This window comes from Hordeum vulgare, chromosome 6H, assembly GCF_904849725.1.
Source record: "Hordeum vulgare subsp. vulgare chromosome 6H, MorexV3_pseudomolecules_assembly, whole genome shotgun sequence".
In the NCBI taxonomy this organism is placed as follows: domain Eukaryota; kingdom Viridiplantae; phylum Streptophyta; class Magnoliopsida; order Poales; family Poaceae; genus Hordeum; species Hordeum vulgare.
The window spans coordinates 3,021,318-3,093,406 of NC_058523.1; the positions used below are offsets into that span (position 1 = coordinate 3,021,318).

Here is a 72,089-nt window from a genome sequence, read left to right on the forward strand (position 1 = left end):
CCCCCCCAAACCGAGTTGGACTTGGTTTGGTGGGTGGGAGTCCTTCCCTTCCTTCCCACCTCCCTTTTTTTTCCTTTCTCTTTGATTTTTATCTCTATGGCGCATAGGGCCCTTTTGGGCTGTCCCACCAGCCCACTAAGGGCTGGTGCGCCACCCTTATGGCCTATGGGCTTCCCCGGGGTGGGTTGCCCCCCCGGTGAACCCCCGGAACCCATTCGTCATTCCCGGTACATTCCCGGTAACTCCGAAAAACCTTCCGGTAATCAAATGAGGTCATCCTATATATCAATCTTCGTTTCCGGACCATTCCGGAAACCCTCGTGACGTCCGTGATCTCATCCGGGACTCTGAACAACATTCGGTAACCAACCATATAACTCAAATACGCATAAAACAACGTCGAACCTTAAGTGTGCAGACCCTGCGGGTTCGAGAACTATGTATACATGACCCGAGAGACTCCTCGGTCAATATCCAATACCGGGACCTGGATGCCCATATTGGATCCTACATATTCTACGAAGATCTTATCGTTTGAACCTCAGTGCCAAGGATTCATATAATCCCGTATGTCATTCCCTTTGTCCTTCGGTATGTTACTTGCCCGAGATTCGATCGTCAGTATCCGTATACCTATTTCAATCTTGTTTACCGGCAAGTCTCTTTACTCGTTCCGTAATACAAGATCCCGTAACTTACACTAAGTTACATTGCTTGCAAGGCTTGTGTGTGATGTTGTATTACCGAGTGGGCCCCGAGATACCTCTCCGTCACACGGAGTGATAAATCCCAGTCTTGATCCATACTAACTCAACTAACACCTTCGGAGATACCTGTAGAGCATCTTTATAGTCACCCAGTTACGTTGCGACGTTTGATACACACAAAGCATTCCTCCGGTGTCAGTGAGTTATATGATCTCATGGTCATAGGAATAAATACTTGACACGCAGAAAACAGTAGCAACAAAATGACACGATCAACATGCTACGTCTATTAGTTTGGGTCTAGTCCATCACGTGATTCTCCTAATGACGTGATCCAGTTATCAAGCAACAACACCTTGTTCATAATCAGAAGACACTGACTATCTTCGATCAACTGGCTAGCCAACTAGAGGCTTGCTAGGGATGGTGTTTTGTCTATGTATCCACACATGTAAATGAGTCTTCATTCAATATAGCATGGATAATAAACGATTATCGTGATACAGGAATTATAATAATAACTATGTTTATTATTGCCTCTAGGGCATAATTCCAACAGAAACATTGTTGAATTTCACGTGAGAGCGTCACCAAAGTTGTCGAGTGCGCTTCCTAGGGAGGAAAACAATTGGTGATGTATGACCGTCATCAATTATTTGTAACTGAGCAGAGCAGATTTCATAGTGAAATTATCGGAATCTGGTTATGCATGATTCCAATGATCATCCTAGTTACCATCTATCCATGTACTAATGACCACCAAATGTGCAAACCTTCTCGGTTTGGATAGTTGGCACCAAGATTTTCAAGGACGGATGCTATATCTTTTTTCTCAAAGTTTTTCTTCATCCAATAGAAATGTAATCCTACAAAAGAAATATGTCTAGATGGAAGAAATGTTTTTTATGCAAGAAGCAATTGTACTGTCACGGGAACATTGACACAAATTGTTGAAGATATTTTAGATTGATACGATGAAAATATTGGAAACGTACATGTATTAGTTGCCGTGGAAGCGAATTTTGGAGTCGACATAAATAAATAATTTCTATGCTTTATCTCTACAATATCAAAGCGAATTAACCTTAATAGCTGTACCAAACTCGGTATGTACATAAATTGGACATGATATTCGGCAGTATATTAATTGCTCACATATTTTATGTAGAATATTATTTACGCATTAATTTTATAAACTATGTCAATGTGAAAATTTGGAATAATATTTTAATGCATGCTAAACAAGTTGAGCGCTCATGATTGGATCACTCTCGTGTTCATTGAATTGACCTGGTTTGGTGGTCGAGATTAATTGGATCTGCCCCTTTGAGTATTTTTATATTGGTACGTATCAAGATATTGATAGATAGTACATGCAAGCTTTAGTTTCTTAAAGGAAATATTTATATAATTCAAAACTAATAAATGCTTCCACAATATAGTAAAGTAGGCTTCACAATTTCTAACCTATTTTCCCGAATTATGTCCTCACATGAGTAATGAAATTCTGCATGCTCCCAGGTGGTCATTTTCTCATCCAGTGAAAAAGAAGAATAGTATATTGTTATCCCGAAGATCCCTACTCACTACAGCTGTCCGAAATTAAATTGCAATGTGACAAATATAACAAAAACAGAGATACTTCTTTTTATTTCAAATATTTTTCGTACATCGTATATTATTAGCCAATCAAATTCCATTTGTCCTGAATACGGTAGGTGAAGGAGGGGTTGCCCTTGCCACCACGCCTGCAGGTTTGTTGCACTCCTGAAGGCACGTCGGAAGGTCTATGTAACACTCATGCGTAACTTTGCAACAGTAGTCACCAAGGACTGGTTTGTCTATGACACACAACCCATGTAAATTGATCTTATCCTTATCGATGCCATTGATGATTCGACCTATGGTATAACAAACAAACAATGGACATTAGTATGATTTTGGATTGATCAATAACAACCACCACATGGGAAAAATGAATAAAAATAATTTACCATTATGTAATAGAAAAATACCTACTTCAAGAAAAAATATTACATGGTATACTTACTGTAAATACTAAAGATTATTAAAAGTAGAACTAGTTTTAAAATCCCCTGCTTACATTGTGTAGTAGTAGCATGACATATGAGAAGAAGAAGTAGAGCTTGCAGTAGGACTCTTGCACGGATGGGAGTTGGGTACTTGTCCATCTTGATAATACGACGCTATTGGGACACTTGTTTCAAGAGATCTACAAGATGATTTTTACACACTCATATAATCATGTATATATAGAGAGGGATAGAGCCAGAGAGATCCCATCCCATTGTAAAATAGTATAAGGAACAATTTGTATAATAAGCATGCTATTATACCTTTCCATAAATAGGTTTTTTGTACAAATCTTCGTGCTTGATATGGATAAAAATAGATGCCAATTGATAAATACTATCTATTATTAGTTGGATTATCACCATTCCACTTTTAGAAGTTTTTCCAAATTGTACTATTTTTTTTAATCTGCTAAATTATCCGTAGCACGTTTTCAAAATTACAGCTTGGTTCTAATTGATAAGGTAGATTTTCCGAGATGCTACTCATATATTCGTTCTAGCTAGGGACAAGTAACATGGAATCAATTTTAGACGGCTATTCAGGGGTACACACTGACAATGATTAGGCACCCATGCTGGTATAAGTTAGCGAGATGTTTTGTTACCTCTTGGAGAACCCAGAATGAGCTTGGGACAATTAAGTTGTGTAGAGATTAGTCCTTGTTAGATTCGATGGCTGCCGCGCTGATGCGTGGATGGCAGCGAAAGGAAAATCTGAGCAACGCGCAAGATCGATGGTATTTCCTAAGGTGGAAGTAGGTGTTTGACCTTATTCTTTTGAGGAAAGTGATCCGGATCACCAACCAAATATGTGTTGAATTGGATGGTCACTCTTTTTCACTTTGAGATATTAGGTTAAATGGCAAGATGAGATGATGAGGATATGATTAATTTATCTTTGATGCCTCAAGGAATTCTCGACTCACACTAGACAATGCCTCGCAACAACCACTACTGCAAGAAAGCCTAGCAGGGACCCAGGCCAACCCGCCACCGATAAAAGGCTACCAATGGCGGGCACCCAGTCCTAACTAGTGAGTAGCGGGGGACATTAACTAGCACCCAACGCTATTAAAGGATGCACCCGGGCAAGTTTACACCGAAGCAAGATGCACTACTAGCAAATAGTATGCTCTGCCCGACACTGCTAGAGTTTTTTATTATTAAAAAAACTGCAATTTACTATGAGGTACACAGTACATTTCATGCATAGAATTTGCATCCGGTATTATTCATATGTACATACACATAGTATGTATTATTCATATGTACATACACATAGTATGCATCCAGTTCATATCCATTGCTCTGAACACGAATCCAAAAATTGCTAGAAACACTACATAGGTAGAGACTTAAAGCACGCACATGGAGATTACATTACCCTTTCTTTGCAGCCCAGCTAGACAAGGCACAAGTCTACTCTTTTCAGGGAGATCTCTAAACAGAACACAAACAAGCTGAACAAAATAAGCTACAGAACCAATGGACCATATGCATAGTGATGCGGTCTTCATGTAGTGACTGGAGTTGATATCGAAGTCCTGAGGTACTCCCAAACTGCCAGATCTTCTGGTCCTTGGCTTCGAGCCGCTTCTCCACCATGTTCTTCTGTGGTCGGCAACATAAGTGCCATGTGCATACGCATCTCATACTACAAAGTATTCATGTCAATCATAGTCACGGAAATCTAGATAATGATAAAACACAAAATGTTCCCGACCGGGCGGCATCCTTTCTCTATTTCCAGAATATTTCTTCGTCAACTTTTAGGTCATTTGGTGTTCTCGAAATATCCAACTCTTGTATAGCCTTTTTCGATCCAGATTTCCAGTTGCTGGTAATTTCTTTCTTTGTGTAAATCATGCAAAATAAGACAGAAATGGCATTGGGATTGCACATTAAAGTGAAAGAATCATTCAAAACATAATAAATATTAATAGGAAAACATGATGCAAAATGGACGTATCAATACGAGACTCCGAACACTAAACCCAGAAATTTTGATTCGAACATGTTATGAACTTTACCATTGCAGAATTTATAAGGTACTACATTCTGAACACAACCACGGCATTTTTTAATCAATTATCTAACCCGCTGAACATTTTTTGTGACACGGACATCTTTTGTGACAGTAGACATCATCCTAGATAATGGACATGCCTTGTGATGCCGAAACATTGTTGAATTTCACGTGAGAGCGTCACCAAAGTTGTCGAGTGCGCTTCCTAGGGAGGAAAACACTTGGTGATGTATGACCGTCATCAATTATTTGTAACTGAGCAGAGCAGATTTCATAGTGAAATTATCGGAATCTGGTTATGCATGATTCCAATGATCATCCTAGTTACCATCTATCCATGTACTAATGACCACCAAATGTGCAAACCTTCTCGGTTTGGATAGTTGGCAGCAAGATTTTAAAGGACGGATGCTATATCTTTTTTCTCAAAGTTTTTCTTCATCCAATAGAAATGTAATCCTACAAAAGAAATATGTCTAGATGGAAGAAATGTTTTTTATGCAAGAAGCAATTGTACTGTCATGGGAACATTGACACAAATTGTTGAAGATATTTTAGATTGATACGATGAAAATATTGGAAACGTACATGTATTAGTTGCCGTGGAAGCGAATTTTGGAGTCGACATAAATAAATAATTTCTATGCTTTATCTCTACAATATCAAAGCGAATTAACCTTAATAGCTGTACCAAACTCGGTATGTACATAAATTGGACATGATATTCGGCAGTATATTAATTGCTCACATATTTTATGTAGAATATTATTTACGCATTAATTTTATAAACTATGTCAATGTGAATATTTGGAATACTATTTTAATGCATGCTAAACAAGTTGAGCGCTCATGATTGGATCACTCTCGTGTTCATTGAATTGACCTGGTTTGGTGGTCGAGATTAATTGGATCTGCCCCTTTGAGTATTTTTATATTGGTACGTATCAAGATATTGATAGATAGTAAATGCAAGCTTTAGTTTCTTAAAGGAAATATTTATATAATTCAAAACTAATAAATTGTTCCACAATATAGTAAAGTAGGCTTCACAAGTTCTAACCTATTTTCCAGAATTATGTCCTCACATGAGTAATGAAAATTCTGCATGCTCCCAGGTGGTCATTTTCTCATCCAGTGAAAAAGAAGAATAGTATATTGTTAGCCCGAAGATCCCTACTCATTACAGCTGTCCAAAATTAAATTGCAATATGACAAATACAACAAAAACAGAGATACTTCTTTTTATTTCAAATATTTTTCGTACATCGCATATTATTAGCCAATCAAATTCCATTTGTCCTGAATACGGTAGGTGAAGGAGGGGTTGCCCTTGCCACCACGCCTGCAGGTTTGTTGCACTCCTGAAGGCACGTCGGAAGGTCTATGTAACACTCATGCGTAACTTTGCAACAGTAGTCACCAAGGACTGGTTTGTCTATGACACACAACCCATGTAAATTGATCTTATCCTTATCGATGCCATTGATGATTCGACCTATGGTATAACAAACAAACAATGGACATTAGTATGATTTTGGATTGATCAATAACAACCACCACATGGGAAAAATGAATAAAAATAATTTATCGTTATGTAATAGAAAAATACCTACTTCAAGAAAAAATATTACATGGTATACTTACTGTAAATACTAAAGATTATTAAAAGTAGAACTAGTTTTAAAATCCCCTGCTTACATTGTGTAGTAGTAGCATGACATATGAGAAGAAGAAGTAGAGCTTGCAGTAGGACTCTTGCACGGATGGGAGTTGGGTACTTGTCCATCTTGATAATACGACGCTATTGGGACACTTGTTTCAAGAGATCTACAAGATGATTTTTACACACTCATATAATCATGTATATATAGAGAGGGATAGAGCCAGAGAGATCCCATCCCATTGTAAAATAGTATAAGGAACAATTTGTATAATAAGCATGCTATTATACCTTTCCATAAATAGGTTTTTTGTACAAATCTTCGTGCTTGATATGGATAAAAATAGATGCCAATTGATAAATACTATCTATTATTAGTTGGATTATCACCATTCCACTTTTAGAAGTTTTTCCAAATTGTACTATTTTTTTTAATCTGAAAAATTATCCGTAGCACGTTTTCAAAATTACTGCTTGGTTCTAATTGATAAGGTAGATTTTCCGAGATGCTACTCATATATTCGTTCTAGCTAGGGACAAGTAACATGGAATCAATTTTAGACGGCTATTCAGGGGTACACACTGACAATGATTAGTCACCCATGCTGGTATAAGTTAGCGAGATGTTTTGTTACCTCTTGGAGAACCCAGAATGAGCTTGGGACAATTAAGTTGTGTAGAGATTAGTCCTTGTTTGATTCGATGGCTGCCGCGCTGATGCGTGGATGGCAGCGAAAGGAAAATCTGAGCAACGTGCAAGATCGATGGTATTTCCTAAGGTGGAAGTAGGTGTTTGACCTTATTCTTTTGAGGAAAGTGATCCGGATCACCAACCAAATATGTGTTGAATTGGATGGTCACTCTTTTTCACTTTGAGATATTAGGTTAAATGGCAAGATGAGATGATGAGGATATGTTTAATTTATCTTTGATGCCTCAAGGAATTCTCGACTCACAGTAGACAATGCCTCGCAACAACCACTACTGCAAGAATGCCTAGCAGGGACCCAGGCCAACCCGCCACCGATAAAAGGCTACCAATGGCGGTCACCCAGTCCTAACTAGTGAGTAGCGGGGGACATTAACTAGCACCCAACGCTATTAAAGGATGCACCCGGGCAAGTTTACACCGAAGCAAGATGCACCACTAGCAAATAGTATGCTCTGCCCGACACTGCTAGAATTTTTTATTATTAAAAAAACTGCAATTTACTATGAGGTACACAGTACATTTCATGCATAGAATTTGCATCCGGTATTATTCATATGTACATACACATAGTATGTATTATTCATATGTACATACACATAGTATGCATCCAGTTCATATCCATCGCTCTGAACACGAATCCAAAAATTGCTAGAAACACTACATAGGTAGAGACTTAAAGCACGCACATGGAGATTACATTACCCTTTCTTTGCAGCCCAGCTAGACAAGGCACAAGTCTACTCTTTTCAGGGAGATCTCTAAACAGAACACAAACAAGCTGAACAAAATAAGCTACAGAACCAATGGACCATATGCATAGTGATGCGGTCTTCATGTAGTGACTGGAGTTGATATCGAAGTCCTGAGGTACTCCCAAACTGCCAGATCTTCTGGTCCTTGGCTTCGAGCCGCTTCTCCACCATGGTCTTCTGTGGTCGGCAACATAAGTGCCATGTGCATACGCATCTCATACTACAAAGTATTCATGTCAATCATAGTCACGGAAATCTAGATAATGATAAAACACAAAATGTTCCCGACCGGGCGGCATCCTTTCTCTATTTCCAAAATATTTCTTCGTCAACTTTTAGGTCATTTGGTGTTCTCGAAATATCCAACTCTTGTATAGCCTTTTTCGATCCAGATTTCCAGTTGCTGGTAATTTCTTTCTTTGTGAAAATCATGCAAAATAAGACAGAAGTGGCATTGGGATTGCACACTAAAGTGAAAGAATCATTCAAAACATAATAAATATTAATAGGAAAACATGATGCAAAATGGACATATCAATACGAGACTCCGAACACTAAACCCAGAAATTTTGATTCGAACATGTTATGAACTTTACCATTGCAGAATTTATAAGGTACTACATTCTGAACACAACCACGACATTTTTTAATCAATTATCTAACCCGCTGAACATTTTTTGTGACACGGACATCTTTTGTGACACTAGACATCGTCCTAGATAATGGACATGCCTTGTGATGCCGAAACATTGTTGAATTTCACGTGAGAGCATCACCAAAGTTGTCGAGTGCACTTCCTAGGGAGGAAAACACTTGGTGATGTATGACCGTCATCAATTATTTGTAACTGAGCAGAGCAGATTTCATAGTGAAATTATCGGAATCTGGTTATGCATGATTCCAATGATCATCCTAGTTACCATCTATCCATGTACTAATGACCACCAAATGTGCAAACCTTCTCGGTTTGGATAGTTGGCAGCAAGATTTTAAAGGACGGATGCTATATCTTTTTTCTCAAAGTTTTTCTTCATCCAATAGAAATGCAATCCTACAAAAGAAATATGTCTAGATGGAAGAAATGTTTTTTATGCAAGAAGCAATTGTACTGTCATGGGAACATTGACACAAATTGTTGAAGATATTTTAGATTGATACGATGAAAATATTGGAAACGTACATGTATTAGTTGCCGTGGAAGCGAATTTTGGAGTCGACATAAATAAATAATTTCTATGCTTTATCTCTACAATATCAAAGCGAATTAACCTTAATAGCTGTACCAAACTCGGTATGTACATAAATTGGACATGATATTCGGCAGTATATTAATTGCTCACATATTTTATGTAGAATATTATTTACGCATTAATTTTATAAACTATGTCAATGTGAATATTTGGAATAATATTTTAATGCATGCTAAACAAGTTGAGCGCTCATGATTGGATCACTCTCGTGTTCATTGAATTGACCTGGTTTGGTGGTCGAGATTAATTGGATCTGCCCCTTTGAGTATTTTTATATTGGTACGTATCAAGATATTGATAGATAGTAAATGCAAGCTTTAGTTTCTTAAAGGAAATATTTATATAATTCAAAACTAATAAATTGTTCCACAATATAGTAAAGTAGGCTTCACAAGTTCTAACCTATTTTCCAGAATTATGTCCTCACATGAGTAATGAAAATTCTGCATGCTCCCAGGTGGTCATTTTCTCATCCAGTGAAAAAGAAGAATAGTATATTGTTATCCCGAAGATCCCTACTCACTACAGCTGTCCGAAATTAAATTGCAATATGACAAATATAACAAAAACAGAGATACTTCTTTTTATTTCAAATATTTTTCGTACATCGCATATTATTAGCCAATCAAATTCCATTTGTCCTGAATACGGTAGGTGAAGGAGGGGTTGCCCTTGCCACCACGCCTGCAGGTTTGTTGCACTCCTGAAGGCACGTCGGAAGGTCTATGTAACACTCATGCGTAACTTTGCAACAGTAGTCACCAATGACTGGTTTGTCTATGACACACAACCCATGTAAATTGATCTTCTCCTTATCGATGCCATCGATGATTCGACCTATGGTATAACAAACAAACAATGCACATTAGTATGATTTTGGATTGATCAATAACAACCACCACATGGGAAAAATCAATAAAAATAATTTGTCGTTATGTAATAGAAAAATACCTACTTCAAGAAAAAATATTACATGGTATACTTACTGTAAATACTAAAGATTATTAAAAGTAGAACTAGTTTTAAAATCCCCTGCTTACATTGTGTAGTAGTAGCATGACATATGAGAAGAAGAAGTAGAGCTTGCAGTAGGACTCTTGCACGGATGGGAGTTGGGTACTTGTCCATCTTGATAATACGACGCTATTGGGACACTTGTTTCAAGAGATCTACAAGATGATTTTTACACACTCATATAATCATGTATATATAGAGAGGGATAGAGCCAGAGAGATCCCATCCCATTGTAAAATAGTATAAGGAACAATTTGTATAATAAGCATGCTATTATACCTTTCCATAAATAGGTTTTTTGTACAAATCTTCGTGCTTGATATGGATAAAAATAGATGCCAATTGATAAATACTATCTATTATTAGTTGGATTATCACCATTCCACTTTTAGAAGTTTTTCCAAATTGTACTATTTTTTTTAATCTGCTAAATTATCCGTAGCACGTTTTCAAAATTACAGCTTGGTTCTAATTGATAAGGTAGATTTTCCGAGATGCTACTCATATATTCGTTCTAGCTAGGGACAAGTAACATGGAATCAATTTTAGACGGCTATTCAGGGGTACACACTGACAATGATTAGGCACCCATGCTGGTATAAGTTAGCGAGATGTTTTGTTACCTCTTGGAGAACCCAGAATGAGCTTGGGACAATTAAGTTGTGTAGAGATTAGTCCTTGTTAGATTCGATGGCTGCCGCGCTGATGCGTGGATGGCAGCGAAAGGAAAATCTGAGCAACGCGCAAGATCGATGGTATTTCCTAAGGTGGAAGTAGGTGTTTGACCTTATTCTTTTGAGGAAAGTGATCCGGATCACCAACCAAATATGTGTTGAATTGGATGGTCACTCTTTTTCACTTTGAGATATTAGGTTAAATGGCAAGATGAGATGATGAGGATATGATTAATTTATCTTTGATGCCTCAAGGAATTCTCGACTCACACTAGACAATGCCTCGCAACAACCACTACTGCAAGAAAGCCTAGCAGGGACCCAGGCCAACCCGCCACCGATAAAAGGCTACCAATGGCGGGCACCCAGTCCTAACTAGTGAGTAGCGGGGGACATTAACTAGCACCCAACGCTATTAAAGGATGCACCCGGGCAAGTTTACACCGAAGCAAGATGCACTACTAGCAAATAGTATGCTCTGCCCGACACTGCTAGAGTTTTTTATTATTAAAAAAACTGCAATTTACTATGAGGTACACAGTACATTTCATGCATAGAATTTGCATCCGGTATTATTCATATGTACATACACATAGTATGTATTATTCATATGTACATACACATAGTATGCATCCAGTTCATATCCATTGCTCTGAACACGAATCCAAAAATTGCTAGAAACACTACATAGGTAGAGACTTAAAGCACGCACATGGAGATTACATTACCCTTTCTTTGCAGCCCAGCTAGACAAGGCACAAGTCTACTCTTTTCAGGGAGATCTCTAAACAGAACACAAACAAGCTGAACAAAATAAGCTACAGAACCAATGGACCATATGCATAGTGATGCGGTCTTCATGTAGTGACTGGAGTTGATATCGAAGTCCTGAGGTACTCCCAAACTGCCAGATCTTCTGGTCCTTGGCTTCGAGCCGCTTCTCCACCATGTTCTTCTGTGGTCGGCAACATAAGTGCCATGTGCATACGCATCTCATACTACAAAGTATTCATGTCAATCATAGTCACGGAAATCTAGATAATGATAAAACACAAAATGTTCCCGACCGGGCGGCATCCTTTCTCTATTTCCAGAATATTTCTTCGTCAACTTTTAGGTCATTTGGTGTTCTCGAAATATCCAACTCTTGTATAGCCTTTTTCGATCCAGATTTCCAGTTGCTGGTAATTTCTTTCTTTGTGTAAATCATGCAAAATAAGACAGAAATGGCATTGGGATTGCACACTAAAGTGAAAGAATCATTCAAAACATAATAAATATTAATAGGAAAACATGATGCAAAATGGACGTATCAATACGAGACTCCGAACACTAAACCCAGAAATTTTGATTCGAACATGTTATGAACTTTACCATTGCAGAATTTATAAGGTACTACATTCTGAACACAACCACGGCATTTTTTAATCAATTATCTAACCCGCTGAACATTTTTTGTGACACGGACATCTTTTGTGACAGTAGACATCATCCTAGATAATGGACATGCCTTGTGATGCCGAAACATTGTTGAATTTCACGTGAGAGCGTCACCAAAGTTGTCGAGTGCGCTTCCTAGGGAGGAAAACACTTGGTGATGTATGACCGTCATCAATTATTTGTAACTGAGCAGAGCAGATTTCATAGTGAAATTATCGGAATCTGGTTATGCATGATTCCAATGATCATCCTAGTTACCATCTATCCATGTACTAATGACCACCAAATGTGCAAACCTTCTCGGTTTGGATAGTTGGCAGCAAGATTTTAAAGGACGGATGCTATATCTTTTTTCTCAAAGTTTTTCTTCATCCAATAGAAATGTAATCCTACAAAAGAAATATGTCTAGATGGAAGAAATGTTTTTTATGCAAGAAGCAATTGTACTGTCATGGGAACATTGACACAAATTGTTGAAGATATTTTAGATTGATACGATGAAAATATTGGAAACGTACATGTATTAGTTGCCGTGGAAGCGAATTTTGGAGTCGACATAAATAAATAATTTCTATGCTTTATCTCTACAATATCAAAGCGAATTAACCTTAATAGCTGTACCAAACTCGGTATGTACATAAATTGGACATGATATTCGGCAGTATAGTAATTGCTCACATATTTTATGTAGAATATTATTTACGCATTAATTTTATAAACTATGTCAATGTGAATATTTGGAATACTATTTTAATGCATGCTAAACAAGTTGAGCGCTCATGATTGGATCACTCTCGTGTTCATTGAATTGACCTGGTTTGGTGGTCGAGATTAATTGGATCTGCCCCTTTGAGTATTTTTATATTGGTACGTATCAAGATATTGATAGATAGTAAATGCAAGCTTTAGTTTCTTAAAGGAAATATTTATATAATTCAAAACTAATAAATTGTTCCACAATATAGTAAAGTAGGCTTCACAAGTTCTAACCTATTTTCCAGAATTATGTCCTCACATGAGTAATGAAAATTCTGCATGCTCCCAGGTGGTCATTTTCTCATCCAGTGAAAAAGAAGAATAGTATATTGTTAGCCCGAAGATCCCTACTCATTACAGCTGTCCAAAATTAAATTGCAATATGACAAATACAACAAAAACAGAGATACTTCTTTTTATTTCAAATATTTTTCGTACATCGCATATTATTAGCCAATCAAATTCCATTTGTCCTGAATACGGTAGGTGAAGGAGGGGTTGCCCTTGCCACCACGCCTGCAGGTTTGTTGCACTCCTGAAGGCACGTCGGAAGGTCTATGTAACACTCATGCGTAACTTTGCAACAGTAGTCACCAAGGACTGGTTTGTCTATGACACACAACCCATGTAAATTGATCTTATCCTTATCGATGCCATTGATGATTCGACCTATGGTATAACAAACAAACAATGGACATTAGTATGATTTTGGATTGATCAATAACAACCACCACATGGGAAAAATGAATAAAAATAATTTATCGTTATGTAATAGAAAAATACCTACTTCAAGAAAAAATATTACATGGTATACTTACTGTAAATACTAAAGATTATTAAAAGTAGAACTAGTTTTAAAATCCCCTGCTTACATTGTGTAGTAGTAGCATGACATATGAGAAGAAGAAGTAGAGCTTGCAGTAGGACTCTTGCACGGATGGGAGTTGGGTACTTGTCCATCTTGATAATACGACGCTATTGGGACACTTGTTTCAAGAGATCTACAAGATGATTTTTACACACTCATATAATCATGTATATATAGAGAGGGATAGAGCCAGAGAGATCCCATCCCATTGTAAAATAGTATAAGGAACAATTTGTATAATAAGCATGCTATTATACCTTTCCATAAATAGGTTTTTTGTACAAATCTTCGTGCTTGATATGGATAAAAATAGATGCCAATTGATAAATACTATCTATTATTAGTTGGATTATCACCATTCCACTTTTAGAAGTTTTTCCAAATTGTACTATTTTTTTTAATCTGAAAAATTATCCGTAGCACGTTTTCAAAATTACTGCTTGGTTCTAATTGATAAGGTAGATTTTCCGAGATGCTACTCATATATTCGTTCTAGCTAGGGACAAGTAACATGGAATCAATTTTAGACGGCTATTCAGGGGTACACACTGACAATGATTAGTCACCCATGCTGGTATAAGTTAGCGAGATGTTTTGTTACCTCTTGGAGAACCCAGAATGAGCTTGGGACAATTAAGTTGTGTAGAGATTAGTCCTTGTTTGATTCGATGGCTGCCGCGCTGATGCGTGGATGGCAGCGAAAGGAAAATCTGAGCAACGTGCAAGATCGATGGTATTTCCTAAGGTGGAAGTAGGTGTTTGACCTTATTCTTTTGAGGAAAGTGATCCGGATCACCAACCAAATATGTGTTGAATTGGATGGTCACTCTTTTTCACTTTGAGATATTAGGTTAAATGGCAAGATGAGATGATGAGGATATGTTTAATTTATCTTTGATGCCTCAAGGAATTCTCGACTCACAGTAGACAATGCCTCGCAACAACCACTACTGCAAGAATGCCTAGCAGGGACCCAGGCCAACCCGCCACCGATAAAAGGCTACCAATGGCGGTCACCCAGTCCTAACTAGTGAGTAGCGGGGGACATTAACTAGCACCCAACGCTATTAAAGGATGCACCCGGGCAAGTTTACACCGAAGCAAGATGCACCACTAGCAAATAGTATGCTCTGCCCGACACTGCTAGAATTTTTTATTATTAAAAAAACTGCAATTTACTATGAGGTACACAGTACATTTCATGCATAGAATTTGCATCCGGTATTATTCATATGTACATACACATAGTATGTATTATTCATATGTACATACACATAGTATGCATCCAGTTCATATCCATCGCTCTGAACACGAATCCAAAAATTGCTAGAAACACTACATAGGTAGAGACTTAAAGCACGCACATGGAGATTACATTACCCTTTCTTTGCAGCCCAGCTAGACAAGGCACAAGTCTACTCTTTTCAGGGAGATCTCTAAACAGAACACAAACAAGCTGAACAAAATAAGCTACAGAACCAATGGACCATATGCATAGTGATGCGGTCTTCATGTAGTGACTGGAGTTGATATCGAAGTCCTGAGGTACTCCCAAACTGCCAGATCTTCTGGTCCTTGGCTTCGAGCCGCTTCTCCACCATGGTCTTCTGTGGTCGGCAACATAAGTGCCATGTGCATACGCATCTCATACTACAAAGTATTCATGTCAATCATAGTCACGGAAATCTAGATAATGATAAAACACAAAATGTTCCCGACCGGGCGGCATCCTTTCTCTATTTCCAGAATATTTCTTCGTCAACTTTTAGGTCATTTGGTGTTCTCGAAATATCCAACTCTTGTATAGCCTTTTTCGATCCAGATTTCCAGTTGCTGGTAATTTCTTTCTTTGTGTAAATCATGCAAAATAAGACAGAAGTGGCATTGGGATTGCACACTAAAGTGAAAGAATCATTCAAAACATAATAAATATTAATAGGAAAACATGATGCAAAATGGACATATCAATACGAGACTCCGAACACTAAACCCAGAAATTTTGATTCGAACATGTTATGAACTTTACCATTGCAGAATTTATAAGGTACTACATTCTGAACACAACCACGACATTTTTTAATCAATTATCTAACCCGCTGAACATTTTTTGTGACACGGACATCTTTTGTGACACTAGACATCGTCCTAGATAATGGACATGCCTTGTGATGCCGAAACATTGTTGAATTTCACGTGAGAGCGTCACCAAAGTTGTCGAGTGCACTTCCTAGGGAGGAAAACACTTGGTGATGTATGACCGTCATCAATTATTTGTAACTGAGCAGAGCAGATTTCATAGTGAAATTATCGGAATCTGGTTATGCATGATTCCAATGATCATCCTAGTTACCATCTATCCATGTACTAATGACCACCAAATGTGCAAACCTTCTCGGTTTGGATAGTTGGCAGCAAGATTTTAAAGGACGGATGCTATATCTTTTTTCTCAAAGTTTTTCTTCATCCAATAGAAATGTAATCCTACAAAAGAAATATGTCTAGATGGAAGAAATGTTTTTTATGCAAGAAGCAATTGTACTGTCATGGGAACATTGACACAAATTGTTGAAGATATTTTAGATTGATACGATGAAAATATTGGAAACGTACATGTATTAGTTGCCGTGGAAGCGAATTTTGGAGTCGACATAAATAAATAATTTCTATGCTTTATCTCTACAATATCAAAGCGAATTAACCTTAATAGCTGTACCAAACTCGGTATGTACATAAATTGGACATGATATTCGGCAGTATATTAATTGCTCACATATTTTATGTAGAATATTATTTACGCATTAATTTTATAAACTATGTCAATGTGAATATTTGGAATAATATTTTAATGCATGCTAAACAAGTTGAGCGCTCATGATTGGATCACTCTCGTGTTCATTGAATTGACCTGGTTTGGTGGTCGAGATTAATTGGATCTGCCCCTTTGAGTATTTTTATATTGGTACGTATCAAGATATTGATAGATAGTAAATGCAAGCTTTAGTTTCTTAAAGGAAATATTTATATAATTCAAAACTAATAAATTGTTCCACAATATAGTAAAGTAGGCTTCACAAGTTCTAACCTATTTTCCAGAATTATGTCCTCACATGAGTAATGAAAATTCTGCATGCTCCCAGGTGGTCATTTTCTCATCCAGTGAAAAAGAAGAATAGTATATTGTTAGCCCGAAGATCCCTACTCATTACAGCTGTCCAAAATTAAATTGCAATATGACAAATATAAAAAAAACAGAGATACTTCTTTTTATTTCAAATATTTTTCGTACATCGCATATTATTATCCAATCAAATTCCATTTGTCCTGAATACGGTAGGTGAAGGAGGGGTTGCCCTCGCCACCACGCCTGCAGGTTTGTTGCACTCCTGAAGGCACGTCGGAAGGTCTATGTAACACTCATGCGTAACTTTGCAACAATAGTCACCAAGGACTGGTTTGTCTATGACACACAACCCATGTTAATTGATCTTATCCTTATCGATGCCATTGATGATTCGACCTATGGTATAACAAACAAACAATGGACATTAGCATGATTTTGGATTGATCAATAACGACCACCACATGGGAAAAATGAATAAAAATAATTTGTTGTTATGTAATAGAAAAATACCTACTTCAAGAAAAAATATTACATGGTATACTTACTGTAAATACTAAAGATTATTAAAAGTAGAACTAGTTTTAAAATCCCCTGCTTACATTGTGTAGTAGTAGCATGACATATGAGAAGAAGAAGTAGAGCTTGCAGTAGGACTCTTGCACGGATGGGAGGTTGGTACTTGTCCATCTTGATAATACGACGCTATTGGGACACTTGTTTCAAGAGATCTACAAGATGATTTTTACACACTCATATAATCATGTATATATAGAGAGGGATAGAGCCAGAGAGATCCCATCCCATTGTAAAATAGTATAAGGAACAATTTGTACAATAAGCATGCTATTATACCTTTCCATAAATAGGTTTTTTGTACAAATCTTCGTGCTTGATATGGATAAAAATAGATGCCAATTGATAAATACTATCTATTATTAGTTGGATTATCACCATTCCACTTTTAGAAGTTTTTCCAAATTGTACTATTTTTTTTAATCTGAAAAATTATCCGTAGCACGTTTTCAAAATTACAGCTTGGTTCTAATTGATAAGGTAGATTTTCCGAGATGCTACTCATATATTCGTTCTAGCTAGGGACAAGTAACATGGAATCAATTTTAGACGGCTATTCAGGGGTCCACACTGACAATGATTAGTCACCCATGCTGGTATAAGTTAGCGAGATGTTTTGTTACCTCTTGGAGAACCCAGAATGAGCTTGGGACAATTAAGTTGTGTAGAGATTAGTCCTTGTTAGATTCGATGGCTGCCGCGCTGATGCGTGGATGGCAGCGAAAGGAAAATCTGAGCAACGTGGAAGATCGATGGTATTTCCTAAGGTGGAAGTAGGTGTTTGACCTTATTCTTTTGAGGAAAGTGATCCGGATCACCAACCAAATATGTGTTGAATTGGATGGTCACTCTTTTTCACTTTGAGATATTAGGTTAAATGGCAAGATGAGATGATGAGGATATGATTAATTTATCTTTGATGCCTCAAGGAATTCTCGACTCACACTAGACAATGCGTCGCAACAACCACTACTGCAAGAATGCCTAGCAGGGACCCAGGCCAACCCGCCACCGATAAAAGGCTACCAATGGCGGGCACCCAGTCCTAACTAGTGAGTAGCGGGGGACATTAACTAGCACCCAACGCTATTAAAGGATGCACCCGGGCAAGTTTACACCGAAGCAAGATGCACCACTAGCAAATAGTATGCTCTGCCCGACACTGCTAGAATTTTTTTTATTAAAAAAACTGCAATTTACTATGAGGTACACAGTACATTTCATGCATAGAATTTGCATCCGGTATTATTCATATGTACATACATATAGTATGTATTATTCATATGTACATACACATAGTATGCATCCAGTTCATATCCATCGCTCTGAACACGAATCCAAAAATTGCTAGAAACACTACATAGGTAGAGACTTAAAGCACGCACATGGAGATTACATTACCCTTTCTTTGCAGCCCAGCTAGACAAGGCACAAGTCTACTCTTTTCAGGGAGATCTCTAAACAGAACACAAACAAGCTGAACAAAATAAGCTACAGAACCAATGGACCATATGCATAGTGATGCGGTCTTCATGTAGTGACTGGAGTTGATATCGAAGTCCTGAGGTACTCCCAAACTGCCAGATCTTCTGGTCCTTGGCTTCGAGCCGCTTCTCCACCATGGTCTTCTGTGGTCGGCAACATAAGTGCCATGTGCATACGCATCTCATACTACAAAGTATTCATGTCAATCATAGTCACGGAAATCTAGATAATGATAAAACACAAAATGTTCCCGACCGGGCGGCATCCTTTCTCTATTTCCAGAATATTTCTTCGTCAACTTTTAGGTCATTTGGTGTTCTCGAAATATCCAACTCTTGTATAGCCTTTTTCGATCCAGATTTCCAGTTGCTGGTAATTTCTTTCTTTGTGTAAATCATGCAAAATAAGACAGAAATGGCATTGGGATTGCACACTAAAGTGAAAGAATCATTCAAAACATAATAAATATTAATAGGAAAACATGATGCAAAATGGACGTATCAATACGAGACTCCGAACACTAAACCCAGAAATTTTGATTCGAACATGTTATGAACTTTACCATTGCAAAATTTATAAGGTACTACATTCTGAACACAACCACGGCATTTTTTAATCAATTATCTAACCCGCTGAACATTTTTTGTGACACGGACATCTTTTGTGACACTAGACATCGTCCTAGATAATGGACATGCCTTGTGATGCCGAAACATTGTTGAATTTCACGTGAGAGCGTCACCAAAGTTGTCGAGTGCACTTCCTAGGGAGGAAAACACTTGGTGATGTATGACCGTCATCAATTATTTGTAACTGAGCAGAGCAGATTTCATAGTGAAATTATCGGAATCTGGTTATGCATGATTCCAATGATCATCCTAGTTACCATCTATCCATGTACTAATGACCACCAAATGTGCAAACCTTCTCGGTTTGGATAGTTGGCAGCAAGATTTTAAAGGACGGATGCTATATCTTTTTTCTCAAAGTTTTTCTTCATCCAATAGAAATGTAATCCTACAAAAGAAATATGTCTAGATTGAAGAAATGTTTTTTATGCAAGAAGCAATTGTACTGTCATGGGAACATTGACACAAGTTGTTGAAGATATTTTAGATTGATACGATGAAAATATTGGAAACGTACATGTATTAGTTGCCGTGGAAGCGAATTTTGGAGTCGACATAAATAAATAATTTCTATGCTTTATCTCTACAATATCAAAGCGAATTAACCTTAATAGCTGTACCAAACTCGGTATGTACATAAATTGGACATGATATTCGGCAGTATATTAATTGCTCACATATTTTATGTAGAATATTATTTACGCATTAATTTTATAAACTATGTCAATGTGAATATTTGGAATAATATTTTAATGCATGCTAAACAAGTTGAGCGCTCATGATTGGATCACTCTCGTGTTCATTGAATTGACCTGGTTTGGTGGTCGAGATTAATTGGATCTGCCCCTTTGAGTATTTTTATATTGGTACGTATCAAGATATTGATAGATAGTACATGCAAGCTTTAGTTTCTTAAAGGAAATATTTATATAATTCAAAACTAATAAATTGTTCCACAATATAGTAAAGTAGGCTTCACAAGTTCTAACCTATTTTCCAGAATTATGTCCTCACATGAGTAATGAAAATTCTGCATGCTCCCAGGTGGTCATTTTCTCATCCAGTGAAAAAGAAGAATAGTATATTGTTAGCCCGAAGATCCCTACTCATTACAGCTGTCCAAAATTAAATTGCAATATGACAAATATAACAAAAACAGAGATACTTCTTTTTATTTCAAATATTTTTCGTACATCGCATATTATTATCCAATCAAATTCCATTTGTCCTGAATACGGTAGGTGAAGGAGGGGTTGCCCTCGCCACCACGCCTGCAGGTTTGTTGCACTCCTGAAGGCACGTCGGAAGGTCTATGTAACACTCATGCGTAACTTTGCAACAGTAGTCACCAAGGACTGGTTTGTCTATGACACACAACCCATGTAAATTGATCTTATCCTTATCGATGCCATTGATGATTCGACCTATGGTATAACAAACAAACAATGGACATTAGCATGATTTTGGATTGATCAATAACGACCACCACATGGGAAAAATGAATAAAAATAATTTGTCGTTATGTAATAGAAAAATACCTACTTCAAGAAAAAATATTACATGGTATACTTACTGTAAATACTAAAGATTATTAAAAGTAGAACTAGTTTTAAAATCCCCTGCTTACATTGTGTAGTAGTAGCATGACATATGAGAAGAAGAAGTAGAGCTTGCAGTAGGACTCTTGCACGGATGGGAGGTTGGTACTTGTCCATCTTGATAATACGACGCTATTGGGACACTTGTTTCAAGAGATCTACAAGATGATTTTTACACACTCATATAATCATGTATATATAGAGAGGGATAGAGCCAGAGAGATCCCATCCCATTGTAAAATAGTATAAGGAACAATTTGTACAATAAGCATGCTATTATACCTTTCCATAAATAGGTTTTTTGTACAAATCTTCGTGCTTGATATGGATAAAAATAGATGCCAATTGATAAATACTATCTATTATTAGTTGGATTATCACCATTCCACTTTTAGAAGTTTTTCCAAATTGTACTATTTTTTTTAATCTGAAAAATTATCCGTAGCACGTTTTCAAAATTACAGCTTGGTTCTAATTGATAAGGTAGATTTTCCGAGATGCTACTCATATATTCGTTCTAGCTAGGGACAAGTAACATGGAATCAATTTTAGACGGCTATTCAGGGGTCCACACTGACAATGATTAGTCACCCATGCTGGTATAAGTTAGCGAGATGTTTTGTTACCTCTTGGAGAACCCAGAATGAGCTTGGGACAATTAAGTTGTGTAGAGATTAGTCCTTGTTAGATTCGATGGCTGCCGCGCTGATGCGTGGATGGCAGCGAAAGGAAAATCTGAGCAACGTGGAAGATCGATGGTATTTCCTAAGGTGGATGTAGGTGTTTGACCTTATTCTTTTGAGGAAAGTGATCCGGATCACCAACCAAATATGTGTTGAATTGGATGGTCACTCTTTTTCACTTTGAGATATTAGGTTAAATGGCAAGATGAGATGATGAGGATATGATTAATTTATCTTTGATGCCTCAAGGAATTCTCGACTCACACTAGACAATGCGTCGCAACAACCACTACTGCAAGAATGCCTAGCAGGGACCCAGGCCAACCCGCCACCGATAAAAGGCTACCAATGGCGGGCACCCAGTCCTAACTAGTGAGTAGCGGGGGACATTAACTAGCACCCAACGCTATTAAAGGATGCACCCGGGCAAGTTTACACCGAAGCAAGATGCACCACTAGCAAATAGTATGCTCTGCCCGACACTGCTAGAATTTTTTTTATTAAAAAAACTGCAATTTACTATGAGGTACACAGTACATTTCATGCATAGAATTTGCATCCGGTATTATTCATATGTACATACATATAGTATGTATTATTCATATGTACATACACATAGTATGCATCCAGTTCATATCCATCGCTCTGAACACGAATCCAAAAATTGCTAGAAACACTACATAGGTAGAGACTTAAAGCACGCACATGGAGATTACATTACCCTTTCTTTGCAGCCCAGCTAGAGAAGGCACAATTCTACTCTTTTCAGGGAGATCTCTAAACAGAACACAAACAAGCTGAACAAAATAAGCTACAGAACCAATGGACCATATGCATAGTGATGCGGTCTTCATGTAGTGACTGGAGTTGATATCAAAGTCCTGAGGTACTCCCAAACTGCCAGATCTTCTGGTCCTTGGCTTCGAGCCGCTTCTCCACCATGGTCTTCTGTGGTCGGCAACATAAGTGCCATGTGCATACGCATCTCATACTACAAAGTATTCATGTAAATCATAGTCACGGAAATCTAGATAATGATAAAACACAAAATGTTCCCGACCGGGCGGCATCCTTTCTCTATTTCCAGAATATTTCTTCGTCAACTTTTAGGTCATTTGGTGTTCTCGAAATATCCAACTCTTGTATAGCCTTTTTCGATCCAGATTTCCAGTTGCTGGTAATTTCTTTCTTTGTGTAAATCATGCAAAATAAGACAGAAATGGCATTGGGATTGCACACTAAAGTGAAAGAATCATTCAAAACATAATAAATATTAATAAGAAAACATGATGCAAAATGGACGTATCAATACGAGACTCCGAACACTAAACCCAGAAATTTTGATTCGAACATGTTATGAACTTTACCATTGCAGAATTTATAAGGTACTACATTCTGAACACAACCACGGCATTTTTTAATCAATTATCTAACCCGCTGAACATTTTTTGTGACACGGACATCTTTTGTGACACTAGACATCGTCCTAGATAATGGACATGCCTTGTGATGCCGAAACATTGTTGAATTTCACGTGAGAGCGTCACCAAAGTTGTCGAGTGCGCTTCCTAGGGAGGAAAACACTTGGTGATGTATGACCGTCATCAAATATTTGTAACTGAGCAGAGCAGATTTTATAGTGAAATTATCGGAATCTGGTTATGCATGATTCCAATGATCATCCTAGTTACCATCTATCCATGTACTAATGACCACCAAATGTGCAAACCTTCTCAGTTTGGATAGTTGGCAGCAAGATTTTCAAGGATGGATGCTATATCTTTTTTCTCAAAGTTTTTCTTCATCCAATAGAAATGTAATCCTACAAAAGAAATATGTCTAGATGGAAGAAATGTTTTTTATGCAAGAAGCAATTGTACTGTCACGGGAACATTGACACAAATTGTTGAAGATATTTTAGATTGATACGATGAAAATATTGGAAACGTACATGTATTTGTTTCCGTGGAAGCCAATTTTGGAGTCGACATAAATAAATAATTTCTATGCTTTATCTCTACAATATCAAAGCGAATTAACCTTAATAGTTGTACCAAACTCGGTATGTACATAAATTGGACATGATATTCGGCAGTATATTAATTGCTCACATATTTTATGTACAACATTATTTATGCATTAATTTTATAAACTATGTCAATGTGAATATTTGGAATAATATTTTAATGCATGCTAAACAAGTTGAGCGCTCATGATCGGATCACTCTCGTGTTCATTGAATTGACCTGGTTTGGTGGTCGAGATTAATTGGATCTGCCCCTTTGAGTATTTTTATATTGGTACGTATCAAGATATTGATAGATAGTACATGCAAGCTTTAGTTTCTTAAAGGAAATATTTATATAATTCAAAACTAATAAATGCTTCCACAATATAGTAAAGTAGGCTTCACAATTTCTAACCTATTTTCAAGAATTATGTCCTCACATGAGTAATGAAAATTCTGCATGCTCCCAGGTGGTCATTTTCTCATCCAGTGAAAAAGAAGAATAGTATATTGTTATCCCGAAGATCCCTACTCACTACAGCTGCCGAAAATTAAATTGCAATATGAAAAATATAACAAAAACAGAGATACTTCTTTTTATTTCAAATATTTTTCATACATTGCATATTATTATCCAATCAAATTCCATTTGTCCCGAATACGGTAGGTGAAGGAGGGGTTGCCCTCGCTACCACGCCTGCAGGTTTGTTGCACTCCTGAAGGCACGTCGGAAGGTCTATGTAACACTCATGCATAACTTTGCAACAGTAGTCACCAAGGACTGGTTTGTCTATGACACACAACCCATGTAAATTGATCTTATCATTATCGATGCCATTGATGATTCGACCTATGGTATAACAAACAAACAATGGACATTAGTATGATTTTGGATTGATCAATAACAACCACCACATGGGAAAAATGAATAAAATAATTTGTCGTTATGTAATAGAAAAATACCTACTTCAAGAAAAAATATTACATGGTATACTTACTGTAAATACTAAAGATTATTAAAAGTAGAACTAACTATTTAAAATCCCCTGCTTACATTGTGTAGTAGTAGCATGACATATGAGAAGAAGAAGTAGAGCTTCCAGTAGGACTCTTGCACGGATGGGAGTTGGGTACTTGTCCATCTTGATAATACGATGCTATTGGGACACTTGTTTCAAGAGATCTATAAGATGATTTTTACACACTCATATAATCATGTATATATAGAGAGGGATAGAGCCAGAGAGATCCCATCCCATTGTAAAATAGTATAAGGAACAATTTGTATAATAAGCATGCTATTATACCTTTCCATAAATAGGTTTTTTGTACAAATCTTCGTGCTTGATATGGATAAAAATAGATGCCAATCGATAACTACTATCTATTATTAGTTGGATTATCACCATTCCACTTTTAGAAGTTTTTCCAAATTGTACTATTTTTTTAATCTAAAAAATTATCCGTAGCATGTTTTCAAAATTACAGCTTGGTTCTAGTTGATAAGGTAGATTTTCCGAGATGCTACTCATATATTCGTTCTAGCTAGGGACAAGTAACATGGAATCAATTTGAGACGGCTATTCAGGGGTCCACACTGACAATGATTAGTCACCCATGCTGGTATAAGTTAGCGAGATGTTTTGTTACCTCTTGGAGAACCCAGAATGAGCTTGGGACAATTAAGTTGTGTAGAGATTAGTCCTTGTTAGATTCGATGGCTGTCGCGCTGATGTGTGGATGGCAGCGAAAGGAAAATCTGAGCAACGTGCAAGATTGATGGTATTACCTAAGGTGGAAGTAGGTGTTTGACCTTATTCTTTTCAGGAAAGTGATCTGGATCACCAATCAAATATGTGTTGAATTGGATGGTCACAATTTTTCACTTTGACATATTAGGTTAAATGGCAAGATGAGATGATGAGGGTATGATTAATTTATCTTTGATGCCTCAAGGAATTCTCGACTCACACTAGACAATGCCTCGCAACAACCACTACTGCAAGAAAGCCTAGCAGGGACCCAGGCCAACCCGCCACTGATAAAAGGCTACCAATGGCGGGCACCCAGTGCTAACTAGTGAATAGCGGGGGACATTAACTAGCACCCAACGCTATTAAAGGATGCACCGGGGCAAGTTTACACCGAAGCAAGATGCACCACTAGCAAATATTATGCTCTGCCCGACACTGCTAGAAATTTTTTAATTAAAAAAACTGCAAATGTACTATGATGTACATAGTACATTTCATGCATAGAATTTGCATCCGGTATTATTCATATGTACATACACATAGTATGCATCCAGTTCATATCCATCGCTCTGAACACGAATCCAAAAATTGCTAGAAACACTACATAGGTAGAGACTTATAGCACGCACATGGAGATTAAATTACCCTTTCTTTGTAGCCCAGCTAGAGAAGGCACAAGTCTACTCTTTTCAGGCAGATCTCTAAACAGAACACAACAAGCTGAACAAAATAAGCTATAGAACCAATGGACCATATGCATAGTGATGCGGTCTTCATGTAGTGATTGGAGTTGATATCGAAGTCCTGAGGTACTCCCAAACTGCCAGATCTTCTGGTCCTTGGATTCGAGCCGCTTCTCCACCATGGTCTTCTATGGTCGGCAACATCAGTGCCATGTGCATACGTATCTCATACTAGAAAGTATTCAAGTCAATCATAGTGAAGGAGATCTAGATAATGATAAAACACAAAATGTTCCCGACCGGCCGGCATCCTTTCTCTATTTATCTCCAATTAACCAGGCAACGAGGGCGGCATCACATACCAGAAGAACATGAATAAATAAAATGTGTCAATCAACATTCAACTTAATGACAAGTTTGGTGGGCTTCAAGTAGGAAGACTAGTTATTACTTGGGAAAATGCAACTAGCCAGTATCTATAGGAGGACTAGTAGTATAATGCCAACACAATTAGTAATTTCTTCCCCATCATATAAAAACCCTGGTATTTTGCTGAAATTATACACCAACATCGACTTTCTCTCTCTCTCTCTATATATATAAATACTAGAAGGTGAAAGGGGCGGCGACACACCACTGCTCCTAATGATTGAACTAATTAAGGCCTTTTTTGGAACCATGATAGATTATGATAATCTGGATTATGAAGATAGATTATATAATCTGATTTATAAAAATAATCTAGGTGGGCATGTTTGGAGGCCAGATTATATAAACTGTAATCTAGATTTTACATTGCATAATGACCTGTCAGCCCTCTATTTTTTTAAAAAAAAGAGGAGGGTAGCGGTGGCAGGAGTGTAAATATCTCCAATTTTAGAAGGATAATGGGTCATTAGCAATCCATAATCTGATTTTACCTGGGGTAGAGTAGATTGTGATTTTTTAATAATCTGTCCATCTAGTTTTTATAATCTACACCATAATTTGTCATGTTTGGAGACATAATAGATTATAAAAACTGAATTATATAATCTGACTTGTTCCAAACAGGGCCTAACATCACAGAGTTATTCGAGAACCATGTACTCAAGACAACCGGGAAACTTCGCCACGAGAAGCTTTGCAGATGCAACAATATGTATGAAAATAATTCACCTATGAATGGTACATCAAAAATATAATACACAAAAATATAGTCCTCCTTTCTATGAGTTGTACTATAGCATCTCGACATAATCCACTCGCCTTTCCATCATTTCAATCTTCAAGCGTAGTTACCGTTGCATTATATACCTCACACAACGACTTACAAGTGGAAATCGGAAAATTTGTAATATTATTCGTATTGTTTCGGTTCATCATGGTATATTTTCTCTTATGTGAAAATGAAAAGTTTTTTAAATAGACAAATCGGCATATGCTAGTAGTCCCGCTTCATTTCTTGTTTCCGAAGTTATCTCTACAACAATATGTAGCTCCTCTACCAACTTATATGTGGAAATGATATAATTTCAACACTTTTGTCATAACCTTTTTATTCATTACTATAGGTTTTCTCTTCCTAGGAAAGTGGAATATTTTTCAAATAGGGTAGTCGCCCTATTACGACATCATTTTCTATATTTCATAGTTTGCCACTACACTCTGCAGCAGTATGTGGCTCCCGCTTATGTAGAAATTATAGATCATTAGCATCATTATCGCATCAACTTAATCTGTTACTTTAGATTTCCGTTCGTCTAAAACTGAAAATTAATTTATATGGTATCGTCGACAGATAACAGTAGCCAATCGACCATTTCATTATTACAGGGTAGTTTTTGTTGCGTTATGTACTTCAAACAACAACTTACATGTCGAAATCAGACAATTTATAATATTTTTGTACCATTTCGAACCATCATGGTATATTTTTCACTTCTGTGAAACTGAAAAGTTATTTAAATAGCGAAATCGACATATGCTATCAGTCCTGCTTCATTTGTTGCTGTCAAACTTGTCTCCGCAGCACTATGTAGCTCCTCCAAAAAAATATTAGTACAAATGATATAATTTTAGGACATTTTCATAACCTTTTCATTCATTACTGTAAATTTCCCTACCGTGTAAACTGAAACATTTTTCAAACAGGATAGAAGTCGTATTACAACAACATTTCATTCATTTCATGCTTCGGTATTAGTCTCTGCAGCAGTACGTTGCTCCTCTTATATAGGAATCCTACATCTTTAACACCATTTTCGCACCCTCTTGATTCATCACTCTAGATTTTCACTTCATGTGAAAATGAGAACTTATTTATATAGCATCTCAACATATTCCACTCGCCTTTCCATCATTTTCATTTTCAAGAGTAGTTATCGTTGCATTATATACCTAACACCATGACTTACATGTGGAAATCGGACAATTTTTAATATGTTTTGTACCATTTCGAACCATCATGGTATATTTTTCACTTCTATGAAGCTGAAAAGTTGTTTAAATAGCGAAATCGACATATGCTATCAGTCTTGCTTCATTTGTTGTTGTCAAAGTTGTCTCTGCAGCAGTATGTAGCTCCTCCAAAAACTTATTTGTACAAATGATATTATTTTAGCACATTTTCATAACCTTCATTTATTACTGTAAATTTCCCTACCGTGTAAACAGAAATATTTTTCAAATAGGATAGAAGTCATATTACAACAACCTTTCCTTCAGTTCATGCTTCAGGATTAGTCTCTGCAGAAGTATGTGACTCCTCTTATATAGGAATCATACATCTCTAGAACCATTTTCGCACCCTCTTGATTCATCACTCTTGATTTTCACTTCAAGTGAAAATGAAAACTTATTTATATAGCATCTCAACAAATTCAACTCGCCTTTCCATCATTTCAATTTTCAAGAGTAGTTAGCATTGCATTATATACCTCACACAATGACTTACATGTGGAAATCGGACAATTTGTAATTTTATTCGTATTGTTTCGGTCCATCATGGTATATTTTCTCTTATGTGAAAATAAAAAGTTATTTAAATAGACAAATCGACATATGCTAGTAGTCCCGCTTCATTTCTTGCTTCTGAAGTTGTCTCTACAGCAATATGTAGCTCCTTCAACAGCTTAATTAGATGCGGAAATGATATAATTTCAATCCTTTTCTCGTAACAGTTTTATTCGTTACTATAGATTTTATATTCGCGGGAAGTGGAATATTTTTCAAATTGGTAGTCGCAATATTACGAGATCATTTTCTTCATTTCATAGTTTGCCACTACTCTGTGCAGCAGTATGTGGCTCCGCCTTATGTAGAAATTATACATCAGTAGCATCATTTTCGCATCATCTTAATCTTTCACTTTAGATTTCCGTTCGTCTAAAACTGAAAATTATATTATATGGCATGGTTGATAGATAAAAGTAGCCTTTCAAGAATTTCATTATTATAGGGTAGTTTTATTGCATGATCTACCTCAAACAACAACTTATATGTGGAAATCGGACAATTTGTAATATGTTTTGTACCATTTCGATCCATCATGGTATACTTCCTCTTCTGTGAAACTGAAAAGTTGCTTAAATTGAGAAATCAACATACGTTATCAGTCCTGCTTCATTTGTTAATGTCAAAGTTTTCTCTGCAGCAGTATGTAGCTCCTCCAAAAACTTATTTGTACAAATGATACAATTTTAACACATTTACATAACCTTTTCATTCATTACTGTAAATTACCCTACCATGTAAACTAAAACATTTCTAAAACAGGATAGAAGTGATATTTCAACAACCTTTCCTTTATCTTTAGCACGATTTTCATACCCTCTTTATTCATCACTCTATATTTTCACTTCATGTGAAAATGAAAACATATTTATATAGCATCTCGACATATTCCACTCGCCTTTCCATCATTTCAATCTTCAAGCGTAGTTACCATTGCATTATATACCTCACATAACGACTTACAAGTGGAAATCGGAAAATTTGTAATATTATTCGTATTGTTTCGGTTCATCATGGTATATTTTCTCTTATGTGAAAAGAAAAAAAAATTTAAATAGACAAATCGGCATATGCTAGTAGTCCCGCTTCATTTCTTGTTTCTGAAGTTATCTCTACAGCAATATGTAGCTCCTCTACCAACTTATATGTGGAAATGATATAATTTCAACACTTTTGTCATAACCTTCTTATTCATTACTATAAGTTTCCTCTTCCTATGGAAGTGGAATATTTTTCAAATAGGGTAGTCGCCCTATTACGACATCATTTTCTATATGTCATAGTTTGCCACTACACTCTGCAGCAATATGTGGCTCCCCCTTATGTAGAAATTATAGATCATTAGCATCATTTTCGCATCATCTTAATCTGTTACTTTAGATTTCCGTTCGTCTAAAACTGAAAATTAATTTATATGGTATCGTCGACAGATAACAGTAGCCAATCGACCATTTCATTATTACAGGGTAGTTTTTGTTGCGTTATGTACCTCAAACAACAACTTACATGTCGAAATGAGACAATTTATAATATGTTTTGTACCATTTCGAACCATCATGGTATATTTTTCACTTCTGTGAAATTGAAAAGTTATTTAAATAGCGAAATCGACATATGCTATCAGTCATGCTTCATTTGTTGCTGTCAAACTTGTCCCTGCAGCAGTATGTAGCTCCTCCAAAAAAATATTAGTACAAATGATATAGTTTTAGGACATTTTCATAACCTTCTCATTCATTACTGTAAATTTCCCTACCGTGTAAACTGAAACATTTTTCAAATAGGATAGAAGTCGTATTACAACAACATTTCATTCATTTCATGCTTCGGTATTAGTCTCTGCAGCAGTATGTTGCTCCTCTTATATAGGAATCATACATCTTTAGCACCATTTTCGCACCCTCTTGATTCATCACTCTAGATTTTCACTTCATGTGAAAATGAGAACTTATTTATATAGCATCTGAACATATTCCACTCGCCTTTCCATCATTTTAATTTTCAAGAGTAGTTATCGTTGCATTATATACCTCACACCATGACTTACATGTGGAAATCGGACAATTTGTAATATGTTTTGTACCATTTTGAACCATCATGGTATATTTTTCACTTCTATGAAGCTGAAAAGTTGTTTAAATAGCGAAATCGACATATGCTATCAGTCTTGCTTCATTTGTTGTTGTCAAAGTTGTCTCTGCAGCAGTATGTAGCTCCTCCAAAAACTTATTTGTACAAATGATATTATTTTAGCACATTTTCATAACTTTTTATTTATTACTGTAAATTTCCCTACCGTGTAAACTGAAATATTTTTCAAACAAGATAGAAGTCATACTACAACAACCTTTCCTTCATTTCATGCTTCGGAATTAGTCTCTGCAGAAGTATGTGGCTCCTCTTATATAGGAATCATACATCTCTAGAACCATTTTCGCACCCTCTTGATTCATCACTCTAGATTTTCCCTTCATGTGAAAATGAAAACTTATTTATATAGCATCTCAACATATTCCACTCGCCTTTCCATCATTTCAATTTTCAAGAGTAGTTACCATTGCATTATATACCTCACACAATGACTTACATGTGGAAATCGGACAATTTGTAATTTTATTCGTATTGTTTCGGTCCATCATGGTATATTTTCTCTTATGTGAAAATAAAAAGTTATTTAATTAGACAAATCGACATATGCTAGTAGTCCCGCTTCATTTCTTGCTTCTGAAGTTGTCTCTACAGCAATATGTAGCTCCTTCAAGAACTTAGATGCAGAAATGATATAATTTCAACACTTTTCTCGTAACAGTTTTATTCATTACTATAGATTTATATTCTCGGGGAAGTGGAATATTTTTTAAATAGGGTAGTCGCAATATTACGAGATCATTTTCTTCATTTCATAGTTTGCCACTACTCTGTGCAGCAGTATGCGGCTCCGCCTTATGTAGAAATTATACATTAGTAGCATCATTTTCGCATCATCTTAATCTCTCACTTTAGATTTCCGTTCGTCTAAAACTGAAAATTATATTATATGGCATCGTTGATTGATAAAAGTAGCCTTTCAACAATTTCATTATTATAGGGTAGTTTTATTGCATGATCTACCTCAAACAACAACTTATATGTGGATAACGGATAATTTGTAATATGTTTTGTGCCATTTCGATACATCGTGGTATACTTTCTCTTCTGTGAAACTGAAAAGTTGCTTAAATTGAGAAATCAACATATGCTATCAGTCCTGCTTCATTTGTTGATGTCAAATTTATCTCTCCAGCAGTACGTAGCTCCTTCAAAAACTTATTTGTACAAATGATACAATTTTTACACATTTACATAACCTTTTCATTCATTACTATAAATTTCCCTACCCTGAAACTGAAACATTTCTAAAACAGGATAGAAGTGATATTACAACAACCTTTCCTTCGTTTCATGCTTCGGGATTAGTCTCTGCAGTAGTACGTGGCTCCTCTTATATAGGAATCATACATCTTTAGCACCATTTTCATACCCTCTTGATTCATCACTCTAGATTTTCACTTCATGTGGAAATGAAAACATATTTATATAGCATCTCGACATATTCCACTCTCCTTTCCATCATTTCAATCTTCAAGCGTAGTTACCGGTGCATTATATACCTCACACAACGAGTTACAAGTGGAAATCGGAAAATTTGTAATATTATTCGTATTGTTTCGGTTCATCATGGTATATTTTCTCTTATGTGAAAATAAAAAGGTTTTGAAATAGACAAATCGGCATATGCTAGTAGTGCCGCTTCATTTCTTGTTTCGGAAGTTGTCTCTACATCAATATGTAGTTCCTCTACCAACTTATATGTGGAAATGATATAATTTCAACACTTTTGTCATAACCTTTTTATTCATTACTATAGGTTTTCTCTTCCTAGGGAAGTAGAATATTTTTCAAATAGGGTAGTCGCCCTATTACGACATCATTTTCTATATTTCATTGTTTGCCACTACACTCTGCAGCAGTATGTGGCTCCCCCTTATGTAGAAATTATAGATCATTAGCATCATCTTAATCTATTACTTTTGATTTCCGTTCGTCTAAAACTGAAAATTAATTTATATGGTATCGTCGACAGATAACAGTAGCCAACCGACCATTTCATTATTACAGGGTAGTTTTTGTTGCGTTATGTACCTCAAACAACAACTTACATGTCGAAATCAGACAATTTATAATATGTTTTGTACCATTTCGAACCATCATGTTATATTTTTCATTTATGTGAAACTGAAAAGTTATTTAAATAGCGAAATCGACATATGCTATCAGTCCTGCTTCATTTGTTGCTGTCAAACTTTTCTCTGCAGAAGTATATAGCTCCTCCAAAAACTTATTTTTACAAATTATATAATTTTAGGACATTTTAATAATCTTTTCATTCATTACTGTAAATTTCCCTACCGTGTAAACTGAAACATTTTTCAAACAGGACAGAAGTCATATTACAACAACATTTCATTCATTTCATGATTCGGGATTAGTCTCTGCAGCAGTATGTTGCTCCTCTTATATAGGAATCATACGTCTTTAGCACCATTTTCGCACCCTCTTGGTTCATCACTCTAGATTTTCACTTCATGTGAAAATGAGAACTTATTTATATAGCATCTCGACATATTCCACTCGCCTTTCCATCATTTTAATTTTCAAGAGTAGTTATCGTTGCATTATATACCTCACACCATGACTTACATGTGGAAATCGGAACATTTGTAATATGTTTTGTACCATTTCGAACCATCATGGTATATTTTTCACTTGTATGAAGCTGAAAAGTTGTTTAAATAGCGAAATCGACATATGCTATCAATCCTGCTTCATTCGTTGTTGTCAAAGTTGTCTTTGCAGCAGTATGTAGCTCCTCCAAACACTTATTTGTACAAATGATATTATTTTAGAATATTTTCATAACCTTTTCATTTATTACTGTAAATTTCCCTACCGTGTAAACTGAAACATTTTTCAAACAGGATAGAAGTCATATTACAACAACCTTTCCTTCATTTCATGCTTCGGGATTAGTCTCTGCAGCAGTATGTGGCTCCTCTTATATAGGAATCATACATCTTTCGAACCATTTTCGCACCCTCTTGGTTCATCATTCTAGATTTTCACTTTATGGGAAAATGAAAACCTATTTATATAGCATCGCAACATATTCCACTCGCTTTTCCATCATTTCAATTTTCAAGAGTAGTTACCATTGCATTATATACCTCACACAATAACTTACATGTGGAAATCGAACAATTTGTAATTTTATTCGTATTGTTTCGGTCCATCATGGTATATTTTCTCTTATTTGAAAATAAAAAGTTATTTAATTAGACAAATCGACATATGCTAGTAGTCCCGCTTCATTTCTTGCTTCTGAAGTTGTCTCTACAGCAATATGTAGCTCCTTCAACAACATAGATGCAGAAATGATATAATTTCAACACTGTTCTTGTAACCGTTTTATTCATTACTATAGATTTTATCTTCTCGGGGAAGTGGAATATTTTTCTAATAGGGTAGTCGCAATATTACGATATCATTTTATTCATTTCATAGTTTGCCACTACTCTGTACAGCAGTATGTGGCTCCGCCTTATGTAGAAATTATACATCAGTAGCTTCATTTTCGCATCATCTTAATCTTTCCCTTTAGATTTCCGTTTGTCTAAAACTGAAAATTATATTATATGCCATCGTTGACAGATAAAAGTATCCTTTCAACAATTTCATTATTATAGGGTAGTTTTATTGCATGATCTACCTCAAACAACAACGTATATGTGGAAATTAGACAATTTGTAATACGTTTTATACCATTTCGATCCATCATGGTATACTTTCTCTTCTGTGAAACTGAAAAGTTGCTTAAATTGAGAAATCAACCTATGCTATTAGTCCTGCTTCATTCGTTGATGTCAAATTTATCTCTACAGCAGTATGTAGCTCCTCCAAAAACTTATTTACACAAATGATACAATTTTAACACATTTACATAACCTTTTCATTCATTACTGTAAATTTCCCTACCCTGTAAACTAAAACATTTCTAAAACAGGATAAAAGTAATATTACAACAACCTTTCCTTCATTTCATGCTTCGGGGTTAGTCTCTGCAGCAGTACGTGGCTCCTCTTATATAGGAATCATACATCTTTACCACCATTTTCATACCCTCTTGATTCATCACTCTAGATTTTCACTTCATGTGAAAATTAAAACATATTTATATAGCATCTCGATATATTCCACTCGCCTTTCCATCATTTCAATCTTCAAGTGTAGTTACCGTTGCATTATATACCTCACACAACGACTTACAAGTGGAAATCGGAAAATTTATAATATTATTCTGTCACATCCCTAACCCTTAAGCAAGATAGCCTTGTGCTCATGTCTTCTTTGCATTTGCATCTAAGAATTTTCAACAAGAACAAGAAAGTGGCAAAGGAAAAACTCAAAAACCCTAGCCACTACTTTAAATAAAGAAATTCTCAAACTAGCTAAAATCAATGAACCCAAAATGGCCTCAAGAAATGTTCAAACTTTCTGTTAAATCATGAAAGTAAATGAGCATTGGAGAAAACTATTTTCTTGACACTTTAAGCTTTTTAAACTAATGGAAAAAGCCACTGGTTTCAAACTTTAAATTTGAAATCAGAAACTATAAATTTTCAAAAATGTTGAAAACTTTGGAAATGGTTGGGAATATTATAACAATATTTCAGGAGGTCTAAAATAGTTTTTACCTTTTGTTTTGGAGCTGAAATAAATAGCAAAACAGAAAAACAAAAACAGAAAAAAAGGGAAACCCTTACCTGTCGCCTAGACTGGCCCGGGCCATCTCCCTCGCTCGTCCCCTCCCTCGCGCCAGTAGGAGCAGGAGGTGGCCGCCGCCTCCTCCGGCGCGGCCACGCACCTGTGCGCCTGCCTGGCCGCCGCCTCGCGCTGGCAAGGCTGGGGATAAGCTCCCCGGGGTCTCCTCTATCCATTCCCCAGCACCGTTCTTCCTCTCCTCTCGGATCTTGCCCTCCCTCCTGCTGCCGCCATTGGAGCCGAGCTCGAGCTCGAGCCGCAGCACGTCTAGCCATGGGAACCCTCCTCCGAGTATTCCGTTAGCTCCGCCTCGTCGCCCTGGTCATCTCTGCAGAAGCCGAAGCTTCCCCAAGCTCTGCATCACCCCCAACGCCGTCGTCTTCCACCTCCGGCCGCCGGACCTCTCCCGTCGATTCGCTCCCTCCGGCGCATCCCCGAGCCCCTCAACAGCACCATCGGAACCGCCGTGAGCCCGTCGTCGTTTCCCCTCTCGCCCCACGCTCTCCCGTGCATCGTAGCCTAGTTCCCCACCAAGGCCGAGAGCTCCTCGCCGCCGGCCATGTCGTCGCCGTCGCTGTGGTGTCCGATCCACACGCTCGAGCTAGGATTCGAGCTCCTGGAGCCTCTAGGAGCGTGTTGAGCCCTCTAGTTGTCCTCCCCATGCCCTAGAGCCATTGCTTGTAGAAGGCTGAGCTTCGGCCGCCGCTCTGGCTCGTCGCCGGCGCCTCTTCCGGCGACCCTAGCCTCCCCTGATGCCCCTGCCATATCGGCCACTTCGCCAGCGTGCCGTAGCTGCAAACCGCGTTCGTTTTGGTGTTGTGCAGCGCCGTTTAGGTCGCCTCCGGCGAGCCCTCCGCCGCGGGCCTGGTCGCCGGCGACCACCCTCCGGTGGGGGTCGACGTGGCAAAGCTAACCCAGCAGCTCAGGGCTTAATCACTCACTGACAACTGGGCCCAAGGCCAAGTCAAACCTCAATTAGGACTGGTCAGCGCGGGATTAGTCCCAGAGAGGCTGACCAGTGGGTCCCCCCTGTCAGGTTTGACCTGAACAGGTCGGCTGACCTGCTGACGTCAGTCTGATGCAATAATTAGAATTTCCAGTATAAAACTAATTCCAGGAAATTGCTAAAACTTGTAAAAATCATAGAAATTAATCTGTAACTCCAATGAAAATAATTTATATATGAAAAAGTATCAGAAAAATTCAAGGATTCTGATTATGCTATTTTCAACTATGTTTGAAAAAGTTACAAAACCCTAAAATGTGGAATAAGAAATAATTCAATTCTCATAATTACTTTTTAAATGGAATTTGGAATAATATTCAAATTTCATTATGAATGCAATGATCACACACTGTCCTAATTACAAATCAGTACCATAACATGACATTTCATGCATGCTAACATCAAGTTGATCTGAGCATCAGGTCGAATCAATTAAACCGGTATCCGAGAATACCCCGTTTGAATTTCTATTCGAATGTGATTCAAATCAACTCTAAACCTAATACATGTTGAAAATAATAACTTATCACCTTGCATTCTCATGCCATGCTCATGCATCATTTTGAGTGCATATGATTGTTATTGAATGTTGCCATTCATTTCGGTAGGCTCCGCACCCCCGGACTCCTCCGAATATCCGTCTGACGGATATCGTTCCTCCTCTGAGCAACAAGGCAAGCAACCCTTTTTGATCATCCCGATAATTCCCATGTTCTTGCTCCTGCACTTATTTATTGCATTAGGATCAAATGCTTCAACTGTTTTTGCCACGTTAGTTGAACCCACTTCCTTTGCATGACCTAACATTGTCACAGTAAATAGCCGAACCTTGCAACCTAGCATACCTGGTAGTTGCTTGAGCTATGATGTGCCTTATCCTGCTATGCATGCTATGCTTAGAGTTGTGTATGGTCTGTCATCTGGAAGATGAACAGAAATGTGGAATGTGTTCGGTGAGCAAAGGTTGTGTGTTGAACTTGATTTGGTAAAGGTACCGGTGAAAGGCTGTGTAGGAGTACATGGCGGGTTGTTTCATTGGAACCGTCCTTAGGAACTGAGTTCTGTGTATGTAAACCAAGACTAGATACTACCACGTGCTGGGCCCTGAAATATGACCCCGCTCGGCCTATTAATCGCGTAGTACTCGGTCCAGGAGTTGCAAGTAGTTTCTGGTGTTTATAGTAATGCTGGAGGCCGTGCATGGTGCTGACCTGAGAGGTGAACCGTGATGCGGTAGGCAGTGGCACGGTGTACCAAGTGGCACCCGGATGGTGGGCTTGGGAACCCTGCGCACATCGTTTGAGGCCGTGGCGGAAACCTCGGCCGGACTTCCGTACGGGTTACTCTCAGATAGGCGATAAACCTGGACTAGGTACTAGTGTGGTTAACGGTCGTGGCCGACTCCCTCGCTGGGCTTCCGCTTGAAGGTTGCCGAGGTGCATGACGTGCACATGGCGATAAGTGGTGAGAGCGTATGTGACGAAGTACACCCCTGCAGGGTTATGATCTATTCGAATAGCCGCGTCCGCGGATATGGACTACTTGGAGACATATGTTGTTCATAGATAACTTCAATGGCTACTCATAAAATTGTCAATATAAGCGTGAGTGTCGTGGACGGCATTTCCGTACGGAGACGGAATGATTCCACGATAGTGTATTGTTGTGGTGTTAGTGGACTCGTGTGCGAGAAATCAAGTTGTCAAAATTATTTAAAAATGCAAGTTGTCTAGCCACGAGTCAAATGCTGGCTTTCCGCATGAAACCCCACAATACCTTTTGATACCTTGCATGAGTAGTTAGTTCTCCTAAAGTCTTGCTGAGTACCTTCATACTCATGTTTGCTTAATAAATGTTGCAGAGGTTACTAACGACCCTAATGGAGGGTTCTTCGTAGACATCGACCACGACGAGTAGCTGGTGTCCCAGCTACGATCTGGCCCTACGTTGGATCTGTAGTATAGTCAGGCCATGTGCCTTCTAGTTGCCCTGTCTGTACTCAGACAGTTTAAACTCTTCCGCTGGCTTGTAACTGAATGACTGCTATTATGGGTCGTGAGACCCTTAATGTGTAATATTATGTGTGTGGCTCTTCCGAGCCTCTTAAATAAAGGTTGTATGTTTATGGTTATGTTGTGATGCCATCGATGTATCTATACATATCGGTATGCCATGCGTACGTGTGTCGTACTTGATATGTATGGGGTTCGATTACCTAGTCGTGAACTTTAGTAGCACTCCTTACAAGGAAATGCCCCTTTGTGATGCAATGAGCCTTGGTAGTTCGCAACTGCTCCGGACACATTGGTTGACCGGCATGTGTCCTTCTTAGCTGCTTTGTCTGTCCTCTTTGGGGAAATGTCACGTGATGTAATGGAGTCCTTGTAGCTTGCTACGACTCGTCTACATTCGCTGATGACCGACACCTGCTTTGTTGGGTCATGTATGCCTGTCCTTGTGCGGAACTGCCCCTTTGGTTTATGACTAGACATGTCGATCCGGGTTCTTTGACATTGGAATGCTAGCGACACTATTGCATACGTGAGTCAAAAGACGCAAACGGTCCCGGCTAAGGTAAGGCTGCAGCCGAGGAGTTAACCGTGCGTGAGACCGCAAAGGGATGCGATGTGTTACAGGCTAGATTCCTATGGCCTAGGATCGGGGTCCCGACAGCGTTGGTATCAGAGCCTGACTGACTGTAGGATTACTAAGCCAAACTGGTCGAAGTTAAGTCTAGAATTGCTTTACTTATATATAAGGGAATTGTTTGTGGAAGGGAACGTAAGACTCTTGTTCTCTTCTCAAGTTATTCTATTCTGGTCATCCTCGTCTTTTCTGCGGGAATTAAGGACTAGGTTACTCATCTTCTCGTAGGCTCGTGTTTCTAATCGGTAGATTATGGGACTATGGGTCAAGAGATATTGGGTTTATTTTATTCCTAGGAAAAGGAAGTAGGTTTGCTGATGAGAGAGTGGAACTTGATAGTTGAGTGGTTACGCTATTCCATTTTTGGGTTGTCTCAAAATTTGTTTTTGAGCATTTACAGCCGTTATGCTGCCCAATTTTGCATTCGGAGCTCTAATGCTTTTGCATTACTCTCTATTTATAGTTGCCTGGCCGTCCTTCTGGTCAGGTGGTACGTCTGACCAGGTGCATTGATGTGCCGGGTCATACGGCCATGCTGGTCAGGGTGATGTCGGTGTGCGGTTACCGCTGGTACCCCGAGTACACAGTAGAGGAACATTACCGAGACTTCAACCAGAGCCAGTACATCTACACTGTTAGGGTATTTCCAGACTACCCTGGAGCTGAGGAGCCAATCCATTGGTCCTATGGGTTGGGAGTCACTGTTGACATGGCAGTACAAGATGCTGCCTACTCAATGCTGACCATTATGAGAGCGAGACATGCACTGCTGCAGAATTCAGAGTTCTGTTATGTTCCGGCCTCTCAGCCTGGTGAAGAGGGATACCTCAGTGGAGTCTATTTTGATTCTTCTATGGAGGATCCACTACTGCAGTCCACTGTTGAGACGCTAGAGAACAGAGACAAGGATGCTCGTGCTCTCCGCATGGAGCTTTATGCTACCCGTGCCCGTCTGTGGACAGCTTTGATGCAGCTGGCACCGGTAGTCCAGACCGGGTATGGAGAGATGGAGATGCTGAACCCTGTTAGGACCCATCTTCCGGACCACGTTGACTGGCCAGCTATAGGAGGAGTTACACCTCTTCGGGGACCCCTCTTACCACCAGTCAGGGGACCAAGGCCACATCCGTGTCCTTATGGATCCCAGGGATCTCAGGCTAGAGTGTTTCCTGATCCGCAGGTTGAGCTTCCAGGCCATGGAGGTAATCTCTATGAGATGTTCTATGCGGATGCCTGAGCTGTGAGCGGAAGGATAGTATGGTAGTAGCCGTACGTTCACAGTCCTACGTGACTTGTGAAGTATGGTTGTAATGTGAAATGAATTCCGGAGGCCTAGATAAATAATGTATAGGCAGCTTGTAAGCCTCTGATGAGTAGTTTCACAATTTCAGTAGTTTGCTCTTCGGTTAAGGGTGTACTGAACTATGTAAGGGTGTGTATGAACCATGGTGTATATATAGCAGTTGCTTGTTACCATGCTGTTCGGATATTAATTTCCGCATTTCGTGTGTTCAGTACATTCTTAATCCATAGCTAGTATTGATATGATTTTGGTCTAAGCTATGAGTTTGTTTGTCAGGATGGTGTTCACCAGGTTGAACCGTGCCCCTGCTCAGGAGCAAGGTGAGGGTAGTCAAGCGTCGCAGGAAGACCTGCCTCACCCGCCTTCTCTGGTGGAAGTGATGCTTGAGGCAGAATGAAACAAAAGGGAGACCAATCGACTACTAGAGCGTATTGAGCAGAATACGGCTCGACGGCCTAGGAATGCCGTAGTGTCCCTCAATTACTTTGTGAAGCTGAATCCTCCCAAGTTTCATCATTCCGTCGATCCCCTCAACGCTGATAACTGGCTGTGCAGCATCTCATGCAAGATTCGCTCTGCGAATGTGTCTGAGGCCGACAAGGTGACCTTTGCGGCGTATTTCCTGGAAGGACCCGCCAATCTATGGTGGGAGAATTTTGAAGCTATGCGTCCCGCTGAACCAGTGGCCACATGGGCAGACTTCAGTGCAGCTTTTCGTCTGCACCATATTCCAGAGGGCCTGATGGACAGAAAGAGAGAGGAGTTCTGTGCCTTCACTCAGGGCAAGTTGTCTGTGGATGCCTATAGCCGCGAGTTCGGTAACCTCGCCCGCTATGCAACAGAGGAGGTTTCTATTGACGCCAAGAAGCAAGCAAGGTTTCGTAAGGGTCTGAGCCCTGAGCTCCGTCGTGATCTGCGCCTCCATGAGTGTGCAAGTTTTCAAGCCCTAGTCAACAAAGCGATCAGTGCCGAGACTGGTCATACTGACTTCGAAGCCACAAGGAAGCATTCCCGTGACTTCGGCTTATCTTCTGGTTCCGCGTTTCCAAAACGCAGGCTGTGGGTTCCAAACAGTTCTCTGCCGCCAAGATACACTCCGAGGCCATCCTACGTGGCTGTGACATCCTCGACTTTTGCTGCAGTAATTATTGTAATTAAGCTACAGTGATCACCTGCTAATGATGCCACATCATCGAATTTCCATCTCACACCCGCGTTGATTCGAGTCTGTCCGGATCCAAAATTTGAAAGCAAAAGAAAAGGTACTTTATAAGTTCATTACAGATATTAAAAGAATATGTATATGAAAGAGAGATTTAGAAGTATGTATAATAAATTGAAAAAGAAAGTATAATAAAAGAAAGTATTTAAAAAGAAAAATCAGTTAGTGAAAAGAAATTAGAAAGAAAGAAATAATAGAAAAGGGAAAAGGCAAAATAAAACAAAATGAAAAAAAAGCAACCCCCCGGCCCAGCTGGGCCACCCACCGGCCCAACCACCCAAACCCTAGAGCCCCTCCTGGGCGCCGCCACCCCCCCTCGCTACTCCCTCCCCTTCCCAGCGCCGCCAGCGCCCCCCCCCCCACACCCCCCTCGGCCCCACCCCCACCGACACACTCCCTCCCTCCCTGGCGTGAGGACCCAGCCTCCCCCCGCGACCAGCTCAACCCCCCACCCCTCTCAGATCCCGCTGCACCCCCACGAGCACCTCTCCACCACGAGCCCCTCCTCCCGCCGGCGAGCTTCCCCCCCCACCGCCGGCCTCCTCATTCCCCCCCCCCATCGGCCCTCTACCTTCCCCGGCGGCCTCCCCTTACGGCCGCCCCCAGGATCCCCGCCGGCCGAGCCCCTCCCCGTCGGCGGCTCCATCTCCGGGGGGCCCTCCTCACCGGGGCCCCTCTCGGCGAACCTCCGGCCGGCTCCTCCTCGCCGGCACGCCCGTCTTCACCGGAACCGCGTCACCGTCGTCACCTTCACCTTCGTGCGAACTCCGGCTTCATCGGGCCGTCTCGTCACCGTCGGTGAGCCCTTCCTCGGGCTCCTCCCACCATGTCGTTCTCCTTGCCGTCCCGGTTCCGTTCCGGCAAACGAGGCCTCGATCCGTCGACGGTGGACTCCGGTAGGAAGGATTGAATATTTGGTTCCTCTAGGTTGAGTTGGAGCAGAGAGAGTTCTGTGTCTCTCTGTTAACAGAGAGGAAGATGAGAGTTTTGAGAGAAAATAAAAAAAACAAATGATGTATTAGATGTGTATGTATGTATGTATGTATGAGATGTGATGTATGTATTTGCGTATATGGATATTTAGAGGAATACGGTATTTGCACGGTTAGGTATCTAATAAAAAAGATGAGTAAATGGCCTAGGGTCACTTACCGGTGGGGCCAATGCACCCGCTGTCTATGACAGGGAGGCCCCACGCGAGAGTTAATATAAATTATAAAAATAATGTTTTTCTTAAATGAATAAATAAATAGATATATTAGTTAAATTAATTAATTAGAATAATTAGAGTATGACACGTGGGTCCCCCACTAAATTAATCTGATTAATTAATATTTAATCTTAAATAAAACTTGTGCCTATGATGTTCGGGACCCGCTGGTCAGTTGACCAGTCAAATGTTGATGTCAGCATGACATCGCGATGATGTCATAATGGAATTTTATTAAAATAGCTAAATCTGTTTTTAATTCCTAAATAAGTAATAAAACTTTGAAAATTAATATTAAATAATCCGTAAGTCAGATCAAAATAATTTCAACATGAAACTTGATCAGCAAAGCGAGACGAACCCGGATACACGGCCCGTTCGTCTGTCACACTTCCCTAGAATAGCAAACATGGAACGTTTCCTTTGTTTCCAGTATAGCCGGTAGTAGCCCGAGACCCGGAAAATATCGTCAGATATTCTTCCGACCCGTCTATGATGGATGTTGCTGCGTTAGCTCATGTCTAGCCTGCATATTTCCATGTCATGTTTTGTGTTGCATCGGTGCTATTATTTATTGTTTCTTCCCCCTCTTCTTACCGGTAGACCCCGAGACTGACGCTGCTGCCGTGTACATCTACGACCCTGCCGATCAGTCCTTTGCCGCAGAGCAGCAAGGCAAGCAAACTCCCCTTGATCATTCCTATATCGCCTATGTCTTTCTTCCTACTGCTTGCATTAGTATTTTGCTACTGTTATAATTAGCTCCTATATCTGATGCATAGCCTGTTATTGATGAACTGCTACTTTCAGTCCTGTACCTTTAACCTGCTTAGTATAGGTGGAGCAGTCATCCCCTCCGACCCCGTAGATCAGTTGCCCCGCTTGTTTTCAAATCTCGATCTCTGATCGACGATGCCAGACCCGACACAGCACGTTCACCCCCCCTTCGTTGTACGACGCTACAGGGATACTATCGGGTACCGAGGGTGACACCTCGCTAAGTACTCCTGATGATATCTCTGTAGTATAGCTAGTCGGTCATGGTTATTGAGGGTGATTCCTCTTTCACCATTCCCGATGACGTCTCTGTCGTGCCACCCCGCGAGTGTGGGACCCCCGAGGGTGATTCCTCTAAGCCCACCTTGACGGGTACATCGTTCGGAATCCAACGAGGGTGATACCTCGGATTCCTCCCGATGTTACAACCACACAGTTACTCGACCATGTTAGTGGGATCATTGGTGATTAGTTGTAAGACGGGTGGATTCCCATGAGACTGTGTTGTTGGCCTAATTAAAATGCTAATGGATTTGGGTATTTGATCTGGGTTGGTCGGAGACCTTTTCGCACTAACCGGCTACGCGGGAAGAATTATGGGTACTCGGCGTCGCGGTATCAGCCGAAGCTTTTCAGATGCCAGCAATGTAGCGGCGCGCGCCTGAGTGGTCCCGAGATGCATCGCGCTTGTGATTAAGGGATGCTAGGACTGACGCCGGCCGCCCACGCCACGTGCAGGAGCGTGAAGGGGAACTGGGCCCACGAACCCTTTGTGCTTAGGATTTAGACCGGCGGGCTGGCCTCTCTGATTAGTCTTAGGTGGGGCTGCGACGTGTCGATATTCTGAGGCCGGGCAGGACCCAGAAAAGTATGTCCGGCCAGAGTGTTATCGAGCATGACGGGACATGTGGTGCACCCCTGCAGGGATGAAAATTAACTATTCGGATAGCCGTGTCCACGGTTAGAGGACGACTTGGAGTTGTGCCCCGATCTTTTACAACTACAATTGTTACTTAACTGGAATTAGTTTGCCTCGGGATTGCTTCCTCGCAGGGAGTCGAGGGAGGATCTTTAGGCGTGACCTCACTTTAATATTGCTGCAACAATATGACTATTAATGTGTTACCCCTGTTCTACTCTCGTCTATTGCTGCAAGACCCTGAAGATGCTAGTCTTCAATAGGACTAGGCCTTCTCTCTCTATTCTCGCATTGCTACAGTCAGTCCACATATAACCCCCCCTTCTTTGATACTAATGCATATTTAGAATTGTTCTGACGTAAGACTTGCGAGTACTTTGGATGAGTACTCACCGCTGCTTTGCTCCCCCTTGTCCCCTTGATCCGTTTGCTGCGACCAGATGATGGAGCCCAGGAGATGGAGGTCCCCGCCGCCGACGACTCCTACCCTGACGGTGCCTACTACTACGTGGAGGCCGCTGATGATCAGGAGTAGTTAGGAGGTTCCCAGGCAGGAGGCCTCGCCTCGTTCGATCGTTGTATCTTTTGTGCTAGCCTTCTCTAAGGCACCCCGTGTTTTATGTCTGTACTTAGATATTTTGTTGCTTCCACTGACTCGTGTGTTTATCGAGCTTTCGTATTCTAGCCCTCTAGGCCCCTGGCTTGTAATATGAAGCTGATGTTATTTTATTTGTGTCTAGAGTTGTGTTGTGATATCTTCCCGTGAGTCCTTGGGTTTGGTCGTACGCATTTGCGTATATGATTAGCGTACGATTAAGCCGAGGGCGTCACAGTGGCGCCTCAGACGAATCAGGCCAACCCTCTAGCAAAAGCTTATGGTGGTCCAGCTAGCAATGCTGCACCACGTGCCAACCAGGTGATATGCTACAAGTGTGGAGAACCAGGGCACTATTCCCGTGAGTGTCCTCAGAATGTGGGTGCCAAGCAACCCGGAAAGTCCGTCGGGCAGGCCAAGTCGGGCAAAGCGTACTATGTGAAGCCAACTCCTGCACGTGGCCGTGTGAACTATGTGTCAGCAGAAGAAGCTGCAGAGGATCCCGACGTCATGCTGGGTACGCTTCTTGTTAATCATCACCCAGCGTCTGTTCTCTTTGACACTGGGTCTTCTCATTCCTTCATTTCAGAAAATTATGCACAGTTGCATAACATGTCATTTTGTGATATGCCAATCCCATTGGTTGTCCAAACCCCTGGTAGTAAATGGCAAACCTCTAGGATAACCTATGACAATGAAATTCTAGTAGACAGGCTAGTTTTTCTAGCCTCTTTGATAGCTTTGAAATCTTCGGATATTAATATCATCTTGGGCATGGACTGGATGTCAGCTCACTATGCCAAGATTGATACTCACTCTAGAAATGTCCAGCTTACCCATACCTCGGGTGAGATAGTAAATGTCTCCACTCGAGTTGCCAAATGCCAACTCTATTCCCTAAATGCCAACCCTCTTCCGGAACTTGAAGACATTCCGGTAGTCCGTGACTTCCCAGATGTTTTTCCAGAGGAACTGCCAGGAATTCCACCTGCCAGAGATGTAGAGTTTGTGATAGATCTTGTTCCGGGAACTGTCCCAATAGCCAGAAGACCTTATAAGATGGCACCCCTGGAGCTAGCCGAACTTAAGAAGCAATTAGATGAGGCCTTAAACAAGGGTTTCATTCGTCCTAGCTCTTCTCCTTGGGCTTGTCCCGTCCTCTTCGTCAAGAAGAAAGACGGAACGGATCGGATGGTTGTAGATTACCGACCAGTTAATCTGGTCATCATTAAGAACAAGTATCCGCTCCCCAGGATCAACGATCTGTACGATCAGCTCGCTGGATCCTCAGTCTTCTCCAAAATGGATTTGAGGTTGGGATACCATCAAATCAAGATTAAGAACGGGGACATTCCAAAAACGGCTTTTGTTACTCGTTATGGCCAATATGAGTACACCGTTATGTCCTTCGGTTTAACCAATGCTCCAGCCACCTTCTCTCGGCTGATGAATTCAATCTTCATGGAGTATTTGGATAAATTCGTCGTAGTATACCTCGATGATATCCCGATCTACTCGAAGAATGAACAAGAACATGCCGAGCATCTAAGGCTGGTATTGATGAAACTTCGAGAGCATCGCCTTTATGCCAAATTTTCAAAATGTGAATTCTGGTTACCAGAAGTGACCTATCTAGGCCACGTAATCTCTAGTAAGGGTATTGCTGTCAATCCCAAGAGAGTTCAAGCTGTCCTTGATTGGACTCAACCTGAATCGGTTAAGCAAGTTAGGAGTTTTCTTGGTCTAGCGAGCTATTGTCGCCGCTTCGTCGAGAATTTCTCCAAGGTTGCAAAGCCTCTAACTGAATTCCTCAAGAAGGATAAAAAGTTCGAGTGGACACCAGAGTGTGAGCATAGTTTTCAGGAACTAAAACGACGCCTGACTTCCGCACCTGTGTTGCTACCACCAGATTTTTCTAAGGACTTTGTTATCTATTACGACGCCTCGCGACAAGGATTAGGTTGCATTCTCATGCAAGATCATCATGTGATCGCATACGCATCTCGTCAGTTGCGTCCACATGAGGATAATTATCCCACACATGACCTTGAGCTGGCAGCTGTGGTCCATGCACTAAAAACCTGGCGACATTACCTTCTGGGTAATCGATGCGAAATATTCACTGATCACCAAAGTCTGAAATATATTTTCACCCAGCCGGATTTGAATCTCAGGCAAAGACGGTGGGTTGAGTTGATCTCGGATTACGACTTAGGGATAACTTACACCCCGGGGAAGGCCAATGTTATGGCCGATGCGCTAAGTCGTAAATCTTATTGTAACAATCTGATGCTACAACAAGGTCAACCACATCTCCATGAGGACTTTCGGAAGTTGAATCTTCATATTGTTCCTCAAGGATTCCTTTCTACCCTGGTGGCGAAGCCTACTCTTAAGGATCAAATTATAGCTGGCCAAAAGCGTGACAAGGGTATATCACGGATCAAGGAGAATATTTTTAGCGGAAACGCTAAAGAATTTTCCATGAACGATCAAGGCGTTGTGTTCTTCCAGAATCGTTTAGTGGTTCCTAAGAACCCACATCTAAGGCATTTAATCCTTAAGGAGGCTCATGATTCTCCTCTCACCATTCATCCCGGTAGTACTAAGATGTATCAGGACCTACGCCAGAGGTTCTGGTGGACTAGGATGAAGAGAGAAATTGCTGAGTTCATTGCTAACTGCGACGTTTGTCGTCGAGTTAAGGCAGAACATCAAAGGCCTGCTGGCACCCTTCAAGCTCTAGCTATTCCTGAATGGAAATGGGATAAAGTTAGCATGGATTTCGTTACCGGATTTCCCAAGACCAAGAAAGGAAATAATGCTACCTTTGTGGTCATTGACCGTCTTTCCAAAGTGGCTCATTTTCTTCCTGTTCGTGAGAGTATAACAGCTAGCCAGCTAGCAGAGTTATATATCTCCCGAATAGTGTCTCTTCATAGTGTTCCCCTGGAGATTAACTCGGACCGTGGAAGTATCTTTACTTCTCGCTTCTGGGAAAGTTTTCAGAATGCCATGGGGATTCACCTATCTTTTAGCACTGCTTTCCATCCCCAATCAAGTGGTCAAGTAGAAAGAGTGAATCAAATTCTAGAAGATATGCTCCGAGCTTGTGTTATATCATTCGGTATGAATTGGGAGAAGTGTCTTCCATTCGCCGAATTCTCTTATAACAATAGTTACCAATCAAGTTTGGGCAAAGCCCCTTTTGAAGTTCTTATGGACGAAGATGTCGAACACCACTTAATTGGTTAGAAACCGGAGAGAGGCAACTCTTTGGTCCGGATATGATCCAGGTTGCAGAAGACCAGGTTCGCATTATTCGTGAAAAGTTGAAAACAGCCCAGTCTCGTCAAAAGAGCCAATATGATCGTCATCATAAGGCTGTAACCTTTGAAGTTGACGAGAAGGCTTACCTTCGGGTTACACCTTTGAAGGGTACCCATCGTTTCAGTATCAAGGGCAAGTTGGCTCCTCGTTACATTGGTCCTTTTCGCATTCTTGCCAAACGAGCAGAAGTTGCCTACCAGTTGGAACTTCCTTTGCATCTTTCCAAGGTTCATGATGTTTTTCACGTCTCGCAACTCAAGCGTTCCTTTTCGGATCCTATCCGTGAAGTGGACCACGAAACGCTTGATCTACAAGATAACCTTTCATACCGAGAATTCCCCGTGCGTATTCTTTATCAAGCTGAGCGTACCACTCGACGTCGAAACCTCAAGTTTCTTAAAGTTCAATGGTCAAATCATTCTGAAAAGGAGGCAACTTGGGAAAGAGAGGATCGTCTCCGACTTGAATATCCTGCGTTATTCCCGACGACTTCTAAATCTCGGGACGAGATTCTTTTGAGTGGGGGTGAGTTGTCACATCCCTAACCCTTAAGCAAGATAGCCTTGTGCTCATGTCTTCTTTGCATTTGCATCTAAGAATTTTCAACAAGAACAAGAAAGTGGCAAAGGAAAAACTCAAAAACCCTAGCCACTACTTTAAATAAAGAAATTCTCAAACTAGCTAAAATCAATGAACCCAAAATGGCCTCAAGAAATGTTCAAACTTTCTGTTAAATCATGAAAGTAAATGAGCATTGGAGAAAACTATTTTCTTGACACTTTAAGCTTTTTAAACTAATGCAAAAAGCCACTGGTTTCAAACTTTAAATTTGAAATCAGAAACTATAAATTTTCAAAAATGTTGAAAACTTTGGAAATGGTTGGGAATATTATAACAATATTTCAGGAGGTCTAAAATAGTTTTTACTTTTTGTTTTGGAGCTGAAATAAATAGAAAAACAATAGTTAGCAAAACAGAAAAACAAAAACCGAAAAAAAATGGGAAACCCTTACCTGTCGCCTAGCCTGGCCCGGCCCATCTCCCTCGCTCGTCCCCTCCCTCGCGCCAGTAGGAGCAGGAGGTGGCCGCCGCCTCCTCCGGCGCGGCCACGCACCTGTGCGCCTGCCTGGCCGCCGCCTCGCGCTGGCAAGGCCGGGGATAAGCTCCCCAGGGTCTCCTCTATCCATTCCCCAGCACCGTTCTTCCTCTCCTCTCGGATCTTGCCCTCCCTCCTGCTGCCGCCATTGGAGCCGAGCTCAAGCTCGAGCCGCAGCACCTCTAGCCATGGGAACCCTCCTCCGAGTATTCCGTTAGCTCCGCCTCGTCGCCCTGGTCATCTCTGCAGAAGCCGAAGCTTCCCCAAGCTCTGCATCGCCCCCAACGCCGTCGTCTTCCACCTCCGGCCGCCGGACCTCTCCCGTCGATTCGCTCCCTCCGGCGCATCCCCGAGCCCCTCAACAGCACCATCGGAACCGCCGTGAGCCCGTCGTCGTTTCCCCTCTTGCCCCACGCTCTCCCGTGCATCGTAGCCTAGTTCCCCATCAAGGCCGAGAGCTCCTCGCCGCCGGCCATGTCGTCGCCATCGCCGTGGTGTCCGATCCACACGCTCGAGCTAGGATTCGAGCTCCTGGAGCCTCCAGGAGCGTGTTGAGCCCTCCAGCTGTCCTCCCCGTGCCCTAGAGCCATCGCTCGTAGAAGGCCGAGCTTCGGCCGCCGCTCCGGCTCGTCGCCGGCGCCTCTTCCGGCGACCCTAGCCTCCCCTGATGCCCCTGCCAGATCGGCCACTTCGCCAGCGTGTCGTAGCTGCAAACCGCGTTCGTTTTGGTGCTGTGCAGCGCCGTTTAGGTCGCCTCCGGCGAGCCCTCCGCCGCGGGCCTGGTCGCCGGCGACCACCCTCCGGTGGGGGTCGACGTGGCAAAGCTAACCCAGCAGCTCACGGCTTAATCACTCGCTGACAAGTGGGCCCAAGGCCAAGTCAAACCTCAATTAGGACTGGTCAGCGCGGGATTAGTCCCACAGAGGCTGACCAGTGGGTCCCCCGTGTCAGGTTTGACCTGAACAGGTCGGCTGACCTGCTGACGTCAGTCTGATGCAATAATTAGAATTTCCAGTATAAAACTAATTCCCGGAAATTGCTAAAACTTGTAAAAATCATAGAAATTAATCTGTAACTCCAATGAAAATAATTTATATATGAAAAAGTATCAGAAAAATTCAAGGAGTCTCATTATGCTATTTTCAACTATGTTTTAAAAAGTTACAGAACCCTAAAATGTGGAATAAGAAATAATTCAATTCTCATAATTACTTTTTAAATGGAATTTGGAAAAATATTCAAATTTCATTATGAATGCAATGATCACACACTGTCCTAATTACAAATCAGTACCATAACATGACATTTCATGCATGCTAACATCAAGTTGATCTGAGCATCAGGTCGAATCAATTAAACCGGTATCCGAGAATACCCCATTTGAATTGCTATTCGAATGTGATTCAAATCAACTCTAAACCTAATACATGTTGAAAATAATAACTTATCACCTTGCATTCTCATGCCATGCTCATGCATCATTTTGAGTGCATATGATTGTTATTGAATGTTGCCATTCATTTCGGTAGGCTCCGCACCCCCGGACTCCTCCGAATATCCGTCTGACGGATATCGTTCCTTCTCTGAGCAACAAGGCAAGAAACCCTTTTTGATCATCCCGATAATTCCCATGTTCTTGCTCCTGCACTTATTTATTGCATTAGGATCAAATGCTTCAACTGTTTTTGGCACGTTAGTTGAACCCACTTCCTTTGCATGACCTAACATTGTCACAGTAAATAGCCGAAGCTTGCAACCTAGCATACCTGGTAGTTGCTTGAGCTATGATGTGCCTTATCCTGCTATGCATGCTATGCTTAGAGTTGTGTATGGTCTGTCATCTGGGAGATGAAAAGAAATGTGGAATGTGTTCGGTGAGCAAAGGTTGTGTGTTGAACTTGATTTGGTAAAGGTACCGGTGAAAGGCTGTGTAGGAGTACATGGCGGGTTGTTTCATTGGAACCGTCCTTAGGAACTGAGTTCCGTGTATGTAAACCAAGACTAGATACTACCACGTGTTGGGCCCTGAAATATGACCCCGCTCGGCCTATTAATCGCGTAGTACTCGGTCCAGGAGTTGCAAGTAGTTTTTGGTGTTTATAGTAATGCTGGAGGCCGTGCATGGTGCTGACCTGAGAGGTGGACCGTGATGCGGTAGGCAGTGGCACGGTGTACCAAGTGGCACCCGGATGGTGGGCTTGGGAACCCTGCGCACATCGTTTGAGTCCGTGGCGGAAACCTCGGCCGGAATTCCGTACAGGTTACTCTCAGATAGGCGATAAACCTGGACTAGGTACTAGTGTGGTTAACGGTCGTGGCCGACTCCCTCGCTGGGCTTCCGCTTGAAGGTTGCCGAGGTGCATGACGTGCACATGGCGATAAGTGGCGAGAGCGCATGTGACAAAGTACACCCCTGCAGGGTTATGATCTATTCGAATAGCCGCGTCCGCGGATATGGACTACTTGGAGACATATGTTGTTGATAGATAACTTCAATGGCTACTCATAAAATTGTCAAGATAAGCGTGAGTGTCGTGGACGGTATTTCCGTACGGAGATGGAATGATTCCACGATAGTGTATTGTTGTGGTGTTAGTGGACTCGTGTGCGAGAAATCAAGTTGTCAAAATTATTTAAAAATGCAAGTTGTCTAGCCACGAGTCAAATGCTGGCTTTCCGCATGAAACCCCACAATACCTTTTGATACCTTGCATGAGTAGTTAGTTCTCCTAAAGTCTTGCTGAGTACCTTCGTACTCATGTTTGCTTAATAAATGTTGCAGAGGTTGCTAACGACCCTAATGGAGGGTTCTTCGTAGACATCGACGACGACGAGTAGCTGGTGTCCCAGCTACGATCTGGCCCTACGTTGGATCTGTAGTATAGTCAGGCCATGTGCCTTCTAGTTGCCCTGTCTGTACTCAGACAGTTTAAACTCTTCCGCTGGCTTGTAACTGAATGACTGCTATTATGGGTCGTGAGACCCTTAATGTGTAATATTATGTGTCTGGCTCTTCCGAGCCTCTTAAATAAAGGTTGTATGTTTATGGTTATGTTGTGATGCCATCGATGTATCTATACATATCGGTATGCCATGCGTACGTGTGTCGTACTTGATATGTATGGGGTTCGATTACCTAGTCGTGAACTTTACTAGCACTGCTTACAAGGAAATGCCCCTTTGTGATCCAATGAGCCTTGGTAGTTCGCTACTGCTCCGGACACATTGGTTGACCGGCATGTGTCCTTCTTAGCTGCTGTGTCTGTCCTCTTTGGGGAAATGTCACGCGATGTAATGGAGTCCTTGTAACTTGCTACGACTCGTCTACATTCGCTGATGACCGACACCTGCTTTGTTGGGTCATGTATGCCTGTCCTTGTGCGGAACTGCCCCTTTGGTTTATGACTAGACATGTCGATCCGGAATGCTAGCGACACTATTGCATACATGAGTCAAAAGACGCAAATGGTCCCGGCTAAGGTAAGGCTGCAGCCGAGCAGTTAACCGTGCGTGAGACCGCAAAGGGATGCGATGTGTTACAGGCTAGATTCCTATGGCCTAGGATCGGGGTCCCGACATATTCGTATTGTTTCGGTTCATCATGGTATATTTTCTCTTATGTGAAAATAAAAAGTTTTTTAAATAGACAAATCGGCATATGCTAGTAGTCCCGCTTCATTACTATAGATTTTCCCTTCCTAGGGAAGTGGAATATTTTTCAAATAGGGTAGTCGCCCTATTACGACATAGTTTTCTATATTTCATAGTTTGCCACTACACTCTGCAGCAGTATGTGGCTCCCGCTTATGTAGAAATTATAGATCATTAGCATCATCTTAATCTATTACTTTAGATTTCCGTTCGTCTAAAACTGAAAATTAATTTATATGGTATCGTCGACAGATAACAGTAGCCAATCGACCATTTCATTATCACAGGGTAGTTTTTGTTGCGTTATGTACCTCAAACAACAACTTACATGTCAAAACCAGACAATTTATAATATGTTTTGTACCATTTCAAACCATCATGTTATATTTTCACTTCTGTGAAACTGAAAAGTTATTTAAATAGCGAAATCGACATATGCTATCAGTCCTGCTTCATTTGTTGCTGTCAAACTTGTCTCTGCAGCAGTATGTAGCTCCTCGAAAAACTTATTTGTACAAATGATATACTTTTAGGACATTTTCATAACCTTTACATTCATTACTGTAAATTTCCCTACCGTGTAAACTGAAACATTTTTCAAACAGGATAGAAGTCATATTACAACAACATTTCATTCATTTCATGCTTCGGGATTAGTCTCTGCAGCATTATGTTGCTCCTCTTATATAGGAGTCATACATCTTTAGCACCATTTTCGCACCCTCTTGATTCATCACTCTAGATTTTCACTTCATGTGAAAATGAGAACTTATTTGTATAGCATCTCGACATATTCCACTTGCCTTTCCATGCTTTTAATTTTCAAGAGTAGTTATCGTTGCATTATATACCTCACACCATGACTTACATGTGGAAATCGGACAATTTGTAATGCGTTTTGTACCATTTCGAACCATCATGGTATATTTTTCACTTCTATGAAGCTGAAAAGTTGTTTAAATAGCGAAATCGACATATGCTATCAGTCCTGCTTCATTTGTTGTTGTCAAAGTTGTCTCTGCAGCAGTATGTAGCTCCTCCAAAAACTTATTTGTACAAATGATATTATTTTAGCATATTTTCATAACGTTTTCATTTATTACTCACTAGTAGAAAACGAGCCTTTGGCCTGGACCATTTAGACCCGGAGTGCCTCTGGGCCGGGACTAAAGGCCCGGCCACGTCGCCCCAATTCTCAATGCCTCCCTCGAAACTTTAGTCCCGGGCCGTAAGGATCCTTTAGTCCCGGTTCGTGTCCCAAACTGGGACTAAAGGGCTACGCGGCGGGCAGTGGTGGTGGCAACCGTTCGTATCCCCCTTTAGTCCCGGTTGGTGGCTCAACCCGGGACTAAAGGGCTAACATCTGGCCTGCCGTAGTGGGGCGACCGTTGGCATACCTCTTTAGTCCCGGTTGGTGGTTGAACCCGGGACTAAAAGCCTAACACGTGTCCTGCCGTAGTGGTGGCAACCGTTTGGTATACCTCTTTAGTCCCGGTTGGTGGCTCAACCGGGATTAATGGCCCAAACGGTTTGCATCCCGCGTCGTTTCGGGCGATGAAAAGCACGAACCGAAGCGCACAGTTGCCATTTCTCTGTTCTTCTTCTCTCTCGCGTCGCCCTCTCTGTTCTTCTTCTCTCTCGCGTCTTCCTCTCTGTTCTTCTCCTCTCTTCTTCCCTTATCTTCTTCCACCATGCCAACTATCTTTCGCGAGGTGGTCACGCATGGCGCGACGAAGCTCCGTGTCGTGTACACGAACCTGAGCACGGAGGTGCCGTATTTCCTTCAACAGTTGAAGGAACGATGGTTTAACCACACACCGGATCATGAGAAGTTCTTTGGGCTTGATCTGGAGTACACGGCCGATCAACGTGGTGTTGCCGTCATCCAAATATGCTTCGCAAGCCATTTCTTGATCTTCCAATGGGCGAAGTAAGTTTTGAGGCTTTCTTTGATCCAAGATAATCCCTCCCCTTGGGTCACTACTCCCACGTTCACATGGATTTTGTGTATTTGTGTATCTGATTAAGTAGCGTAGTAGATTTTGTGTATTTGTACATTTGATTTAGTAGTGTAGTATGTGTGGAATTAGTTTTAGTAGTGTAGTATCCGATTTTATTTAGTAGAAATTAATTTGTTAGTTTACAATTTTTTAGTGTTCAATATGTTTTAGTGTTGAATAGGACATGCTACTCTTTTGTGTTGATTTAGTAGTGTAGCTAGAGTCCGATTATACTTCATATTATATTTAGTAGGAATTGATTTATTTGTGTTCATTTATAATTCACATTGGATCAAATTTTGTTAATCCGATAAGACTTAGTTTGTAGTTTGGATTTACTAGTTAACAAGCTTTCTTTTGTTTGCATATTATGCATAATGTCCATAATCTATCATAGTGAATTCCACGTATAAGTTTATTTGTTTCTATCATAGTTGGTTCCCTTCAAATAGTTGTAGTGAAACAATTTTGATTAGTCGAAGGGGAGCACAATCTAATTGGAATAGTTTTCCATAATCTGAAAAATCGTATTAGAATGAACTAGTGTTTAATATGTTCCATTGGAATCATAGTTGGTTCGCTTCAAATAGTTGTAGTGAAACAATTTTGATTAGTTGAAGGGGAACACAATCTGATTGGAATAGTGTTCCATAATCTGAAAAATCGTATTAGAATGAACTAGTGTTTAATATGTTCCATTGGAATCATAGTTGGTTCGCTTCAAATAGTTGTAGTGATCTCTCTAGGTTCCATTGCATATGTTCTATATGAATCCAAAAGATAAGTTTCTCTTTAGTTGTAGTGAAACATGTTTCCTTATTGCAGCAGTATGTAACATTTGGTCCATTTTAATTTGTTTCTGTTGCGGGAGTGGCAAGCATTGTCCAGGACTCATGGAGTTCCTTCGCAGCGGCATCACTTTTGCTTCCGTTGACATAAGTAACGACAGGCTGAAGATGAGGCACAGCTTCGGTATTGAGATACGAGCTGGTTGCCTCGTTGATATCCAAACGATATTCAAGGTTCAACATGACAGGACTTCGATGGCTCGTATGGCAGTTGCTTTAATCGACGATTCATATGCTGATATCAAGACCAGTTTCCCAAGGTCTCAGCACAGACTTTGGGAGAAGGGCCCACTTGATGATATCAGCATTGAGTATGCAGCAAAAGATGCATATGTTTCATACGAGTAGTACCGCAAGATTCGAGTCGTCCACTATGGCCAGCGTCACCTCGAGGAAGGTGGACATTCTGATTCAGATGATTCAGACGAGTAGTGTTCTTAACGTCGAACACTTGTATATATATCTATTGTAGCTATTATTATGTACTATTTGGACTAGTATCATGTACTTCTTGGACCAATTTATATATGTCTACTTTCTGTTTGTGCCATTATAGTTTACAAATTTGAATGGTTTAGCCCTTTCTAACTTCATTTTCTACTTTTGAATGGTTTAGCCCTTTCTAACTTCATGGTATCATGCATTTCGACCACATACATATACAAAAAGTCTTCAGTTCAAATAAGTTCAAAAAATGAAATCCCTTTTGTAACAGATCTGTTTTTGATTAAAACAGTCACTTCTCCTTCTTCTCCTTGTGCTAGATATTGGTTATGCACTAGGGGAAGTAGGAGTAGCGACCATCATCGACGGTTGAAAAATCAGGTGAGCTAGTGTCCACCATATATGAGAGAAAAAGAAATCCCTTTGTGATGTGCCTTTGAATGGTGCATTTTGAACACACAAAAAGTATGGAGTTCAAATAAGTTAAAAAAATGAAATCCCTTTGTAAGAGATGAGTTCTCGTTTGAAACCCTGCTACTTCGAGAGAGATTGTCAGTTTTGTACACGAACTGCATCCAGTCTTTGTCGTAGCCCTCTCAACTTTTTAACACATGCTATGTGGGTGAAATGATGATAGCATTCCAACTTTCAACATTTTCAGAGTTCATTTGTAGTGCTTTTCAACTTCAGGGTCAACTAGCTCAAAAAATAATAATTAAATGCACGAAATATACCAAATTAAGTCAGAAATTGTTGAAATTTTGTGATGTGCCTTTGAATGGTGCATTTTGAACACACAAAAAGTATGGAGTTCAAATAAGTTTAAAAAATGAAATCCCTTTGTAAGAGATGAGTTCTCGTTCGAAACCCTGCTACTTCGAGAGAGATTGTCAGTTTTGTACACGAACTGCATCCAGTCTTTGTCATAGCCCTCTCAACTTTTTAACACATGCTATGTGGGTGAAATGATGATAGCATGCCAACTTTCAACATTTCCAGAGATCATTTGTAGTGCTTTTCAATTTCATGGTCAACTAGCTCAAAAAAATTAAGTAAATGCACGAAATATAGCAAATGAAGTCAGAAATTGTTGAAATTTTGTGCTGTGCCTTTGAATGGTGCATTTTGAACACACAAAAAGTATGGAGTTCAAATAAGTTTAAAAAAAATGAAAACCCTTTGTAAGAGATGAGTTGTCGTTCGAAACCCTGCTACTTCGAGAGAGATTGTCAGTTTTGTACATGAAGTGCATCCAGTTTTGGTCGTAGCCCTCTCAACTTTTTAACACATGCTATGTGGGTGAAATGATGATAGCGTGCCAACTTTCAACATTTTCAGAGTTCATTTGTAGTGCTTTTCAAGTTCATGGTGAACTAGCTCAAAAAAAAGTAAATGCAAGAAATATATCAAATGAAGTCAGAAATTGTTGAAATTCTGTGCTGTGCCTTTGAATGGTGCATTTTGAACACACAAAAAGTATGGAGTTCAAATAAGTTTAAAAAAATGAAATCCCTTTGTAAGAGATGAGTTCTCGTTCGAAACCGTGCTACTTCGAGAGAGATTGTCAGTTTTGTACACGAACTGCATCCAGTCTTTGTCGTAGCCCTCTCAACTTTTTAACACATGCTATGTGGGTGAAATGATGATAGCATGCCAACTTTAAACATTTCCAGAGTTCATTTGTAGTGCTTTTCAATTTCAGGGTCAACTAGCTCAAAAAAAATTAAGTAAATGCATGAAATATACCAAATTAAGTCAGAAATTGTTGAAATTTTGTGATGTGCCTTTGAATGGTGCATTTTGAACACACAAAAAGTATGGAGTTCAAATAAGTTTAAAAAAATGAAATCCCTTTGTAAGAGATGAGTTCTCGTTTGAAACCCTGCTACTTCGAGAGAGATTGTCAGTTTTGTACACGAACTGCATCCAGTATTTGTCGTAGCCCTCTCAACTTTTTAACACATGCTATGTGGGTGAAATGATGATAGCATTCCAACTTTCAACATTTCCAGAGTTCATTTGTAGTGCTTTTCAACTTCAGGGTCAACTAGGTCAAAACAAATAATTAAATGCACGAAATATACCAAATTAAGTCAGAAATTGTTGAAATTTTGTGATGTGCCTTTGAATGGTGCATTTTGAACACACAAAAAGTATGGAGTTCAAATAAGTTTAAAAAATGAAATCCCTTTGTAAGAGATGAGTTCTCGTTCGAAACCCTGCTACTTCGAGAGAGATTGTCAGTTTTGTACACGAACTGCATCCAGTCTTTGTCATAGCCCTCTCAACTTTTTAACACATGCTATGTGGGTGAAATGATGATAGCATGCCAACTTTCAACATTTCCAGAGTTCATTTGTAGTGCTTTTCAATTTCATGGTCAACTAGCTCAAAAAAAATAAGTAAATGCACGAAATATAACAAATGAAGTCAGAAATTGTTGAAATTTTGTGTTGTGCCTTTGAATGGTGCATTTTGAACACACAAACAGTATGGAGTTCAAATAAGTTTAAAAAAATGAAAACCCTTTGTAAGAGATGAGTTCTCGTTCGAAACCCTGCTACTTCGAGAGAGATTGTCAGTTTTGTACACGAAGTGCATCCAGTTTTGGTCGTAGCCCTCTCAGCTTTTTAACACATGCTATGTGGGTGAAATGATGATAGCATGCCAACTTTCAACATGTTCAGAGTTCATTTGTAGTGCTTTTCAAGTTCATGGTCAACTAGCTCCAAAAAAAAGTAAATGCAAGAAATATACCAAATGAAGTCAGAAATTGTTGAAATTTTGTGCTGTGCCTTTGAATGGTGCATTTTGAACACACAAAAAGTATGGAGTTCAAATAAGTTTAAAAAACGAAATCCCTTTGTAAGAGATGAGTTCTCGTTCGAAACCGTGCTACTTCGAGAGAGATTGTCAGTTTTGTACACGAACTGCATCCAGTCTTTGTCGTAGCCCTCTCAACTTTTTAACACATGCTATGTGGGTGAAATGATGATAGCATGCCAACTTTCAACATTTCCAGAGTTCATTTGTAGTGCTTTTCAATTTCAGGGTCAACTAGCTCAAAAAACATTAAGTAAATGCATGAAATATACCAAATTAAGTCAGAAATTGTTGAAATTTTGTGATGTGCCTTTGAATGGTCCATTTTGAACACACAAAAACTATGGAGTTCAAATAAGTTTAAAAAATGAAATCCCTTTGTAAGAGATGAGTTCTCGTTCGAAACCGTGCTACTTCGAGAGAGATTGTCAGTTTTGTACACGACCTGCATCCAGTCTTTGTCGTAGCCCTCTCAACTTTTTAACACATGCTATGTGGGTGAAATGATGATAGCATGCCAACTTTCAACATTTCCAGAGTTCATTTGTAGTGCTTTTCAATTTCATGGTCAACTAGCTCAAAAAAAAAAAGTAAATGCACGAAATATAACAAATGAAGTCAGAAATTGTTGAAATTTTGTGCTGTGCCTTTGAATGGTGCATTTTGAACACACAAACAGTATGGAGTTCAAATAAGTTTAAAAAATGAAAACCCTTTGTAAGAGATGAGTTCTCGTTCGAAACCCTGCTACTTCGAGAGAGATTGTCAGTTTTGTACACGAAGTGCATCCAGTTTTGGTCGTAGCCCTCTCAACTTTTTAACACATGCTATGTGGGTGAAATGATGATAGCATGCCAACATTCAACATTTTCAGAGTTCATTTGTAGTGCTTTTCAAGTTCATGGTCAACTAGCTCAAAAAAAAGTAAATGCAAGAAATATATCAAATAAAGTCAGAAATTGTTGAAATTTTGTGCTGTGGCTTTGAATGGTGCATTTTGAACACACAAAAAGTATGGAGTTCAAATAAGTTTAAAAAAATGAAATCCCTTTGTAAGAGATGAGTTCTCGTTCGAAACCGTGCTACTTCGAGAGAGATTGTCAGTTTTGTACACGAACTGCATCCAGTCTTTGTCATAGCCCTCTCAACTTTTTAACACATGCTATGTGGGTGAAATGATGATAGCATGCCAACTTTCAACATTTCCAGAGTTCATTTGTAGTGCTTTTCAATTTCATGGTCAACTAGCTCAAAAAAAATAAGTAAATGCACGAAATATAACAAATGAAGTCAGAAATTGTTGAAATTTTGTGTTGTGCCTTTGAATGGTGCATTTTGAACACACAAACAGTATGGAGTTCAAATAAGTTTAAAAAAAAAAGAAAACCCTTTGTAAGAGATGAGTTCTCGTTCGAAACCCTGCTACTTCGAGAGAGATTGTCAGTTTTGTACACGAAGTGCATCCAGTTTTGGTCATAGCCCTGTCAACTTTTTAACACATGCTATGTGGGTGAAATGATGATAGCATGCCAACTTTCAACATGTTCAGAGTTCATTTGTAGTGCTTTTCAAGTTCATGGTCAACTAGCTCCAAAAAAAAGTAAATGCAAGAAATATACCAAATGAAGTCAGAAATTGTTGAAATTTTGTGCTGTGCCTTTGAATGGTGCATTTTGAACACAGAAAAAGTATGGAGTTCAAATAAGTTTAAAAAAATGAAATCCCTTTGTAAGAGATGAGTTCTCGTTCGAAACCGTGCTACTTCGAGAGAGATTGTCAGTTTTGTACACGAACTGCATCCAGTCTTTGTCGTAGCCCTCTCAACTTTTTAACACATGCTATGTGGGTGAAATGATGATAGCATGCCAACTTTCAACATTTCCAGAGTTCATTTGTAGTGCTTTTCAATTTCAGGGTCAACTAGCTCAAAAAACATTAAGTAAATGCATGAAATATACCAAATTAAATCAGAAATTGTTGAAATTTTGTGATGTGCCTTTGATTGGTGCATTTTGAACACACAAAAAGTATGGAGTTCAAATAAGTTTTAAAAAATGAAATCCCTTTGTAAGAGATGAGTTCTCGTTCGAAACCGTGCTACTTCGAGAGAGATTGTCAGTTTTGTACACGAACTGCATCCAGTCTTTGTCGTAGCCCTCTCAACTTTTTAACACATGCTATGTGGGTGAAATGATGATAGCATGCCAACTTTCAACATTTCCAGAGTTCATTTGTAGTGCTTTTCCATTTCATGGTCAACTAGCTCAAAAAAAATAAGTAAATGCACGAAATATAACAAATGAAGTCAGAAATTGTTGAAATTTTGTGCTGTGCCTTTGAATGATGCATTTTGAACACACAAACAGTATGGAGTTCAAATAAGTTTAAAAAAATGAAAACCCTTTGTAAGAGATGAGTTCTCGTTCGAAACCCTGCTACTTCGAGAGAGATTGTCAGTTTTGTACACGAAGTGCATCCAGTTTTGGTCGTAGCCCTCTCAACTTTTTAACACATGCTATGTGGGTGAAATGATGATAGCATGCCAACATTCAACATTTTCAGAGTTCATTTGTAGTGCTTTTCAAGTTCATGGTCAACTAGCTCAAAAAAAAAGTAAATGCAAGAAATATATCAAATGAAGTTAGAAATTGTTGAAATTTTGTGCTGTGCCTTTGAATGGTGCATTTTTAACACACAAAAAGTATGGAGTTCAAATAAGTTAAAAAAAATGAAATCCCTTTGTAAGAGATGAGTTCTCGTTCGAAACCGTGCTACTTCGAGAGAGATTGTCAGTTTTGTACACGAACTGCATCCAGTCTTTGTCGTAGCCCTCTAAACTTTTTAACACATGCTATGAGGGTGAAATGATGATAGCATGCCAAATTTCAACATTTCCAGAGTTCATTTGTAGTGCTTTTCAATTTCAGGGTCAACTAGCTCAAAAAAAATTAAGTAAATGTATGAAATATACCAACTTAATTCAGAAATTGTTGAAATTTTGTGATGTGCCTTTGAATGGTGCATTTTGAACACACAAAAAGTATGGAGTTCAAATAAGTTTAAAAAAATGAAATCCCTTTGTAAGAGATGAGTTCTCGTTTGAAACCCTGCTACTTCGAGAGAGATTGTCAGTTTTGTACACGAACTGCATCCAGTCTTTGTCGTAGCCCTCTCAACTTTTTAACACATGCTATGTGGGTGAATTGATGATAGCATTCCAACTTTCAACATTTCCAGAGTTCATTTGTAGTGCTTTTCAACTTCAGGGTCAACTAGCTCAAAAAAATAATTAAATGCACGAAATATACCCACTTAAGTCAGAAATTGTTGAAATTTGGTGATGTGCCTTTGAATGGTGCATTTTGAACACACAAAAAGTATGGAGTTCAAATAAGTTTAAAAAATGAAATCCCTTTGTAAGAGATGAATTCTCGTTCGAAACCCTGCTACTCCGAGAGAGATTGTCAGTTTTGTACACGAACTGCATCCAGTCTTTGTCATAGCCCTCTCAACTTTTTAACACATGCTATGTGGGTGAAATGATGATAGCATGCCAACTTTCAACATTTCCAGAGTTCATTTGTAGTGCTTTTCAATTTCATGGTCAACTAGCTCAAAAAAATTAAGTAAATGCACGAAATATAACAAACGAAGTCAGAAATTGTTGAAATTTTGTGCTGTGCCTTTGAATGGTGCATTTTGAATACACAAAAAGTATGGAGTTCAAATAAGTTTAAAAAAAATGAAAACCCTTTGTAAGAGATGAGTTCTCGTTCGAAACCGTGCTACTTCGAGAGAGATTGTCAGTTTTGTACATGAAGTGCATCCAGTTTTGGTCGTAGCCCTCTCAACTTTTTAACACATGCTATGTGGGTGAAATGATGATAGCGTGCCAACTTTCAACATTTTCAGAGTTCATTTGTAGTGCTTTTCAAGTTCATGGTCAACTAGCTCAAAAAAAAAGTAAATGCAAGAAATATATCAAATGAAGTCAGAAATTGTTGAAATTTAGTGCTGTGCCTTTGAATGGTGCATTTTGAACACACAAAAAGTATGGAGTTCAAATAAGTTTAAAAAAATGAAATCCCTTTGTAAGAGATGAGTTCTCGTTCGAAACCGTGCTACTTCGAGAGAGATTGTCAGTTTTGTACACGAACTGCATCCAGTCTTTGTCGTAGCCCTCTCAACTTTTTAACACATGCTATGTGGGTGAAATGATGATAGCATGCCAACTTTCAACATTTCCAGAGTTCATTTGTAGTGCTTTTCAATTTCATGGTCAACTAGCTCAAAAAAAATAAGTAAATGCACGAAATATAACAAATGAAGTCAGAAATTGTTGAAATTTTGTGCTGTGCCTTTGAATGGTGCATTTTGAACACACAAACAGTATGGAGTTCAAATAACTTTAAAAAAATGAAAACCCTTTGTAAGAGATGAGTTCTCGTTCGAAACCCTGCTACTTCGAGAGAGATTGTCAGTTTTGTACACGAAGTGCATCCAGTTTTGGTCGTAGCCCTCTCAACTTTTTAACACATGCTATGTGGGTGAAATGATGATAGCATGCCAACATTCAACATTTTCAGAGTTCATTTGTAGTGCTTTTCAAGTTCATGGTCAACTAGCTCAAAAAAAAAGTAAATGCAAGAAATATATCAAATGAAGTTAGAAATTGTTGAAATTTTGTGATGTGCCTTTGAATGGTGCATTTTTAACACACAAAAAGTATGGAGTTCAAATAAGTTAAAAAAAATGAAATCCCTTTGTAAGAGATGAGTTCTCGTTCGAAACCGTGCTACTTCGAGAGAGATTGTCAGTTTTGTACACGAACTGGATCCAGTCTTTGTCGTAGCCTTCTAAACTTTTTAACACATGCTATGTGGGTGAAATGATGATAGCATGCCAAATTTCAACATTTCCAGAGTTCATTTGTAGTGCTTTTCAATTTCAGGGTTAACTAGCTCAAAAAAAATTAATTAAATGTATGAAATATACCAACTTAATTCAGAAATTGTTGAAATTTTGTGATGTGCCTTTGAATGGTGCATTTTGAACACACAAAAAGTATGGAGTTCAAATAAGTTTAAAAAAATGAAATCCCTTTGTAAGAGATGAGTTCTCGTTTGAAACCCTGCTACTTCGAGAGAGATTGTCAGTTTTGTACACGAACTGCATCCAGTCTTTGTCGTAGCCCTCTCAACTTTTTAACACATGCTATGTGGGTGAATTGATGATAGCATTCCAACTTTCAACATTTCCAGATTTCATTTGTAGTGCTTTTCAACTTCAGGGTCAACTAGCTCAAAAAAATAATTAAATGCACGAAATATACCCACTTAAGTCAGAAATTGTTGAAATTTTGTGATGTGCCTTTGAATGGTGCATTTTGAACACACAAAAAGTATGGAGTTCAAATAAGTTTAAAAAATGAAATCCCTTTGTAAGAGATGAATTCTCGTTCGAAACCCTGCTACTTCGAGAGAGATTGTCAGTTTTGTACACGAACTGCATCCAGTCTTTGTCATAGCCCTCTCAACTTTTTAACACATGCTATGTGGGTGAAATGATGATAGCATGCCAACTTTCAACATTTCCAGAGTTCATTTGTAGTGCTTTTCAATTTCATGGTCAACTAGCTCAAAAAAATTAAGTAAATGCACGAAATATAACAAATGAAGTCAGAAATTGTTGAAATTTTGTGCTGTGCCTTTGAATGGTGCATTTTGAACACACAAAAAGTATGGAGTTCAAATAAGTTTAAAAAAAATGAAAACCCTTTGTAAGATATGAGTTCTCGTTCGAAACCCTGCTACTTCGAGAGAGATTGTCAGTTTTGTACATGAAGTGCATCCAGTTTTGGTTGTAGCCCTCTCAACTTTTTAACACATGCTATGTGGGTGAAATGATGATAGCGTGCCAACTTTCAACATTTTCAGAGTTCATTTGTAGTGCTTTTCAAGTTCATGGTCAACTAGCTCAAAAAAAAAGTAAATGCAAGAAATATATCAAATGAAGTCAGAAATTGTTGAAATTTTGTGCTGTGCCTTTGAATGGTGCATTTTGAACACACAAAAAGTATGGAGTTCAAATAAGTTTAAAAAAATGAAATCCCTTTGTAAGAGATGAGTTCTCGTTCGAAACCGTGCTACTTCGAGAGAGATTGTCAGTTTTGTACACGAACTGCATCCAGTCTTTGTCGTAGCCCTCTCAACTTTTTAACACATGCTATGTGGGTGAAATGATGATAGCATGCCAACTTTCAACATTTCCAGAGTTCATTTGTAGTGCTTTTCAATTTCAGGGTCAACTAGCTCAAAAACAATTAACTAAATGCATGAAATATACCAAATTAAGTCAGAAATTGTTGAATTTTTGTGATGTGCCTTTGAATGGTGCATTTTGAACACACAAAAAGTATGGAGTTCAAATAAGTTTAAAAAAATGAAATCCCTTTGTAAGAGATGAGTTCTCGTTTGAAACCCTGCTACTTCGAGAGAGATTGTCAGTTTTGTACACGAACTGCATCCAGTCTTTGTCGTAGCCCTCTCAACTTTTTAACACATGCTATGTGGGTGAAATGATGATAGCATTCCAAATTTCAACATTTCCAGAGTTCATTTGTAGTGCTTTTCAACTTCAGGGTCAACTAGCTCATAAAAAATAATTAAATGCACAAAATATACCAAATTAAGTCAGAAATTGTTGAAATTTTGTGATGTGCCTTTGAATGGTGCATTTTGAACACACAAAAAGTATGGAGTTCAAATAAGTTTAAAAAATGAAATCCCTTTGTAAGAGATGAGTTCTCGTTCGAAACCCTGCTACTTCGAGAGAGATTGTCAGTTTTGTACACGAACTGCATCCAGTCTTTGTCATAGACCTCTCAACTTTTTAACACATGCTATGTGGGTGAAATGATGATAGCATGCCAACTTTCAACATTTCCAGAGTTCATTTGTAGTGCTTTTCAATTTCATGGTCAACTAGCTCAAAAAAAAAAGTAAATGCACGAAATATAACAAATGAAGTCAGAAATTGTTGAAATTTTGTGTTGTGCCTTTGAATGGTGCATTTTGAACACACAAACAGTATGGAGTTCAAATAAGTTTAAAAAAATGAAAACCCTTTGTAAGAGATGAGTTCTCGTTCGAAACCCTGCTACTTCGAGAGAGATTGTCAGTTTTGTACACGAAGTGCATCCAGTTTTGGTCGTAGCCCTCTCCACTTTTTAACACATGCTATGTGGGTGAAATGATGATAGCATGCCAACTTTCAACATGTTCAGAGTTCATTTGTAGTGCTTTTCAAGTTCATGGTCAACTAGCTCCAAAAAAAAGTAAATGCAAGAAATATACCAAATGAATTCAGAAATTGTTGAAATTTTGTGCTGTTCCTTTGAATGGTGCATTTTGAACACACAAAAAGTATGGAGTTCAAATAAGTTTAAAAAAATGAAATCCCTTTGTAAGAGATGAGTTCTCGTTCGAAACCGTGCTACTTCGAGAGAGATTGTCAGTTTTGTACACGAACTGCATCCAGTCTTTGTCATAGCCCTCTCAACTTTTTAACACATGCTATGTGGGTGAAATGATGATAGCATGCCAACTTTCAACATTTCCAGAGTTCATTTGTAGTGCTTTTCAATTTCATGGTCAACTAGCTCAAAAAAATTAAGTAAATGCACGAAATATAACAAATGAAGTCAGAAATTGTTGAAATTTTGTGCTGTGCCTTTGAATGGTGCATTTTGAACACACAAAAAGTATGGAGTTCAAATAAGTTTAAAAAAATGAAAACCCTTTGTAAGAGATGAGTTCTCGTTCGAAACCCTGCTACTTCGAGAGAGATTGTCAGTTTTGTACATGAAGTGCATCCAGTTTTGGTTGTAGCCCTCTCAACTTTTTAACACATGCTATGTGGGTGAAATGATGATAGCGTGCCAACTTTCAACATTTTCAGAGTTCATTTGTAGTGCTTTTCAAGTTCATGGTCAACTAGCTCAAAAAAAAAGTAAATGCAAGAAATATACCAAATGAAGTCAGAAATTGTTGAAATTTTGTGCTGTGCCTTTGAATGGTGCATTTTGAACACACAAAAAGTATGGAGTTCACATAAGTTTAAAAAAATGAAATCCCTTTGTAAGAGATGAGTTCTCGTTCAAAACCGTGCTACTTCGAGAGAGATTGTCAGTTTTGTACACGAACTGCATCCAGTCTTTGTCGTAGCCCTCTCAACTTTTTAACACATGCTATGTGGGTGAAATGATGATAGCATGCCAACTTTCAACATTTCCAGAGTTCATTTGTAGTGCTTTTCAATTTCAGGGTCAACTAGCTCAAAAAAAATTAACTAAATGCATGAAATATACCAAATTAAGTCAGAAATTGTTGAATTTTTGTGATGTGCCTTTGAATGGTGCATTTTGAACACACAAAAAGTATGGAGTTCAAATAAGTTTGAAAAAATGAAATCCCTTTGTAAGAGATGAGTTCTCGTTTGAAACCCTGCTACTTCGAGAGAGATTGTCAGTTTTGTACACGAACTGCATCCAGTCTTTGTCGTAGCCCTCTCAACTTTTTAACACATGTTATGTGGGTGAAATGATGATAGCATTCCAAATTTCAACATTTCCAGAGTTCATTTGTAGTGCTTTTCAACTTCAGGGTCAACTAGCTCATAAAAAATAATTAAATGCACAAAATATACCAAATTAAGTCAGAAATTGTTGAAATTTTGTGATGTGCCTTTGAATGGTGCATTTTGAACACACAAAAAGTATGGAGTTCAAATAAGTTTAAAAAATGAAATCCCTTTGTAAGAGATGAATTCTCGTTCGAAACCCTGCTACTTCGAGAGAGATTGTCAGTTTTGTACACGAACTGCATCCAGTCTTTGTCATAGCCCTCTCAACTTTTTAACACATGCTATGTGGGTGAAATGATGATAGCATGCCAACTTTCAACATTTCGAGAGTTCATTTGTAGTGCTTTTCAATTTCATGGTCAACTAGCTCAAAAAAATTAAGTAAATGCACGAAATATAACAAATGAAGTCAGAAATTGTTGAAATTTTGTGCTGTGCCTTTGAATGGTGCATTTTGAACACACAAAAAGTATGGAGTTCAAATAAGTTTAAAAAAAATGAAAACCCTTTGTAAGAGATGAGTTCTCGTTCGAAACCCTGCTACTTCGAGAGAGATTGTCAGTTTTGTACATGAAGTGCATCCAGTTTTGGTTGTAGCCCTCTCAACTTTTTAACACATGCTATGTGGGTGAAATGATGATAGCGTGCCAACTTTCAACATTTTCAGAGTTCATTTGTAGTGCTTTTCAAGTTCATGGTCAACTAGCTCAAAAAAAAAGTAAATGCAAGAAATATATCAAATGAAGTCAGAAATTGTTGAAATTTTGTGCTGTGCCTTTGAATGGTGCATTTTGAACACACAAAAAGTATGGAGTTCAAATAAGTTTAAAAAAATGAAATCCCTTTGTAAGAGATGAGTTCTCGTTCGAAACCGTGCTACTTCGAGAGAGATTGTCAGTTTTGTACACGAACTGCATCCAGTCTTTGTCGTAGCCCTCTCAACTTTTTAACACATGCTATGTGGGTGAAATGATGATAGCATGCCAACTTTCAACATTTCCAGAGTTCATTTGTAGTGCTTTTCAATTTCAGGGTCAACTAGCTCAAAAACAATTAACTAAATGCATGAAATATACCAAATTAAGTCAGAAATTGTTGAATTTTTGTGATGTGCCTTTGAATGGTGCATTTTGAACACACAAAAAGTATGGAGTTCAAATAAGTTTAAAAAAATGAAATCCCTTTGTAAGAGATGAGTTCTCGTTTGAAACCCTGCTACTTCGAGAGAGATTGTCAGTTTTGTACACGAACTGCATCCAGTCTTTGTCGTAGCCCTCTCAACTTTTTAACACATGCTATGTGGGTGAAATGATGATAGCATTCCAAATTTCAACATTTCCAGAGTTCATTTGTAGTGCTTTTCAACTTCAGGGTCAACTAGCTCATAAAAAATAATTAAATGCACAAAATATACCAAATTAGGTCAGAAATTGTTGAAATTTTGTGATGTGCCTTTGAATGGTGCATTTTGAACACACAAAAACTATGGAGTTCAAATAAGTTTAAAAAATGAAATCCCTTTGTAAGAGATGAGTTCTCGTTCGAAACCCTGCTACTTCGAGAGAGATTGTCAGTTTTTTATACGAACTGCATCCAGTCTTTGTCATAGACCTCTCAACTTTTTAACACATGCTATGTGGGTGAAATGATGATAGCATGCCAACTTTCAACATTTCCAGAGTTCATTTGTAGTGCTTTTCAATTTCATGGTCAACTAGCTCAAAAAAAAAAGTAAATGCACGAAATATAACAAATGAAGTCAGAAATTGTTGAAATTTTGTGTTGTGCCTTTGAATGGTGCATTTTGAACACACAAACAGTATGGAGTTCAAATAAGTTTAAAAAAATGAAAACCCTTTGTAAGAGATGAGTTCTCGTTCGAAACCCTGCTACTTCGAGAGAGATTGTCAGTTTTGTACACGAAGTGCATCCAGTTTTGGTCGTAGCCCTCTCAACTTTTTAACACATGCTATGTGGGTGAAATGATGATAGCATGCCAACTTTCAACATGTTCAGAGTTCATTTGTAGTGCTTTTCAAGTTCATGGTCAACTAGCTCCAAAAAAAAGTAAATGCAAGAAATATACCAAATGAATTCAGAAATTGTTGAAATTTTGTGCTGTGCCTTTGAATGGTGCATTTTGAACACACAAAAAGTACGGAGTTCAAATAAGTTTAAAAAAATGAAATCCCTTTGTAAGAGATGAGTTCTCGTTCGAAACCGTGCTACTTCGAGAGAGATTGTCAGTTTTGTACACGAACTGCATCCAGTCTTTGTCATAGCCCTCTCAACTTTTTAACACATGCTATGTGGGTGAAATGATGATAGCATGCCAACTTTCAACATTTCCAGAGTTCATTTGTAGTGCTTTTCAATTTCATGGTCAACTAGCTCAAAAAAATTAAGTAAATGCACGAAATATAACAAATGAAGTCAGAAATTGTTGAAATTTTGTGCTGTGCCTTTGAATGGTGCATTTTGAACACACAAAAAGTATGGAGTTCAAATAAGTTTAAAAAAATGAAAACCCTTTGTAAGAGATGAGTTCTCGTTCGAAACCCTGCTACTTCGAGAGAGATTGTCAGTTTTGTACATGAAGTGCATCCAGTTTTGGTTGTAGCCCTCTCAACTTTTTAACACATGCTATGTGGGTGAAATGATGATAGCGTGCCAACTTTCAACATTTTCAGAGTTCATTTGTAGTGCTTTTCAAGTTCATGGTCAACTAGCTCAAAAAAAAAGTAAATGCAAGAAATATATCAAATGAAGTCAGAAATTGTTGAAATTTTGTGCTGTGCCTTTGAATGGTGCATTTTGAACACACAAAAAGTATGGAGTTCAAATAAGTTTAAAAAAATAAAATCCCTTTGTAAGAGATGAGTTCTCGTTCGAAACCGTGCTACTTCGAGAGAGATTGTCAGTTTTGTACACGAACTGCATCCAGTCTTTGTCGTAGCCCTCTCAACTTTTTAACACATGCTATGTGGGTGAAATGATGATAGCATGCCAACTTTCAACATTTCCAGAGTTCATTTGTAGTGCTTTTCAATTTCAGGGTCAACTAGCTCAAAAAAAATTAACTAAATGCATGAAATATACCAAATTAAGTCAGAAATTGTTGAATTTTTGTGATGTGCCTTTGAATGGTGCATTTTGAACACACAAAAAGTATGGAGTTCAAATAAGTTTAAAAAAATGAAATCCCTTTGTAAGAGATGAGTTCTCGTTTGAAACC

General features: G+C 39.2%; 7 long non-coding RNA genes across 7 annotated transcripts; all 7 read right to left on the reverse strand.

The window, feature by feature from the left end:
• Window positions 1-2,547: 2,547 nt before the first annotated feature.
• On the reverse strand, window positions 2,548-3,018 carry LOC123404026. Its single transcript, XR_006611617.1, has 2 exons — window positions 2,812-3,018; window positions 2,548-2,608 (listed from the first exon to the last, which is right to left on the reverse strand). It is a non-coding gene; the product is annotated as an uncharacterized LOC123404026 (long non-coding RNA).
• A 3,034-nt stretch (window positions 3,019-6,052) lies between these two features.
• On the reverse strand, window positions 6,053-6,734 carry LOC123403491. Its single transcript, XR_006611483.1, has 2 exons — window positions 6,528-6,734; window positions 6,053-6,324 (listed from the first exon to the last, which is right to left on the reverse strand). It is a non-coding gene; the product is annotated as an uncharacterized LOC123403491 (long non-coding RNA).
• Window positions 6,735-9,761: 3,027 nt separating this feature from the next.
• Window positions 9,762-10,450, reverse strand: LOC123403492. Its single transcript, XR_006611484.1, has 2 exons — window positions 10,244-10,450; window positions 9,762-10,040 (listed from the first exon to the last, which is right to left on the reverse strand). It is a non-coding gene; the product is annotated as an uncharacterized LOC123403492 (long non-coding RNA).
• A 3,034-nt stretch (window positions 10,451-13,484) lies between these two features.
• Window positions 13,485-14,166, reverse strand: LOC123403948. Its single transcript, XR_006611597.1, has 2 exons — window positions 13,960-14,166; window positions 13,485-13,756 (listed from the first exon to the last, which is right to left on the reverse strand). It is a non-coding gene; the product is annotated as an uncharacterized LOC123403948 (long non-coding RNA).
• Window positions 14,167-17,200: 3,034 nt separating this feature from the next.
• Window positions 17,201-17,882, reverse strand: LOC123404066. Its single transcript, XR_006611620.1, has 2 exons — window positions 17,676-17,882; window positions 17,201-17,472 (listed from the first exon to the last, which is right to left on the reverse strand). It is a non-coding gene; the product is annotated as an uncharacterized LOC123404066 (long non-coding RNA).
• A 3,028-nt stretch (window positions 17,883-20,910) lies between these two features.
• Window positions 20,911-21,597, reverse strand: LOC123403621. Its single transcript, XR_006611517.1, has 2 exons — window positions 21,391-21,597; window positions 20,911-21,187 (listed from the first exon to the last, which is right to left on the reverse strand). It is a non-coding gene; the product is annotated as an uncharacterized LOC123403621 (long non-coding RNA).
• A 2,825-nt stretch (window positions 21,598-24,422) lies between these two features.
• Window positions 24,423-25,272, reverse strand: LOC123404778. The gene is made up of 2 exons (XR_006611906.1): window positions 25,107-25,272; window positions 24,423-24,902 (listed from the first exon to the last, which is right to left on the reverse strand). It is a non-coding gene; the product is annotated as an uncharacterized LOC123404778 (long non-coding RNA).
• Window positions 25,273-72,089: the final 46,817 nt, after the last annotated feature.